At 41.4% G+C, this 72,089-nt stretch overlaps 1 protein-coding gene across 1 annotated transcript; it reads left to right on the top strand.

The window, feature by feature from the left end:
- The first annotated feature begins 43,781 nt into the window (after nucleotides 1-43,781).
- On the top strand, nucleotides 43,782-71,240 carry BEND4 (BEN domain containing 4). The gene is made up of 5 exons (XM_041458153.1): nucleotides 43,782-44,145; nucleotides 52,350-52,916; nucleotides 64,222-64,313; nucleotides 67,596-67,836; nucleotides 71,023-71,240. Exons 1-5 carry the CDS (start codon nucleotides 43,782-43,784, stop codon nucleotides 71,238-71,240), a joined length of 1,482 nt encoding a protein of 493 aa, XP_041314087.1.
- The last annotated feature ends 849 nt before the right edge of the window (nucleotides 71,241-72,089 follow it).

The following is a 72,089-nucleotide window of genomic DNA, read 5'->3' as shown; positions in this document are numbered from 1 at the left end:
CAGGAGCAGCAGGGAACTGGCGACACAAGAAACCCTGTGGAAAACATGTAGGTGCCCAGAGCAGCAGCTTCCTTACTGTGATAGAGCCAAGACTTCTTTAAAGCAATGACCTCTTGTGACCACTCTCCTTCACAAGGCAACTTAATCACACAGATAATTTATTTGTTTTATTCCATTCTCATCTCTAATAAGTTTATACAAACCTTTGACTTCTGTCCCACTGTACAGGGGGAGGGACATCAGATACTATGTTTTTATGTGTGCAAAAATCATGCCTAATTATCTGCCTATTAAATGCCTGCCTTACCATCATTTGTCCTGATTAATTCCATGATGACAAGTGAGATGCCTGTTAAATCCTGCCTTTATTGGAGTGCTTAGACCTCTGTGCATAGGCAAGTCATAAATGGAGGATTATTTTGTACCCAGGCTGTAAGCATGATTGCTCTGGCAATCACAGTTTTTGTATGAGTGATGTGCTCAGGAGCAGATGTGTAAATGAAGCTCTGGGCAAGAAGTTAAAAATTTTGTCACTCAGCAAAAAGTGTAAAGTTACAGCAAGGTAAATTTAGAGATCATTTTCCTTCTGTATTTATATATATTTTTAATTGGATAATTGAAGAGGTAAGAGATATAAATAATAGTCTTGTAATGAAATATAAGTTATGATACTTACCTATGTTCTTTTTCACTCATTCATATGTCAGTTTGAATACTGTAGAACTCAGGAGGTCTCCTCTGAGATAACTTCAGAGTCACACTGTTCTTGGTCAGATAATCTGTCCTGAAACAGCTGATAAATTTTAATGGCTATCAGATTATTTTTCTCCTGGCTAGCTGCACCTGAGACTATAATAATACCACTGGGGGTAGTTATCAAATAGGCTTTGGTATTGATAGCTGAACACTTTCTAAATCTCATTGACTAGCTCAGCAGTATAATGAAATATCTGATGCCTATGAAGTTTTTCCTACAAAGAGCTTCTTCTGCCCTACTGGGATGTCTTTAGAACAGAACAAGTTCTCTAAAATCTATGTGATTTGCAAACTTTCCCTTCTTTTCTGCAATTCTTCCTGAGGATTCCATGTCCATTTTTTAAATTTCACTCTCTGATATTTACCAGTGTAGATTCAGTTTAACACCAATAACATAATGAAAATAATCATAGTTTGCAACAGATGGGTAGCTCTGACCACATGTCACTCTGGTGCTGCACTGCTGACTGTCCTGCCTCTCCCTCTGTGTCATGGGCAGACTGGTCAAGTGCCCACTGTCTGCTCAGGACATCACACAACTGATGTTTGCTAATGTGCACCCAAACAATGACCAGTCCTGGGGGATGTGAGTCTCCTTTCCCCAGTCACACACCTTAGGTGAAGTCCATTCACCCTCTAGGAATGAGAGAGTTAAGTCTCTCAAAATATCTCTGTGTGTTACACCACCTCCTCTCTCCCCCGCTCCACCAAGATGCTTCCTTAGAAAAGACCCTTTCTTTGCAAAGCAGAGTCCTTCTCACATGGAAGAGCACAAGGCATTTCAGTGGGGACAGGCTGGTTAACCAAGATTGGCTGCTTTTGGGGTGAGCTTCTTGGTGCTCCGTGTTCTTCTAAGGTGATTCTGAGGGGGGAAATCTAAGGTGATTTTGGGGGGAAATCATATACTTCACACTCAATCATTAACAATGTTCTTTGGAACAACTGTGTCATATCTATCTGGAACACTTAGCGAAATTGAGGGAGACTTCTGAGTAATTTGGCTCAGTTTCAGTGTGACAGAACCAATGTGATTACAGGGAAGTATTCCACCACCCTTCAGAGTGTATGTTCCCTGCAAACTTTAGTTAAATTTATTGCTTCTCTTAGACAAATAGCTGTGAACAAGATAGCTGCAAACAAGATAGCTGTGAACAAGATAGCTGCTTTCTGACTAGATACAGACAGAAAAAAACTTGTTCTCAAAAAAATAATTGCTGCTGTCCATCATCTGTATCTCATCTCAAGAGTGGTCTGCTGCAAGTGTTGTCCTTGGGGTAGCTGTGGGAAATACCATTTGAGTCTTCCAGAACCTGATAACACAAAAAACTATCATGACACAACTTGATGCTGGATACCATCATTGTTGGCCAAGGGGTCTACTTGAATTTCTGGGTAGAAGAAAAGAAGGATTTTTTTTTTTCTTACTTAAATTTGTCTCTCTTATCATTCAGCTCCAGCTCCTGAGACAGTCTCATCCCACTCAGGCTGGAGCTCTCCAAGAGGAAGAGGAGAAGAAGGGGGAGAATAAGAAAGATCCTGGCCAGGGCATGGGAAAGCAGGGTGCTCTAGGCATTATGCCTGCACTGCTGGAGCACCATCCCTGCATGAGCAAGGCAGAAATACAGCCCAGCCAGGCAAAGTGGTGCAAGGCCTAGGGCAAGGGATGCTGCCACTTCGTGGGATTTTGGTATCAAGAAGTTTCATGTTCAGTTGAAATCACAATGCTCCCAGAGTCTTTGCGGCCTGAGCATTTTAAGCTGCATTGTACAGGTGCTGAGGGGGGCAGCTACTGATGGCACGGGGGCTGGCCAGGGGCGTGACCACAGCCCAGCTGTGATCCAGCCTGGCTGCCTCTCCCAGACCCTCTGCAGGGTCCCTGACAGCACCATGGCTTGGGGAAGCTTCCCACAGGCTTGAGTAGGTTTCACATCAAATACCCAGAGTAGATGGGGTTTGGGAAGAGGCCGTCCTCTGACTGACTACAGAGTGACTGTCCTCTGGTGACAGCTAGAAAGATTTGAGAAGTGGGAAAGAATAATTAATTTTGCTATATTTTTGGCATAAGTTTGGGCACCATAATAACTGATACCTTTTACCATTCACTTGTCTGCTTTTACTAATTTGGATTTTTTTTTTTTTTTTTTTTTTTATGCACTGGTAAGTACACTAACCTTTAGTTTAAAATGTTGCTTCCTTTTGAAATGAAGATCTTATATAAATTACCAAATTAAATCCAAAATATTCTTCAGGCAGTTCAGTATTTACTTATTTTATTTTTTTAATTACTCTAGCTAGAGGCATGCTATTGGATTTATAGGTGTTTGGATAACTTAATTTAAAAGAGCAAAACAGACTAAACCAGATAAGAGAAACTTAGGCCAAATTATACTGGTTGTGACATATGTGATACATAATGCTGTGTAATTAGATATTAAAATGGTTTCTGTACAGCAGGATGTTTTATGAAAATGGGACAAATGTTTTTTAAATGTACCACTGGAAACCAGACAGATGGTAACCTATATCCCCAAGGAGGATAGCTGAATTTCACCAAGTTTTTTATATGAATTTGAACTGTAGTGAACAGGAAAGGAAGGAATTTGTGATTATAGTCTAGTTTGCCATTAGTCAATGTTTGGCTGAATGTGCAGAGGATGCTTATATGGTGCTTAGTCTGGACAGTAATATTTTCTGGGGATTTGTTCTTTCTTGAGCAATAGCAGAGCAGATGGTGACAAAGCAGATCTAACAATAAATCATTGAGACAGGATACTTGAAGGAAGTAAGATGATCTAGAGGAACAAAATAGAAACTGAGGGATAATTGTAACACAAATGCAGAGTGTATCCCCAGTAATTTTATTAATGCTGGGGACAGTACTTAAAGGCTGAGCATTTTCATGTAGCTGGGCTGTTAAAATCCCTATTAAAATTGTTAATCAACATCCTTTGGGAGCAAAACTTTCCAGGATGCATACAAAAATGATCTCTGCTATGTATTAAAACTCCTGGTGACCACACAATTTACAAATGCCTGACAATCATAAACTGCAAGATGCCTTTTAAGACTCATTGGGTTTGTGGCTACATGGATTTAGCTCTGAAACCCTGACAGCCTTCAGGACAACCTGATACACATAATAGTAATGGGAAAGACACCTACAATTACAAAAGAAACAGAACTCCACCCAGGGAGCAACATCTCAGTGGAAAAATTTTAGCCTACTAGAAGCTGGAGGGTAGTGCTGTCTCTGCTTCCTACTTGGGAGGCAGCACAAAGCCACATCTCTGACAGAAACTGACCATTTTCTGTCAGCCAACTGCAGTGTGACCCTGAGAATGGTGCTTCCTCATACTTCCCTCCTATTTGCTCTCTTGCTGTCACACCAGCACCTGCATCAGTGCTGACAGTGCCTGTCTCTGTCAGATCTGCTGTCACACTTAATATTTCATTGGAGTGTTTATAGTTCCATTCCCCAGGCTGGAGGCTGCTGATACTGAGGAAGGCAGTGGCGAGTAGTTCAAGGCCCTGGATAGCAAAGGGTCCCTTAGCCCCCATTTCTTGCACTAAAGCAAGTCAGAACCTCAGCTTCCAAGACATGCATTAGGATGAGGAACTGTCAATTCCCAGCTTGACAAGCTCAGGCAAAGGATTACTGTTGCATTTGGTATCTGGATAATCCAAAAGACAAACTATCCGTTGATTCAACCCACAGATCTCCACATCAGATCATTCTTGGTGCCTTTCAGGATGGACTACATGCAGGCAGCATCATACAGCCCTGACATGCAGTCAAGCCCAACTTATCCTGCAGTGATTATCAAGTGGTTGGTACTCATGCAACCCCTTGGATCACTTGTTGCTCTCTTTAAGTTAGCATTTCTTCTAATCTGTCTCATCTCAATAACCTCTGAGACAGTCCTACTACAAATAATGGTTGAACAAGGTGTGTTTGTGTGCTACACAAAGGAGTGTCACACAAAGGAGACTCCTTTTAGCAGATGAAGGGCTAGGCAAACTAAAGGCAGAACTATTGAGAAGGAAGATTGGCATTTTTAATGAAAAATGTATCATGGAAATATCTTTCAACAGCTTGCAGAGACTAATTTTCAATCAATAATTATAAAACTATTAAACTCAAATGAGCAATTTTTTGGTATGTAATGTCTTTCTGGTCACATATTAGAATGACTTGTTGAAATGTGAAAACAGTTGAAAAGCAAAACAAGCCATTAATGGACAGAGCTAAAAGCATAGTATTTTGTTTGGTTTTTCAGTAATTTTTGGTTTTACAGTTCAAACTTGTTCCCAAGTAACAAAGCTTGTATCCCCTGTCTGCACATATTCTTGCATAGTGGCTGGAATTCAGCATTACATCGTAGATTTTCTAGAAGAAGCAGCCTGATTTCTCATGTACCCATATATATAAAACTCTCTATAATCCAGGCTTGCATGCTGACATCCATTTGGGATGTGGTTGCTGATTTGTCCATTTCTGATTATCATCAGGACATTTATGTATTATCTAGACACTGCAGAAGTATCATTCTTTGAATACTAGACTGTGTGTAAGGAGGCAGAACTTCTGATAAGTGATACAAACAAAATTAGTTTGATTGTAAACTATGTGGTGCAGACACAGAAATAGCTAGAAAATGAGCTGATTTCAGCACAGTTGCTGTGTTTGTTTTCCTTGTCCATTATCCTCTCTCCCAGCTTTGTTTACCTCCCCCTTGGTCTGAGGCAACATCTGAACAAGAATACTGCATTTATTTTACTTCAAGTTCCCTCTGTGGTGCTTTAACTTACAGTCCAAGCTCCAGGTATCCATGGAGGCTTATTCAGGGGAGGGGCTTTGGTGGCCACAGATTCTGTCTGTCCCATAACTTGGGCTGATTTTTGTGATAGGCCTATGAGCAGTTGCTTCTTTACACAGTCTGCCAAAGCAGGAATTTTAATTGGTATGCAAGACCCAGGATGATCTCCCCTTTTTTCTCCTCCTTCCTATCAAAGAAGGGATGAGAAGATAGTGTGAAACAGAATTTACTTATGTCTCTTCAATTGCAAAAACCATTTATAAGAAACAGTGTTAGAACAAAAAGTTTTAATGAGTCACATTTCAGATGCCTTACATAATGTTTCCTTCCAGACAACACCAAAAGATCATCAGAGTAAGGAGGCTGAACTTCTTGCATCTGAAACCTTGTATGTTGGTTATCCTTTAATGCTGTAAAAAGCCAGGGTCATACTAACACCTTTGATCCTCTTGAGTAATTAATTCTGTCAAAACCAAGCCAGACCTATTAAATCTTGACAATAGCAAAAAAATTACCAAACCAGGAGGTAAATGCATGGTAAAATGGTGGTGCAACTTTTCTGTTGTGAAGAGAACTAAACTTCAAGAGCAGAGATATCTTTACTCTTCCTAAATTTTAATTCTTCATCAAAGTCAATATAAGGAGAGAAGCACAGTATCTGGATCTATATTCAGTAATATCTGTTAGAGATAGCCCTTTGTGACAGGGCTCCTTCCATCTTAAAGCAAAGGAGGAAAGTCCCAGGGACTCCAGACCTGGGGGCCCACCTGCACTGTTCACCAGAGGGGTTTGGGTGGTGCCTGCTCCAGCAACAGGGAGAACATCCTCATGTTATTCATGAACAAGTCTACCATCTTGCTCCTTATAATAATTTCACAGTGCTGTGAAAAATTTTAGCATAAAAATTTTAAGAAAAGAGGCCATATAACTCTTAAGTTTAAAAATACTCTTTTAGTTTAAGAAAATTGTTCTGTTAGTCTGAGACATAATGATGACAGAGAAGCCACTTGTGTACATACAATTTTACTAAATAATTAAACTTATTTCATCTTACTGTGAGCAGATGGAAGCATGACAGCTTCTTTTGCTTGGAGTTAGTATTAAGGTTTGGTTGAAAGGTGTTGCTTCAGTGCATGACTACTGCAATTACAAAATACACTCAAATATCCAATAAGAACTGTTCTTAAGTCATGATTCAGTAAGATAATAGTTACTGGTATAAAATTTTCAGCGCTATCTTGTGCACAGCTGTTATTTTTAAGGAGAAAAAACCCTTCTGGTGCTAAAGCTGTGGAAATGAGGCCCATTTCATGTCAAGAATGATGTATGGACTGATAGCTCCTGAAAGGTGAAGACTTACTTATCAGATGTCTACCTTTAGAGTTATGGCTGGCTGAAGTAATTTGACCAATTACTTTTACTGATGTCCTGAGCAGTCTGTGAGCTTGTTTTTGTTACCAGTGACAGTATGGCCAATTTGATGCCCTCAGACCAACATAACTAAACAAATTAGCTTTCCATTCCAAAGAAAATATAACCTAAAGCAAGCTGTGACTTATGTGAAACAAATGCTGGCTCCAGCCCTTGGGGTCTGTAGTCTTACCTCCGGCCAAATTACCTTTAAAACCACACAGGAAAACTCTGAAATTCAATTAATGGGTACTTACTACCAAAAAATAAATTGCTAGGGCCTGTGTGGATACTGGAAAAAATATCAAACCTTCCAGAAGTGCAGCTTTTTATGAAATGTTCAAATGACTTGAGAGGTTGGGGCACCGGCTGAGCAGCTCTGTACCATAAGAGCAGTGGAGGGAGCAGCAGCACAGAACGTGCTGCTCTGGCTTGACTTTCCTGTGACACCACATATCCTGCAATTAGTACCACAAAATATGTGTACCTAACTGAAAATGTGTCTGGTTTGTGTGCCTCTGATACAGAAGCAGAAATCACTTTGCACTTTACACAGTCCAAATCTCTTTCCTTTTCCTGTTTTCTCATTTACAGGAGTTGGTGTTCTTCTGCCCCTCAGAAAGCAGAAGGTTGGAGGGTGTTGTAGGATAAAGGTTAAGAAATAATAAACCATTACAGTTACAATTGAGTTTATTTCCTTTATTCCACATTACCAGCTCTCTGTGGTTCTGAAGTCTGGTCTCAGTAACAACAGAAAGCACAAGGACATCAATCCCTGTTGTTATTTTTCACATTTTGTATAAACTAAACCAAAATAAAGAGAAATAAAATAAAAATGTTTGGAATGTCTGTATAACATAGGAAATGTTTAGGCAATGTAAGAATAAAATGCATTTCCTGACAGTATGAAACACTGGAGCTTTTTTCTGTCTTGTCAGGAGAAAGACAAGGAGAAAGAGTATGGACAATGCCTTTTTTAGAGCTCCAACCCCTGGAATCATAGCATTTTGAAAAGAACACATTTTATTTTATTTTCAAGATAGTTGTCTATCCTTGTGGAACTAGACAACTCTTAACATAATTTGTTTAGGAGAAAAAACAACGGTCTGAGTAATTATTTTAGAAGAGGTGACACAGATAAGATACTGCAGTACCTATTTTCCCCATCTTTCTTTGACTCCTGAGCACCTCCTAGAATTTATACTTTTCTTCACTAGCAGCAACAAGAACTGTTTTAAGCTACATGTCCAAGACCAGACAGATGTGTACTCATCTCTCTTAAGGTTGTTTAGCTTTACACAAATGTCAAAAATGTTTACTTTTGTTACTACAGTTACTAGAAAGAAACTCATAGTGCTAGTTGTTTATCTTGTTTATTCTCATTATCCTGGGCTTGACAGCATGACATCAAGATTATCTGGGTATATTTGTGGATCAGAGGACTCTTGCCAATACCTGTGTAGAATTAGATGTCAGGCTGCATTTTCATATAATGAAAATACCCAGTTGTATCTTCTGGGACTCTTGTGACTGCCATCCTTACTTTTGGACAACTATTTAGCAACTGCAGTCACATGGGTTTACTCAAATATGGGATGCAGACTGGAGCGTACAGCAGGAGTAATTCAGAAATTACTCTGATGAAAATTGTTTGGACTTTTTGGGTGTCCTGTCCTGTCCAAAGTGTTTTGGACTGTTTTGGACTTTGAGTGTCCTCCAGAAATTTTCCTTTTAGAGGGACACTGTGAACTGCAGCTGCAGCAGTCTTACAGAATAAAGAATAGATTTCTCATACATGTCTGTGTTCTCCAGAAATATGGTGTGGCATTTACCAAACACACACCTCTAAGCACAAAGTATAAGTTTATAGTTCCAATTTCTAAGTGTAAACATGCTTGAGATTTTGCTTTTGACAAGTACCACTGATGGATTTACACTTGTGAAAATTGGAACTGGATTCCTGCAGGGTGCAAGTCTGATTTTATTGCGTATAAGAATACAAATGTATTTCCAAAAGTCACATAATCAAAGCTCTAACTCTGAAAGAATTGCAGACTATATTTTCACACTTTAAGTTGAAGTTACACTTTTGAAAAATTCCTTGTTGTTTTATTTCATCACTCCTCTAAATATGGCAGCCCAGGTTCAGACTCAAAAGGGAATCTGGGATCCCAGCTGATTTCTTTCTATTCACATATTCATCCCAGCTGTAAAGGTCTGTTGGTTAAATCAGACCTTTAAAATTACTCCTCTATAATGCTGTGTCTTACAATTCAGCCTTTCCCAATCATCTTTGTAACTCAACTGCCCTCCAAGGATTCACAGAGGAGTGACTGACTGGCATTGAGACTAGATAAATTATTCTGTTGATGGTGCCTAGGAGGTAATAAAATTCACTTGAGTCCCTCAGATCTGGAAAGCCAATGAAGTCAGAAGAAGGAAACAGCAATAAAAGCTGTGTTTTGTCAAAAAGTCAGTGAGTGTGTGACTGTGAATACCTACAAGGGGTAGTCTCTAGAAAAAGAGGTTACCATTCCTGCAGACACCTTTGACACAGACAAAACCTAGAAATAATGGATAATATCTCCATTACCTAGGACTGTACCTCATTCATTTTCTCTGTGACCAGAAGAATATTTATATAGCAGTTTCCAGCCAGGGAGCAGTTTCCAGCCAGGGAGCTCAAGAAGCTTTAAAAACTACAATTAGTCTCACCTCTGAGTTTGGGCAGTGCTATCTCTATTGCACAGATGGAGCAACATTAACACAGGGAAGCTGTTTATCAAATGAGCTAAACCAGCATGTAGAGAAGGTAAAGCATAAGCCCCCAAATGCCTGCCCCCTGTTCCCGCACTTTGTCCATTTTTCTGTCAAAGAGCCTTAATGAGCTTTATATATGTATAGAAATATCAATGCATAATAATCTGCCTTAGCATTCCGAGGGAGGGCTAAAAAATGTAAGAATAAGACATAAATCATTGATTAAAATGTCAGAAGTGATAAGAATAAAAGATTGCTTCTGCCTTTGCTGAATTACATATGCAAATTTGCATACACTACAAAATGAACATCTCTAAATGAATGAATTAGAATCTCATGTAGAAATGACTGAGCCACATTTGCATACAACATTTATTAGGAGGAGACATTCTTATTTTTGGAATAAACAGTGAGAACAAATCCCTGGAATCTGCTGAAGCAGCGTGTGCCTGCAGCTTGTCAGAGCACACCGTCCGCCCTGCCAGTGTCTGCAAACAAATATTAATTGTGCCCTGAAAAACCATAGCCAGAAGAATCAGGAAAACATTCATGCATCCCAAACGTTTGCAGGAGTTTATCACATTGTTTGTAGCCTGAAAAAATTAAAACCACTGAGTTTTTCTTGACATTATTTTCTTTTCAGACAGCCAGATTAGTACTTTGGCAGGTTTGACTTCACCATTAGGACAGGTATTTATTGAAACAAACTTTACATTCTACTAGCTAAAAGACAGGCAACTTTTCAGTAATACCAACCCAAAGGTATTGATGCAATTAAAAATAATGGAATTGGAAAGTACAGTATACCCTATCTATCCAAGACCCCAAATTATCTGGCATAGAGAATCATGAAATAAAAATCCTATCTGAAGTCTATGTTCTTATTCGATGTATGAATTGAAAACATTGTGTTTTCACAAGATTTCATGAAGTACTGAATATTCTTTGAGGCTTTATTTCACCCAGAGTTTCTTTTATTTGAAGTAAAGGTGAGCACGCTCAGCATCTGCATTTTCAGCCACCATAAAAACTACTCCAAGTATAAGAAATTCCTTTCAGTTAGTTATGGTTAAAGCACCAGGGGAGAGAGGAGAACAGGAGGAAATCCATCCTGACTCCCACCCACAGGCATCCCACAAGAGACTCAGACCACCTCTTCTTCCTTTGTTGCTAGTTACTTCTTAAAATGAAGAGCTTATGGAAAAACACATGGGCCTCTTTTCCCTGGGCACCGCATTTGCATTAGTGACCCTACAACTATTCTACAACTATTTCAAACGCTGTGCGTATTCACGTCGTGGTTTAACCCCGGCCGGCAGCTCAGCCCCACGCAGCCTCCCACTCACTCTCTTCGGTGGGATAAGGGAAATCGGAAGGGTAAAACCCCCGTAACTAACCACTAAGGAAGAAAATTCACTCTACCCCAGCCAAAACCAGCACAATTTATCAAAACAATGGAATGCAATGAAGGAAGGAAAGGAAAAAAAAAAAAAAAAAAAAAAAAAAAAAAAAAAAAACCCAACCTTTTCTATACACGTTGCTGGTTTTTGTTTGTTTGTTTTTTGTTTTTTTTGTTTTTTGTTTTTTTCCGGAAGGCCTGCGGCCCATGTTAATGTCGTTCACCGGCAAGCCCGCTGGGATTGGGGTAACGCGCTGGGATCCCCGCGGGACGCGCGGCCGGCGCGGGGCGGGAGCGGCGCTGCCGGAGGCGCTCAAAAGGGGGCCGGGAGCGCCCTCTGCAGGCGCTGCCGGAGCCTGCGGGCCCCCGCCTCAGGCAGCCCGGCCTGGCGACGCCGCGGCCAGCGTCGCGTCCTAAAGCTAATCCTGGGACACTTCGGCTCGTCCCAGCGCGTCCCCCGGGCCAGCATCCCCTGGCAGACGCTCACCTGTTGGCTCGCTGCCTGGGCAGTCGGCTGCACCCCCAGGAATTCACAGGTCGCGCCCGAGGCTGACGTGCCTGAGGTGCAGGATGCCATCCTGAGGGACCGGGACGAGCTCGACAGGCGGGCACACGGGAACCTCGGGAGGGTCAACAGAGACAAATGCAGGCCTCTCGCCTGGGTGGGGACAGCCCCAGTATGGACACAGGCTGGGGGATGGATGGCTGGAGAGAGCCCTGCGAGAGCAACCTGGGAATGCTGGTGGATGAGAGAGACGCTGGATATGGCCTGGCAGTGTGTTAAGCATGGAGAAAAGAAGGCTTCAGGGGGACCCATTGCAGCCTTTCAGGGGACTTAAAGGGCGCTTACAAGAAAGATGGGGACGAACTTTTCAGCAGGGTCTATTGCAATAGAACAAGGAACAATGGTTATGGAAGTTGTAGAGGTAGGATTCAAAATAAACCTGGATTCTGCTTGCAAAAGACGTTTTCCTGTGACATTTCCAGTTCTCAGAGACATAAAACAACACAACAAATAAATAATAATATTTGGTACAAATAAATCTTGGACAGCTTACTACATTATCAGCAACACTACGTACCAGATACCTCTTGAGGAAAACTGTGTGAAAAGGAAGGTTGTGGCATTGTGGCCATTGTAACATTCCTATTTCTCTGTCGCTCTGAAGTGTAGGATACAGGACATCATTCTGTGTAAAGCAGGGTCTCAAAACATGCCCAAAAATCAGAACAACTGTCTGTCTACACATCCTGACTTCAGATTGCTCAGAGTTTCTTCCAAAGGTGTGAAGACATATCGTCCACACCTTTCCCTTCTCGGCAATTCTATCTCACTTTTGTCAAGCTTCAGTATGTCAGTCCCTCTAAGCCCATAGCTGTAATTTGGAAGGACTAATTTTTTTTTTTTCTTTATTAGACCAAAGCACAAGTTTGAGCAAGGAACATGGCATTTCTTTTCATCTCTTTAGCACTTCAGTGCTTTCAGTGGCTCGGTCATAACCTGGACCTTTCTGAACAAGCCACAGAGCAAGCAGAGGACAATAGGGTGGCTCCTACTCTGGCACATTGACCTTCCAGAGAGACAATTTTAAAATATTTAAAGTCAATAAACCTTGGGGGGTTCACTTGTAAACAAGTGTATTTGATTTTATTTGAGTAAGAGGATATCGTCTAGGTTTGATCTTAGCCATGTCACAAAGACATCTACTGGAATTTCTAAATTGCTTCTCTATGCAAGGTGTAGCCTGAGGAAATTGTCTTGAATCTTTGTAGTGACCGGATTTTACATTTTACTTTATGCTAATTGAACACCTAAAGACTTCTCATCATAAACAATAAAGGCTTCCTAGAACAGACAAACAAAAATTTCTCCACCGAGGGGAGTCTTCCTCAACTTACAAATCCAAAATGAAGAAGAATAAAAAAACATATCCAAGAAAATGATCTTTTAAAGATAATCATAGTCTTGAAAACACAATATGCATTGCTCTGCAAATATTTTGGGGGGAAAACAATATGTGCTAAATGTATTTTCTCCATCTTTGGATACAATCTTTTATTGTTGGAGATGTGCCAGTCATCCGGCATTCCCTGCCCCCTAATGGACTGAACATGTCCCCAGAGTCATTCCTCTCAAGTTATACCCTGGATGGATTTATCCCTTTGTGTCCTTTCATCAGGTTTAACCAGACAGCTGCTAACAGGAGGCCAGAAGGAAATATTGGCAAATGTGTCAAAAAGTGGTCATAGCTGTTTGACCATTCTGAGTCTGAATATAATAAGTATTGATTTTTTCCTCTTTCTTTTGTATTTGTTACCATTAGTTTAGCATTTTGTTACCATCACTATTAGGAAAAAAACCAGAATCAATATAAATACAGGCTTTCAGTTCTTAATTTTCCGAGTTATCTACACTCATTTTCACTTGAATTTGGATGCATTTTTTAAAATGCTCTATTATAATTTAAAAAAAAAAAAAAAAAGAAGAAAGAAAAAGGAAAAAAAGTCCAATCCTGTGATTCCAGAAATTTCTTTTAAGTTCAGTAGGGGGGGTACTAAGCATTTACAGCGAAAGTCAGACTTGTGTTTCAGGAGCTTCCTTCCCGGTCCAGAAATAGCAAACCGCTGCTTATTGTATGGATTTGTACAAGATAAATCCAAACTGATGGGATTCTAACCCAGCAGTCATCCAGGAGGTACTTTAGAAACAATTATCTCACAGCAGAAGGATCTTTTGTTAGAAACCTATGTAGAAATAAGTGAAAATTTTATGTGGTTCTGTTGTCATGGCTGTCTCTGTCCAAATCACAAAACTTTTTAAAAAGTCCCAGCACCAGGTACTGTGTTACCGCTGTCAGGTAGAAGCACAGAAAAGTCCTCAGGACAAGAGAAGATGGACCACTCTCAGAGGAAGATTATGGAAGATACTATGAACTCAAGTCACAATCTTCTTCGCATTACTTTATTCAATTTTGCACTTGCCTTGGAACACTGATGATCAAAAAGAAGCTTTGAGGTCTTCATTTTCCCAAACTGATCCAAATCTGTCATTTTTCCAATATATATTCTTAAATATCGTGAGTCTCCTAAAATCCAAAGACACCCACCCAGTATCCAGGTAGCCTGGTGCAACGTCATTCTTGGGGGAGCTCTGATGAACCTCCAGCTTGGCACACACTGGCCCTCTCTGTAAGAACAATGAACCACCAAAAACTGGTCACTCTACAACCCAAAAATCTCCTGCCCACTAGTCTGTGAACCTGCCTAAACCACACCACGAGAATCAGCAGCTCAGCTCAGCCAGGAGTGGGTGTTCTGTGCCATGGTCAGAAGCAGGGTAGCTCCTACCCAGTGGCCTCACGGGACACTCTTGTTGGGCTGGAGCTGTGGGTTTGAGCTGAATGGGGCTCTTGGCCCAGACCTCCCACTCCTCGTGTTGCCCTCCCCAGCCACAGAGTATGGCTCAATAGCAAGCCTTCTGACTGCATTTCATGCTCTGGGGGATATGAAACTCACAATGAGAAACAATGGCCTCTGCTTTACCTTTTCAAGGAACTGGTGCAAATTCTTAGCCAAAAGAAAGACTCTGATATAGAAGTAAAACCCAACAGCCCTGAATGGATGACCTGGTGATCTGGCAGGAGGGGGCATCACTTTTTGAGTGACCATTAAATGGCATTTGGAATCATCCTGTTGGTCAATACATCCCCCCTGAATATTCAGGTTTGTTTTTTTAAATATTCACTTTATTTACTTGCTGAACAGTTAGTGTCTGAATTTCCAACATCTGCAACAAATCTACCAAGCCTAACAAGTAATTACAAGAGTTTCCCAAAGCCCTGAAAACCTTGCCCCTCTGTCAGCAACAGCTGTTCCATTAGTTTGCATAGTGCCCTCAAGATCCTCAAATTGCTGCTTTATATTTCTGCCTTGGTAACACTGATGTATTTTGAGAGCCTTTTTGTCACCAACCCACTCTACTCCTAAAGAGAAATATATGAAAACAGGAAACTTTCTTCTATAGTTACAAGCATATGGTACCAGTGGTCCATGAGATGTGAAACATTCCCAGGAAATTTCTCCCTCCTGTGTACTTCTGGAGGGATGTTTTACAATGTTGCTAGCATAAATTAATGAAAGCACTGTAACATCTGAGCATTATATAAAAGAAGGGTGGTAGTTTTCAAAAGCAATTACTTTTCAGAGTGAAACAGTAAGAGCATACAGGCCATTTTAAAAATACTTTGTTTGGGTTTGTGTTGCCCATTATTGTTAAATATTCCCAATCCCAGAAAGATTTTGTTTTATCTTTATTGTTCTTTTTTAATTTTCTTTGAAATTATAAAAGTGCATTAAAACCCCTTAAAGCAAGCATGAAAAACAAATACGGAATGTGCTTAACGCATTCTGTCAGAATATGTTTCAACTAGAAAATTTCCCCAACTCAATACTGAAATGTCTTGCAGGAAGATTTTCTATAACATTTTGCTTCAGTTAGTAAAACATTTTCAAAAATTATAACATTTGTTGCAACATATTTGATCTAGATTAACTTGATTTCATCCTCAAGTTATTTAGTTCAGAAATTTTAAATAAAATTTTAAAAAATAAAATGGTAAATGTAATTCTTGCCAATCAGAACATTCACCTATATTTCTCCACAGGATTTTTTTTTCTGTGTCTTCCACAGAATGGAACTGCCACTACAATTTCCCACAGAAACAGGGCTCTGTGCACAGCTCTCATTAAAACAGCAGTCCTACTGTCAGCTCTGTGGGGATTTGCTGTCCCAAGCTCCTTAGCATCACCTCTCTGCTCCCTTCAGTAGCAGTATTAATGAAGACCTGGCATCTCCAAGATGGATAGATTTGAATTTAGGGCAGCAGTTTATCAGAAAGTTTCCAGGTTTCACAGTTTCAGGACAGGGTTGGCTCCAAGGTTGGCTCCAGCCCTCCACACAGAGACACCTGAAAGAAGATATCTTTGGATGCCAGCTCAGCTGAGTCCATCAGCTCAGCCAGGCAGAGCCTGTGAGCAAATGTGGGAGGGCTCTGGAGTCCATCCCAGCTGAGTCAGTGTGGATGGAGAGAAGGAAGCATTTAGACCAGCCCTCAGGAATCCTGTCAGAAGGGTGCCCTGCCTCTCCTTTGGATTGAGATCCATGAGCTCTTTCCCAAAACAGAATACTGAAAATAAGTCTTTTCCATGTAATCAGATTTGCTGTGAGCCCATTCACCTCTCTCCAGGTTCTCTCCACATGAGTGCTGTGAAGTGGAATGTGCCTTTCTAAAGTGCTCCAAGTACAAGTGCTCGGAGAGCTGGGATCCGTGGCATGGCCAATGGCAGAGCAAGGGTAGCCAGCCCCTGGGTCCTCCCCAGCCTCTGTCACCCAGTGGAGACCCTCCCTCTGTGAGACTGATATCACCCCTGAAAAACACTAAGCCAGGAGAAAGGGAGTCAAAGAAATGAACAGTTTTTAGACACTAACACCATGTTTTTACAAAACAATGTTAAGAATCAAGCAATCTGACAAGAGAAGTGCTAGGCCTAAGCGGGAGCCCTCCTTGGCACTTGCGCAGGGAGGTTAGCAGCATTGCTGCTCTCCTGCAAGGATGTGCCAACAGGTTTTGCTCACCAGGTTACAATAAGGATCACCAGTTCTGTCCACTGGTGATCCTCTTGACGAGCTGCCTTGACGTACATACAGCTCCACAGCTCACCTATGCCTAAAAATCACTCTAAGTCATTGTGGTTAAATCTGTGTATTTCTCTATTAATACATTAATTAAAAGCTGGCCTAGGTTTAGATTGTCACTCTTCAAAAATAAAGCTCTGTAGTTGTCTTAGGAATGTAGTATATAGAAAAAAACAATGATGAAGGGCTGAGAATAAACAGAAACATATTCTACCACAGTATAGTGGTACAACCCATGATATACACAAATTTGGAAGACTGTTCAGTTCAAGCCTTAGTAAGAAGATGAGTGGAAAGGTAATATGATAAAACCGTCTTCATTTACAGGCAATCCGTAAGAGTTACCTGCATGATGACCCAAAACTTCATTGATAATGTACATCATGCAATAAATCATTGTTCTGACATTCTCATATTGTCACATAATTAATTTCTCTATTTCTTGTAAGTGCAAATCCTGCAAAAACTGGGGGATTATGGCTGCTATTCCATTTTGGCAGTCATAACCTTCAGTTGCTCAGGCCTTTGGCATTGCACAGCATTTCAGCGTTCACCCTCACACTTCAATCTGTCTGAGCAGCTTCGTGACTTCCCTTCTCCATGTTAAAAGCCTGCTTAATTGCCATCTATGCTCATTTACACCCAAGAGGCCCAGATCTACAAAAGAAAGTCTAATTAAATTGTGGTATTTAATGCCAGAGGATGTTACAAAGGCCGAGTAAAATTGAGCTCAGAAGAGATCAGATACATTCATGGACAGTGGTGCTACTGCTGCCTACTAAACATGGGTTCAACCTCTAGCTTAGAAAGTCCTTCAGTATCTAAGAAGAAGGCTCATGCTACATGTGCACTGTTTTTTGTGTTTCTTGGGCTTCCACTTCTGCTACTTTCAGAGACCAAATACTGGACCAAATGCAAGTGCTCTCTTCCCAGCCTGGTGTCTCTGATATCATTCATTTCCAGAGCAGGATGGATACACTTGTTCATGAGCCACCAGAAAGGAAGGGTTGCTACTCCGTGAGTGAAGGGAGACATGGTTCAAATTTGGAATAGAGTTGCCTTAGCAGTGCCCACTCTCAAAGCCCACAAAGCTGCACAGAACTAGTACTCAACACATTTCCCTGCTTTGCTTCTCCACTCAGGGAAGGTGGAGCATGTGGCAGGAGCAGGAATTGCAAAACACGGATCAATGGGAGAAAATCCAACCAAGATGCACATACAGACATCTGCAGTCTTCAGCTGCTAATCACTGTATGACCAATGCAGACTGGATCCCTAATCTGCAGACTCCTGTGCAGATAACTGAAGATAACTGGTTTCAAGAAAGGAACACAGATCCAGAAACATGCAGGATCAGGGCCTAGAGGGGATCCTGCTTCAGGACCATGATCATCATCTTGGTGACACCTTGTGCCACTTCACCTGCTTGGAAAAAGTCCTATAGTGCAACCCAGTCCCCAGCACAGAGGAGAGCCAGCCCAGACATTTTATAAATAGCCACCTATTTGCATTTTGACATCATTAATCATCTTGACATCATCAGTCTACAAAAATATCCTATCTTCTCTGTATGCCACTATGTGATCATTTCACCTTCAACTTTTTCTACATTGGCAAAAGCTATGTATTTTAGGCTTAAAATCTTGGTATGTTATAAGCTCAGCCTTCCTATACAGAAAGTATGTCACCCTATTTTGATCTCAAGTGTCTCTAGCTGCAGCCCTAAACCCTACTTATAGTAATGAATAATAATAATCAATATATACTGTATGCTTTCTTTCATATTTTCATGTATAAATTGCCCATATCCCTTAAGAATCGGTGTGGGAAAATACATTCTGTAGCATTCTTCATAACAAAATAGTTACAGCCTATGCTACATACTAGAAATTCAGCGAGACACAGCAAGAAATCAATAAAAACACAAATTGCTCCATCAATACGTACATTCATTTATACTCTTCAAGGTTATCTTTGCTATGCCAGCACACAGACACATTTTCTCCATATATAGCCTTGCATATTAAACCAGGCAAGAGAGAAGGGAACGGAAACAAAAGCTATCAGTACAAATCTAATCTAGCTAGCATGCACATTCACAGTCTTTAGAGCTGGTTTTCCTCTCTGCTCGGGAAGCAGTCTGTAATCTGGGCACACCAGCTGACACTGACTCTCCATTCCCTGTAAAATTATCTTCCTCCAAGGCAGATATGTTTAGTCCTAGAAAATAACTCCAAATTAATCTTAGGTACATATCACTCTATCCACTGGTATAACATTTATGAACAGGATTTTTTTTGCATCAGTGAAAGATGAATGTGTTATGACCCATGAATTGATGGGTTAAATTCTGGTTGGTGGTCATCCATGTCAAAGGAGCACAAAGAGAATCTACATAAATTTCTTTGGAGCACTTCATGTACATGGACTTGAGCTGGAGCCCACTGCTCCAGGAAGACCACACAATGCTTACATTTTTACTCACATTCCCATGTATGGGTTATGATGGTGGTATTTTCAAGGCAGACCTAGGTCTGTTGTGCAGAAAAACACATCCTGCAAATATTGGAGTTTAGGGACAGAACAGGCTGTGTTCCTAGCAAGAAAATGGAAAAATACTAGCAAAGATGTGAGGTAGGATCTGTCAGAGGTCTCTATTTAATAGAGTCTAAACAATCATAGCAGTGACAGGTAAAGGTTTCTTTGCATGAGGTCTGTGATGCAGACTAGCTGCACTGGGAGATGTCTTTCTACCTGTAGCAGTCAGTCATTGCAGAAAACAGCATTTCAAGAGACCACCCGGGTGAATACATGCATTGCTATTTTGGCATGTTATTAATATTGCACACCATAATACATTGCTTAGTTTCAGAATTCTAATTGCACCATTTATTATTTGTACTAATCAATCAAAGCCTGACTTGTCATGCCTGTGTCATTGGTATTTTCCCATTCTGTCCAGTTCTGATGCAGTGTCTTGCCTCTTATTTCTATGGTGTTTACTATTAGAAACAAAAATTCTGCAAGGTTAAGCTGAACATGCGCTTCCTACTAGGGACTGACCATTACATTGCTTATGGTGGAGAGCCATTATTTTTGTAGGCAGATCTTCATGGTGTTCCCAAGAAGAGAAAGTGAGCCTTGAAAAAGCACAGAGAGAGCTGCTTCTTTCAAGCCACCTTCCTGATGTTGAGTGCATGGGAAACAGTTAGTTTTTTTACTCTTATCCACCACTAGTGAGAACATCAAGGTATAGATGTGAATTAATTTGATATGTTCTCTACATCTCAAATCTTAATGTAGGATCACCATCAAATCTTAATGTGTTTCTGCAGAGTGTGTCATGGATTAGTTCTTCTGTTTCTGATCAGATTTCCATGCCTAGAACTTAAATGTCTGATCCAACTAGTTTTCTGAAAAGCTGTCTGATTTCTAACTAACATGGATTTTTCTTTTTTTATCAGATAGTATTCTCAGATGAAACCTTTTTAAAAGGCCATAACAACACCAATGCAAGAAAGTATGATGGAAGTCTGTATTCCTGGAAAGTATCTTGCTGCTCTGGAGACAACTGAATGCATCTCTTTGCCCATGCAACACTTAACTTCATTCCTCTGCATGTGAGCTGCATTTTTATTACCCCTTACTTCAAACACAGGTACAGGGAGACGTTTCTCTGAGCTTTCCCTGATGAAACCTCAGTGAATCTTACAGGCAGTAGCAGAAGTCTGTGCCAAAGAACCCAAACATCCAGACACCATGGGAGTTGCATAGCAGCACAAGCTTAAAACTGCAGAAACTTTGTGTGTTGGAGAAGTTAAACGGAACAGTTAGCAAACTTGTTTTTTTCCCTCTCTGGAGGCAGCTGCAAGCAAGCTTCCTAAATGTTTTCCCCTACGTGTGGTGTCTCAGCAATACACGTGTTATGATTTTTTGCCCAGTCCATGTTCAATGTGGAAATGACAGCCTTGCAATTTTTGTAATCATCTCACCATCTATCTCTGGATTTCAGCATTTAGGCAGACAGGGGCACTGCAATGCCCCATGATTAGCTCTGATTGTGAAACTCCTTCCATAACCAAAATGATAAAAGTGATCAATCACCTTAACAATAGTTAATAGCTCTTTTCCAAAGCCATAATAATCCCGTGCCGCAGTCTGACTATAGCAAGCTATTACCCTATAAGCCCAGCCTTGTGTCTGACACAGCACCGCTCTCTCTCATCCAACAGCCTGAAAGGACACCATATATCATGGTTCTACAGGCTTCTTTCCACCTTCCTCCATCCCTGCAGGAAACTCCTGCTTGTCTCTGACTCTCAGTCATCATCATAAAATCTCAGTTAGCTCCCTGTGAGGCTCTCATAGGAAGTCTCCAGTCCCTGAAGCCACTTCTTGCTGTCTGGCTGTCTTTTACCTCACCATAACTCATGTCAGTACCAGACCATTTCTTTTCACACCCATCCTTGTCCCTAGAAAAACAGAAAAATATTGTGAATTTTTAAGCACAGTAACACTGGGCATTTGAATGCTAAAAAAGAGCAGGAAAATGAGCTTGTGTCATAAAAACTGTGATCCCTCTGGCCTCCATGTCTGGCCTGCAGTGGGGCTTACCCTGTAGCATCTCTCTGAAGGGTGGTGCAAGGATGCAATGACTCTACCTTTTCCAGTTCAGCTATTGTCTCTTTCCAGAAGTAATCAATTACCAAAGATGTCCCAACTTTAGGGTCATTCCACTGAAATGTGTCTGCCTCTCCAGTTTGCCTCAAACCAATTTTTACTAATTTCTAATTAAACTAAGCTGAATATACTGAATGTTAAAGGAATTTTGACTTTTATAGGTTAGGAGATAAAACCTTCTGAGAAAGTCAAGGCAAAATTTGTGAGACTAATGGAATATGAACACATGACAAGTTTTCATGCCAAAGCAAAGTCAGCTGGGCATCACACAGGAGGGATCATAGAATCAGAGAAAAGTTTAGCTTGGAAAGAACCTTTAAAGGTCACCTAGTTCAATGCCCTCTCCAATGGATGCTCATCACCATTTGTGTTTCAGGAAAAAATAATCTTCCTTATGCTGGACTCAGAAAGCAGCAAGATCTTCAGCAACCTGTAACTGAGTGCTCATTATTGTCATCTGCATATGTACTGCCTGATACCTGCTGCTGTTTTTCACACCAGTCTGTCATTTCATTCATAAAGCCAGGCAGGGCCCTTGTGATGCTGATTTAGGGGCAGGGTGAGTTTTCAGTTAATATTACTCAATCATTTTCTGCAGATTTATCACTAAGAGCCAGTGCAGCCCATCACCAATCCTGAAGGGGTGAACACATGAATGGAAAAACAAATTGCTGATAAGACTTCTCCATAATCTTTGGAGAGCCACACAGACCTCTTTCCTGAGACAAGCAAAGACCACCACGGAGTTGGGAAAGATCTGTAACCCAGACTGCAGCATGAACCAGGAGCACCCACAGCCTCCCAAAGCTTGAAGAGTAGCACAGCTTCGAAGTATTCTTACATTAATTACATTTTCATTAGGTAATTATTGAATAGTGGACAGAAAGAGAAAAAAAAAAATCAACCCATCAGTACTGTAAGAGAGGTAGTATCATAAACAAGGCAGAGATAGGATTAAGTGCTTGAGAAAATGGACACAAATTTCTCAACCAAGACAAGGGAAAACCTGGGTGCAGGATGGTGAGGGTTTTGCTGAACTCTCCCAGGAACACCACTTGAACCTGGGGCACTTGTAATGATCTAGTACAGTCAGCAGCTCCTCAGGAAGGCACAGTGTGGGGAGAGCAAACACTTTTTCACAAAGGCTGGACAGCTCTGGCACATCACAGTATCTTTGGCAAGGTCCGTGTTTCCAGAGCCTCTCTCTCTGAGTAGCAGAATTCAGCTCCCACATCCTTATTTAATACACCAATAAATAACCACAAGTTGTCTCTTCCCCTGCAATGATCAGAAATAGCACCCACTCTAGAGGGACACTTCACTTACCCTGTGGTTCAGTAGCAACAACTTCACTAGTTGAGCTTTTCCCTTCTGGTTTAGGATGAGAGAAAAACCTGATTTGGAAGTGTTAGATGGAAAATAAAGGGTTTATTCAGATTTAGTCTGGAGGTTTTTTCCTCCTTGCCTGTCCTCTGAAAGATCCCCTCAAGTTCTTATCAAATATAATTAGTATTTTTTTTCACTGTAATATCCATAGTTTCTTTATTACGTTGGAGTTTAAAGTCAAAAATAGATCCCCTCATCTTTGGCACATATACATGTCCTTTTTTATTAATTTAGTATTTGCTTGTACATTTAGTTCACACACCCTCTTAGTAGAGCTATGTTTCCCACTGTAAGCCCCAACATTTCCAGTTCCCACTGTCTGCAGCTGCTATGTCTGTGAGAATATCTGTGTTTCTGGCTTCACACCACCTTGCCTACCTGTGTCCAACTTAAAATTCATAGAATATGAATATATTCCATTCATCTTCTGCAGCAGTGTCCATTGGTCAGAGGGAATTTTTCTGAGCTGGTGATGTTGTTCTCATCTTCTTTGTCCCTGCTTTGTCTGTGCACACTCTGCTGGCATATGCGCTCTTGCAAAGTAACATAATCCTTTTCAACTTAGTATTTTTTCCCAAATATTAGGTATTATTTTTGCTTACATTGGTTTTCACTGCATATCTATACATTATTTTTGTTGACTAGGACTTTCTGTCACTTTCTTTTCTTCTGACATTCTGTACTTCCCTTAGCAGCCATAGTGTCACCTCATGTAGCCCCCATGAGAAAAAAATTCTCCTTCAGTTGCCACTTCCAGAAATACTCTTTTTTGTCACAGATTAATTCTAACTTCTCAAACACTCCTGTGAGTATTTTGCCCCAGATTCTTGTCATGATCTTGTCCTTTTTTAAAGACTTTGGACCTCAGGATTGTTGGCGTTAAATGAGTCACGGACTATGTTCCTGTTTTTGAGTCTTGGATTTATAGATATAGATATAGATAGGTATACGTACACATATGCTTGCATTTATATACATATATGAGCATACATATACCACATATGTTCATATATAATATATCATGCAATGTTAGCAACAAGTTTTTCTTCTGTGATATTTTTCATCTCTTCCCAGTCATGTCTGCAGTTCTCTTACCAACTTTGTGGTCTCCTCTGAACTTGCTCCAACTATTCCATGTCCCTCTTATGTTGGGGACACCAGAACTGTACCCAGTACTCCAGGTGGGGTCTCATAGAGCAGAGCAGAGGGGTAGAATCACCTCCTTCAACCTGCTGGCCATGCTGCTTTTGGTGCAGCCCAGGATCCATAGGCTTTCTGACACTGCCTGCTCATGTTGAGTTTTTCATCAACCATCACCCCCAAACCCTTCCCCACAGGGCTGCTCTCATTCTTGCACTGTTTTTTAAAACCATTATTTTATCCTTCAATAAGAAAGGCCACATGAGACAATGGGCCTTGAATGATTGTGCTGGGACTAGTTCTTTCTTTTTTTTTTTTTTCCCCATGATTATTGTAAAGATATCTGAGGTAATATGGGTTTTAGCCTGAGCAGATCTTATTTAATCAGACTTCTCTACAATGTCATTCATAATGATCACAGTCCAGTGGGAACTTGCAGCATCCTGAATTAAATCAAGTAGAATATAAATATAACCAGGGTATTCTCAAAGTAAATACAACTAACCAGTTTAAAAATGGCAACTGGCTTTTGCTTTTTTAATTGGGATGACATTTTGCAAGGCCATTTCTGGGTGAGCTTCATATCCTTTCATTCTCTTTGGCTTTTCTTATTTGTGTAATGTTACCAAGGCATATATGAAATACATTTCAAAGTACAGATATCAGCTCATTTACAGCTAATTATAATAGGCAAGTGGTGCAGTAAATGGAACACCCGATTTTCTCCCCTTTTTTTTCCTTTTGGTTGAAGCTTTTGTGATGTTCTCCAGGTGACTCCCATGCATAATGTAACACTAGCAATGCTGTTTGCATAATAAGCTATTTTCTACCACAGAAGCAGAAACATTTTATCACTATAGAGAAGGCTTGGATTATGAATACATTTTCATATAAGTTGATTTATGTGAAAATTACCAATAAATGCATTCTAGCCATAAGTAAAATGTTTGTTCCTACTTTAAGGAGTAGTATTATTTGAAACTTACAGGGAGGAGGAATGCACATCCCACCAAGGGAAACTACTTCATTAGTGTGATTCAAATGTCAGAGCTTGCAGTCACCTTCTGAGGTGTGGGGCTCCCTGCGTTTCCTCCAGTGAAGTCAAATGAGAGTGGAAAATGCTCAGCACTAGATAGAAGTATTCTGCATCTCACTACACTGAATTCCCAGCTCTGTGGCATTTAATGCTATATAAACACTAAACCAAACGTGTCTCTAACCCATTGACACCTTCTGCAGTTTTCACAGCAGTTGGTTGTTGCCCTCTTATTTCAAAGGCAGCTACACTTTAATATTTTGAGGTTTCCTTATTAGTCTTTCTTTAAACATTTTTATTTAAATTGGAACAACACTGTCAGTAAGACCAGCTCTGGAACCTCGCCTCCCTGCGAGTGCTCTAGGAGCAGAACTATGAAGGCTCAGCCCAGCCCAGCAGAGCCAGACAGGCACCAGCACCTCCATGTGCTCACAGAGACCCTCACCACTCTCACACCCTCACTGCAGCAAGTGGAGCAGTGGCCTTACAAAAGCCCCCACATGGCCCTACAGCCATTTCAAGATCAGCACAGGACCACTGTTCACGTGTTTGGTCACAGATGAAATCTGACCTAGATGCATATAAAGTACCAGTCTCAAAATTGACACCCTTGAGACTGAGCTGGTGCCCTTTGAAGGCAGCAAAATAGAGGGCTTTGGATGTGGCCATTTGCATTGGAGGGTGTCCCAGAACCAATTAATTGCCATTGCAAGTGCGTTTTTGATGAGCTAGGGTAAAGAGGCATTCCTCAGGGAGTGCTGGACTTGCTCCTACTCATTGAGGGGCTGTTCCTGCTCCTCAAGTACAGTCTGGGAGCAAACCCTGGTCCTCCTGAGCCTGTGGAGACCTCAGCATAGCTGTCTGGCACAGCAAGGTTATGTCTCAGCAGAGCAGATCAAGCCTCCACCTTTGAAATAATGAATAAACCTACACCTCAGTTTTTCAAAGCTATGCACTGCTCAGATCTTCTGCTACTGTAAATCAAGGTGGTTTTATCAACACCAGAGGAGTTCTGCTGGGTTACATGAGCTGAATGCCTGACCCAGTGCTGGCAATCAAGACTATTTCTGCTTAGTAGATAACTCACAGAAGAAAACTTTTCATACAATATGTCAATTGTTTTCAAATCTACAAAATTAAAAGGCTAACTCTGTAGTTGGAGGGGTTTGACTACTGCAAATGAACAACATATATCATTTTTTGCCTGAAACACTAGTCTGTAGTTGTAAACATTGCTTAATGTCATAATTTCCCTGTAGATTTTGTAAACTTCTGCAAAGCCACTCTTTGTAGAAATCCATTTATTTCACCTGCATTATACCAAATAGGTTGGTGTGAATTTTCTTCCAAATACATACTTATTTTTCTAAATGCCTTCCAGTTTTACTAATTAACTTCTCTCCCTTTCCCCTGCAGATTTGCCTGTGAGGAAAAGCACAGTTCAGCAAAGAGCCTTGAGCAGTACGCACCACTCTTCAGCTCAGCAGCTGAGAAAATGCTGTGACTCTTTAGCAGGTATCACTGAACCTCGGTGGGAAGCTGGGTCCTCCACAGCAGGCTCAGCTGTGCTCAGGCCCACATTGCTTGTGGTCCAGCCCTTGTTGATGGCACGATACACAGTGCATTGTCTTTGTTCGAGATCTGACAGTGCTTCTGCCCTGAGTTGCCTCCAGGCAAAATCCTGCATCATTCGCTCCCACACTCTGCTGCTGAGAAGTGTCTGTACCTACCTCTGCTTCTCATTTACATTTGCTGTTAGGGTCACCTTATAGAGCACAGCTCACTGTATTTCTCACCAGAGAGATAAACATTTTGTATGAAAAGGTAAATTAAACCCTTCTCCTAAAAGGGACATTCCCTGGACACATCCAGATTTCCTACATGACCCAGGCAGCACTCCTGTGCCCTGAAGTCTGCTGCTTAGGTGTCCAGCTCCACACCATTAGCCCAGAGGCACAAGTCAGCCAGCTCCTGAAACTTGTGACCTGTGTTATGTTTTCTCCCTCTCAGGTGAGCATTGCAATCTGCATATTTTGGCTCAGAATCCCTTTTAATGGGTACCAGAAATCCTTGCAAGCCTCTCCTGCATGATGTCCTCTTTGTGCTGTGCCTGCCTTGTAGCCTGCTTGGTAGCCCCCACCTCACATCCAGGAGACTGGCTAATAGCTGTAAAGATGCCTTCACAAAGTTCCTTTCCCTATGAGGTTCCTGTCTGTTCTCTGTGCTCTGACACTTGCTGCTGGCACTGGTGCCACTGGCCCCAGCTTGGGTCTCTGAGTCAAGATCTCTGATATAATGAAGGAGAGGCCCAGGTTACCCTACTGTGGACATGCCAGGCTCTCCTAAGCAGAAGGTACCACAAAGAAGTCCTGGATATGCTTCCTCACCTATCATTGAATCTGGGGATCCCAGCACGAGCAGTCTGGTTCAGCTTCCCCTGTCCTGCTCCTGTGCATAACAAAACTGATGCTAATTCACAAAGTAGCACTGACCCCTATATTTTCAATTTTAAAACATTTTAACCTGTATCTATTTTACTACCATTAAATACATTGGAGTCTCTTAAGATAGTAACTAGTATAACTGCTAGAGCATGGATTCAAGAAATTAAACTAATTCATGTTCAGATGAGATGGTGTGGAGACTAAAGATGGAAAGCAAGTTACAGAATGGGGTATTAGATCTTGCATTCTTAGTTACACATTTACTATATCTATAACAGCTCACTTTTCCATTTTAAACCCTACTAAGTGGAGTCTATTTAAATGTACTGCTGTAGTAATAAAGAAAAGGTCAACTCAATGTCTGTCTTGGCCATTAATCAATCTTCTCCATACTTCCTAATTATCTTGATTGCCTGATTGAATGAAGCATGGGACACTGATCATCTATATGTTCCCTGGTTATATCTGTTCTTGGTTGTTTTTTTTTTTTTTGTTTTTTTTTTGAGACAAGAGAGGATTTTTTCATGTAGTGACTATTTTTCAAAAAAGATCACCAACTTCTTGCTCTGATAACCATCTCCTTTGCTGCCTTATCTCCCACCATTTTCTGTAGCAGTTTTGCAGACTGTTCCCTATAAAATGTTGAAGTGTCTTTAATCATCTCAGGCAGCAATTTTGTGTTGTTTTTTCCCCTCTCCTTTTCAGCAATCTGGGATTCCCAGCATTAGTCTTTCTCTCTGTCTCTCTCTCTCTTTGTCTCTCCCCCCCTCTCTGGTTATGAATTGCAGGTTTTTTTTGTTTTTAGAGAGAGCTTAATGCAATGCAGTAAAACACAAACACAGGAACAAATTATAGACATGAAAAGATCAGATTTTTTTATAGTGATAATTCTCTTTTACTCCTGGGTGTCACATATCCATGAGGGACCCCAGAACTTCACCAAGAGCAGCCAGATATCTTGTTACCAAGACACTCGGGACTACACAGCACATCTCCATCCCCAGGTGACAGGGAGGCCTTGTGGAAAGAGTGTGAGGGGACAGGCAGCAGGTCACATGCAGCCTGCAGAGATCTGCACATGCAGTCTGCAGAGACCATGCAGCCCAGGGACTGAAAATACATGTGACTAATGGCATACAGAAAGGGACAATTGTGCTGCTCCCATATGAGCTCTGGGAGATAGTTTGGTCTCAGTTCAGCTGCGCAGGGTGACAGGAGACCTGCAAGGATGTAAGCCTCATCTTAATTTTTCTGTACTGAATTCATTGGGAGTTTGAGAGAATGTTTGAAGAATGCAAAAGGGGATCCTTTGGAAGCATTTCTCACCCCTTTGATTATCTCTACAGCTTGACTGAATGAGTCATAGAACCCAGCTCCTTCAGATATCTATTAATGCCAGGCAAACAAAGCATATTCAACACATCACTGTCTCACTGTGAAGTTTGTTTTCTTCCTGTTCATAAATAGTTTGAGAACAAATGTGTTCATTGTTTGAAATCTTTGGCCAGTAATTTGTGCAACTTACACAGAGCCTACGATTTTCTGAAGTAGCTTATGGTGAGCCCTGTCTTCCTTCAAAGCTGCATCAGCAGGCAGGCAGCCTCCCCGAGCTTTCAGTGACAGGCACCAGCAAACTCTCCAAACCTCTGCACAACCTGGCCCTTGCTAGAACCAGTGTGCACTGGTGCTGTGATGCTTAGGTGCTCCAGCCACATCCAAAAGCCTGGATCAGACTGAAGTTCTCCATTATGATATAAAAATTGAACAGGATTATTGCTGGGCAAGTGTTCTCCTATGTTTCCTGGTGTGAATGCTGTAACTGAGAGAAAACTCGAACTCTTAACATCCCCATTCTCTACACAGTGACACCCCCAAATCAGGATAATTTCCCTAGCAGCTCTGGGGCAGTGGGCTGAGGCTGGTGGAACCTAAGCCACTGCATTCCCCAGTGCAGCAGCAGGACCCCCAAAGTGGGGTTGAGCCAGCTGGCACCTTTCCAAAGCAGATACTCCCTTGGTTCCTGAAAGAGATCAGCTGAGATCGCTGGGGTGTCACCCTCATTTCTCCTCCACTCAACCTTACTTCTATGGCAGAAACCACCCACAACGATGCCTGACCACTTCCTGCTGCCCAGCATATCCTGAGCCTTGGTGCTTTCCTGCTTTGCACATTAACCACACAGCAGATGTACCTGTCTCTGCCCTAAAGATCTAGAGAGCCTGGTAGTATGACTTTCTTTCTTTTCTTCTGTTTCTTGGGAGCATTTTGTAGGAGCCAGCTGCTGATTTTATACATTGCAGAGCCACACTTGCAGTACCTTGGTGGATGCCACCCCTGGAAAATGGTTCACTCTACTAGAAATAAACAGTGCAGCAAGGTTAGCACAGGTTGAGGGAGATTACTGTTGTATGACTCTCTTATTTCCTAGTCTTCCAAAGACAAACTAGCAGTGATAAATGAAACAGTACCCCTAATGGAAAATTACTAGCTGCAAAATTACAAACTTTAGATTCAGTAATAGCACATTCAGGCAATATTTACATGACAAATAAGAAAAACCTCTGACAGAAGAATCTTTCATGTACTTGTCTGGCTTTATCACTCAGCTCACAGTTTTATCTTGCATTTAATCATATTGCCCTTCATGTGCCATCCAGTAGCCAAAGTACTAAAATATCCTTAATCTCTCTGTATCTCATTACAATGTGAGACAATGGTTTTGGAAAACTTTCTGTTAAGTATGATATATCTCAGCTGCACAAAGTATATGCTCAAAATTCATACAGTACATGGAATAGCACTAAAAATTCTAGGACCATCTTAAAAGCAGAAGAACTGGATAAAATGATGCAGAAAATAGAGAGTGATAGGTAGGTAAAGTGTTATTAATAGATCATAAAGACAAATGAAAAATATCAAATGCAATTTCATTTAATAAAGAACACAGAGCAATACATATCAGTAGGTCTGATGGCATAAGACTTGCTTTGAAGGTTGTATCCTTCCATCCTCCGAGGATGACATCTGTTTAGGACAAGTACAATTGAAGAGAAATCTCTTTGTTTTGTTTTTGATACCTAAATCTGTAGTTAGTATGGCATAACATATTTTCAGGCCAGAAGAACATGATACAATAAGACAATAATATTTGTAAAGATTGTTATTTACTCTATTAAATCCTTATCAGCTTTAGATCATATATATTCAGGACTGTATAACACTGGGTCCTTAATTGCACGTGATTTTTGTCACACCTTGGTGTTAAAATTATTCATCATCTACCTGCATTTACAAGTGGAAATCCCTTTGAAAAAAAGTAAGTGTGAATAACATTGTTATTCTTGTTATTGTTGTTGTCACTATGATTATTATTATTATTGCTATTATTTTAGCCTCATCTTGATGGGGTTTTACATTCTGAAGAGTATCAAGTGGCATTGTGGAAGTCAAAGTCTCTGGAATGACTGAATTTGGGATGCTGTATTATACTGCAAATAGCTGGCAATTTATTAGTTACACATTCCATTTAATACACCAGTTTCTGTGTATTTTAAGATCTCTGTTTTTAAGTCTCTCTAAGACCCCTGTTGTTTCAATTACTTATCACTGTGGCCTGAGGTATCATTACTGTGCTGAGGATAATAAACAACTCCTCCTATTTCTGCTGCTGGAGCTGTGACTAACTTAGCATGATCAAGAAGCAGCATAGGATGGAGAAGTAAGTGCCATATGGCAGGTAGTTGGTCCTAAATCATATTCCACTCTGCCAGCTTTATTTTGTGGTCTGGGGCAAACCTCTAAACCTTACTTTTTGGAAGAGCTGAGCATCATATGATCCCACAACATTTATTGACTACACAAGATCAGATAGTGGTTTTGAAATCATATATCTTCTGCTGTTTCTTTGCTGTAATAGGGTTGAGGTCTGTTGTTAGGAATAGCAGGGGTCTATTTAACACAGCAAATTTAGAAATGCAACATTGAAGGACTAAGCATCAGAGCCATTCCATTTGCATTGCAGCATGGAGCTGGATGTGCATGTTCTGATGGGGATCTTTAGCACTTAGGGTCTGAGATGTTTGTCTTCTCACATGAAGTCACAATACCTTACTGAGTATCAGTTTTGACAACTATCCCACAACCCTAATGTTCCCTTTAAAGTTTAGATATGGTTTCACTTGCTTCTTCCTGTGAATGTCTTACTAATATTCTCTCCATAGCATATTTTTATATTCTCTTACCCATTACCAACATGTGACCAATTTAAATCAGAATTTAGGTCATGTAACCTCTGCTAACTTGTTATAAACAGGTTCATTCTGTTGATTTAAAAAGTCTTAGTTTACAAGAAATTTGTCAGCCCTGAAGAATGTCGTAGTTCAGAGTTATCTCATCTGTGTCTGTGCATCATCTGACTTATGTCAGTTTTAATGACAAAGAATTATGTCACCTTTCATTTGCTTAGAATGCCTCAGGAGTTATATATCAAGAGCTTTTTCCTTTATGGAAGAGTAGAAAATTAGTAGAAAAACATTCCCTAAACTCAAAGTTCATACAGAATCCTGCTGTTACCATTCTCGCAATCATGTCTTTTAGCTGATTTATTCCCATTAAATCTAATGTTATAGAAAAAAAACTGCTTTGCAAATATTTAATGGCTTCTATGAGTCTGAAAAAGTGAATTCATAAGTTTGTGCCTCTTTCAATATCTTTTTTTTTCCCCCAGATATTCAAAAGAAGCAGTGTCTGGTTGCTTTTTCCTGCAGGTGGGAGATTGTGAGGTCTCAGGCATTTGAACATCTTTTTCAGTAGTTTTTTGGACAGGCTAACTTGCAGACTTGCTGACATGAAAGTGGATTTACCATCCAAAAAAACCCTGACACTTCGATAAGAAGGTTCAGAACACATTTCCAATGCTCTTCTATCTGTGCCCAAGTATAGCCAAGGTTTTATCATAGCCTGTACCCCATCTTACACCAGCAACTCTGAAAAGAAACTGCCTTGCCCCATCAGACTGCTGGCCCAGGTGTGTAGACTTTTCAGAGTGCTGGGAAGTCACACAGCTGTGAAAGATTCCCTCTGCAGGCAGCTTTAAACTTGCTCCACCCATGGGTTTGCCATCACAGCAACTCTTCTAGCTCAAATGTCTTTGTGCTGTATTCCTGTGATATTGTCATCTGCAAGGCAGGTGCAAAATCCTGCCCATGGCAAGGCACAAGTGTAATGGGAACAGGCACTGGAGACACATCTTGGAAAACAGAGCTGCTTGCAACCACGTCAGCCCTTCAGGACAGCTGTCCTCCACAGACCTGGCCCTGGATGGAATATCAGCCAGCAGAGATGAGTTTTTAATACCTCCAGGATTATTTTGGAAAGAAATTCTCTTTACAAGATGGGAAGAGTCCACAGAGAACTCATACAGGTCCCCACGGATGGACTGTGAGCAGAGCAAGGCTGCCACGCTCTCCAGAGACAGTAGCTGCTGGTAGCTGGGTCTCTCACAGAGATGAAAAGATTGATGGCTTCTTCTCTATCCATTCAGTGGAATGGTGAGTCCACAGTTTGGAAGAAAAAAAAGAGAAATATCGTAGAAAATTAAACAGAGAGACAAGGATTGTTTACAATCTCTGCATTAAAGATGTGCAATGGGATGAAGAGATCTTTGCCAGTGCTGAGGGTGTTGTGCAGAGACTTGTTGCAGTGCAGAGTGTTTATACCATGCTTGTATTTGATACCCCACACATAAATGGCAAAACAACCCCCTCCCCAAATAAGTAATGACATTTTTTCAGAATACAGATAAGTAAGGGGACAGCTGCATATGGTCAGCACTTTAGGTTATGTCCTTACAATGAGATTGTAATTCCTCTCACACTTACTTTTCCCCCTCTCTCCTTGAAAATCCTATTGTATGAGTCACTGTTGCATGGCAGATGTAAACATCAAGCTTGGTTTTCCTCACATACAGAAAGCTCCTCCCTCAATAAAAACTGAACAGCTTTATTTTGCCTCACCCAGATATAATCTTGAGGTGTTACATATATATCTGCATTACAGAAAGTTACAGACATTTTACAAAATACAAAAAATGAAGAATTCAGGTCTTTTGAAGTGAAAACTGGCACTGCTTTTATGTTGCTTTATCTGCAAAGGCATGGAGAGCCTTAGACTTCAGAGGATGTAAAAATCATCACTCACGTGTTTGGTAAAGTATCTTTAATTTCCTAAAAATAACATTTGTGTATGCTAAATCTTCTAACTGTAGATTGTTTGGTGTTAATTATACATAATACCTTGCTATCTGTCAAGATTTCATCAAAATCTAATTCCCAGAACTAATATTTCATGATCTTCAATTATGTAAAATACTGACTTCTAGTCCAACGAAGAGTGAAATAACAGACCTTAAACCTTCAGTGGAGCAACACTCTCATTTCAGGCCTGTCAGGGAGTAAAGGAAGGACTGTTCTTCACTTTGGGAAAAGAAAGGCCCATTTCTTTTGCAACCCAGTGAGTTTTTAGCAACAATTGTTTAAAGAACCTCATTAGCATAAGAAAAAGGCTCTTGGTAAAAATGAATTAGCAGTCAGTGCAGGTGAAGGAGGCAGATAATATATGCAAGGTAAATGGAATAAATTGTGAATGTGGTCAATCACATGGCTGTCATCTCCACCTGATTTCTGTCTGACATGCACTTCCATGTCATAGGAAAACAGCCCCATTTCAGTTTTGTGCTTCATGTGGGAACACAGCCTGTACCTGGAGAGTGTGTCAGCTCCTGTGTCCCTTTGGGTGTCCCTCCTCCGGAGCTCCCAGGGTTGCTCACTATCACTGGCTGGCCCAAGAGCACTCCATCCCATCCAGCAGAGGATTTTAACAATCCCGCAATCAGCACCTGTCACTGGAGTCAGGGAGAGAAGACACTGAGGTGCAGATTTGTATGCTTCAAACAGCTGAGAAACATCATGGAAAATTCAGCTGTCCTCTGCTCACTGCTTAAAACACCCAGTTCTACAGTTCTAAGGTAAGATCCTGCTTGAGTTTGGAGTAATGAACAGGAATGGAGTCTTACAGGGAGAGTCCTGCAAAAATTTTAGGCTAGGTTTTTGGTGTGCACAGAAGCATTTCCAGAAGGAGCAGTTTGGAGGATGGGGTTTGCAGCTGGTAAATAGACCAAGGAGTCACATTCACCTCTCCTTTCCTTGTGGCAGGGATCCCAAATGCTGGATATTACTGTCATCGTTGTCCTCATTAGTTTGTATGGAAACACTGGTAACTGCAGTGCTTTGAAAGTGTGGCTAGCAGTGGCTGTTTGGAGAAAGAACAGAAGAAAAAATAAATGAGCCCTTCACAGGTCGATCCTCCCAGCCCCTGGTCACCAACAATTAATGACTTCTTGGCATGGGCAGTGTACCTCTAGCTCCACGTAACAGTCAGCAACAGCCCTATGGCCAATACATTTCTCTTTTGGATGCATTGTAGTTTGGATCTTCTCAGAGTCTACGGTGCTGAGTCCATGTGTATGGCATGTAAAATAAATGTGTTTTAAACTTGCTAGTTGAATGAATGTTCCCCAGCTTTCACAGATGAAGGAGTACTGAATCATCATTCTTCACTCACCTTCCCTACACCACGCATTCTTTTATAAACCCTTGTTATAACTCTTTCCAGGTATCCCTTCTCCAGACTGATAAGTCCATGTTTATTTGATTCTTTTTGTATGAAGGTGAAGCTGAAGCCTCCCTAATGCACCTCACACTTTGAAAAATGAAAAAAATGTAGATATTATACTGTATAATCTGAGAAATAATATTTGATCATGTAATTAGACTGTATCATTGGCAAATGCTCTAGGGAACAGAGTTAATGTTGCATGTACAACCTTAATTTTATTTCTTGACTTTTAAATGCCGAACTAGGCAACTTTAACATTTTCTTAATGCAATTTTTGTATGGAATATTATATAGGCTATTACTTATGCATGCATCTTGAAATCTGGAATACATTAGACTGTAGCACACAGACTGTGGCACACACATCTGTGTACTAGATGTCAGCACTGGTCTTGACTGGCACCAGCTCAGAATTACACAGGTCATTTCAGAGTGGTGGTCTCAATGTTTTTGAGTGTCACTGTCCTGTTGTTTATTTGGTATTTCTGTAAGTCTTACACAGGAGTGTTACAGAGAATTAGCATGAGAAGTATTTTTTTTTAATGGATTGATGATACTTTTCACAACCTCCTTTTTACAAAGCTAGCCTTATTTGAATATTTAGGCTTCAGCAGCTTAAGAGAAAAGTATGTCCTCAGAAGCTTTAATAATTATGAAAATGTCAGAGAATACTATAAAAACATAAAATAATTTTCCAAACAGAATGACACCATGGCTTTACTTCCTGATCTCTGCAGACCTCCCTGGGTATGAAGACAGTACAATCGGAAGCTAAGAATTTCCCCTTTCAAGTGGTAAGTGTAAGAAGTCCTTTTCTAGCTACAAAGGGCTACAAGATGACTGACTTCAAGGCTGACTTGTAAAGGATTAGACATTGTCCTTTCTCCATCTTGTTCTACACTGTAATGTCAGGGTATCTCTGAAGCTATATGACAATTTTAGAGGTTAGAAGAAATCCTTTGCAAAGAGAGAGTACTGAAAAAACTGCAGGGTAGACACTTAGATAAACCAGAATATAGGAATGATTGATGTAGCTATCTAAATAATTCAATATTCAATCATCAAATAAAAAATAAAATATACCATACATGTATTGTCATGAATTTGTGACACGAAAGTGTACCATTGGAAATGGGGTTTTATTTCCCTGGTCAAAGACACCTAATACATGTCAGCATTACAAAAGTTTAATATCATATGACAAGAGGAAGATATCTACTGTCTTTGGAGGTTACTCTTGAAGAATGTCACCATGGACTGGATGGAATATACCACTAATAAATCACAGCAATGTTCTTCCAATAGACTAAGTGATTTTTGAAAAGGGCAAAAAAAAAATCAAATAACATATTCAGCTAACAGGATTTGATCAGCCGATCATCTAGTGAATATTAAAAGAGCTGATCTGATGAATAAATTATTCAGTAGAAGAAGGCAAAATTAACAAATTATGTATTTGCTGAACAACAGCTAAACCATTCAGCACATATATAATTAAATATTTATTCATACATATTTATAAATAGTTCTTACACTTTTTTTTTTTTGTTTCATCCAGGTGAATAAAAACTCTCAGCTCTCTTTTTGTTTCTTCTGAAGAAAATGGAAAGAGCCTGTCTTCAGAAAGCTTGATCTCAGGTCAGCATCTCATTGAAGCCAGCTTCATTTGCATTTTTAATCTATGTAAGTGAACATGTGAAATCTTAAATGTGTGTCAGGTTTTAATATTTAGCTTTCCAGTTTTCTGCAGGCAAGTGTATATGTCTGCAAGTCTGCAATTGTAAAGAAAGAGAGGCTATGTCTGTGTTCCTGCTTTGGTTAGATGTACTGGGGCAACACAGCTGTCTTTTTTGATACTTGGGTTTTCCAGGAGCCACAGTATCTTGCTTTCATACAGATATCTGGCTAGGAAACAACAGTTTCTTTGGAAATCATGGTCTACTCCACCATTAATAGAGCTGGCCAGAGAGGATTTTTTCCCAGCAAAAGAAAATTACAGTAACCATAGTATTAAAAAATAAAAGTGACTGAAGAAGTACAGAGACAAAAAAAAAAAAAAAAAAAAAAAAAAAAAAAAAAAAACAAACAAACAAAAAAAAAACACCAGCTTTTTTTTTCTTAACAAGCTAAATTCTACATAAGTGAAATGGCTGTTTTTAGAGGGACAGCAAGAAATTCTTCCTTGAAGAGACACTCATCTATCAGCTTGGAAGATTTTAATAAATTGTTAAACATTACTCCAAATTAAAATAATGTAAATTATTTAAATTCTGATCTCATCTAGTCTACCTAAGGATGGCAGAACTAGCACCACTAGATACTTTCAAGGAGAGAGGCTGATAGAAGGCTTCCTCAATTTTAAATTAAGATTCAGAGAAAGAGCATTAGCTAAAGTTAACTCTCACCTCTCTGTTGGTATCAATGGGCAAGTTCTTCTTTTGTATGCCACAAACTCACTGCCACACAGCAAAGAAACAAGAATATAATAATGAGGATGCTCAGGATATAAAGAGATTCTCATGACAGAGTAATCACAAAAGTAAAGTTGATGGACACTCAGGGTATTCTCATATCACTTTCTGAGACAACCTCACATATCTCATCTTTTTTTTTTTCCTCAGATCCTTTACATTTAAACAAGTAAAAGCATGCATCTCTGGAAGACTTTTGGTAGCAACTGATCTGTGTCTGGAGAGCCAGAGATGGGGGATGCATCAGAAGAACTCCAGCCTCTGCAAACACAGCATCTGTGCATTTACTTCAGCAAATGTGGTTTCACCTATTTTTTTTTTTCCTAAGCAAATGTAGCTTGTTGTGGACACATTCCCACATATATAGACTTGCATGGCAATGGAATTCCTTCTCACATGAAACTGCAGCAGTCTCCTGGCCCTGCTTCTAGAAAATTTTGCCTGTATGTGCTGTTGCCTATTTTCCCATTTCTATGAATGTGGAATTCAATTCAGTTTATGTTTCAAACTTTTGGAACCTCTCACAACTGAGCCATTTTGTGATGCACTAGTCAGTGTGCAATTGAGGTCTCAGGAAACTCCAGGCTTTGCCCATCACTTTCTTCTTTTCTAGGAAATTATTTTGCCCCCAGCTTTTTAGGACCTCCCGCGGGATTACTAGTGCTGCTTCTACATGATTACTAATGTAGAGGAAGTCCTTCATTTCAGTTCCATTAAGTGGTTGAACTCTGCATTTAAGGATGCAGAGAAGCTGTTGTCATTATTTCATGTAAGTTTTAGGGGCTGCCTGAAAATGGGATAGCGATGAAGGGAAATGCAGGGAAGAATTTGTATCCTTCTGTTCCTAGGCTCTCTTTCAAGTTGGGAAAGACATCTAATACAGGCTGAAGGCTTATTTCAGCAAAGGATCGTGTCATTCCCATGCCTCCATCACTGTTGGTATCTTCAGGCCCATGTTTTTAGTCAGATTAAGCTGAGTTGACTCTCTGCTCAGTAGGCACCACAAGGCTGATGATGTGTATCCTGTTGTGCTTAAACCACAGTCAGGTTCCCCATCTTGATCAGTTTAAGGAAGATTCTGCTTCCAGCTGTTTTCCTCTGTCCATCCCATCAGTGTTTTCATTGTAACTGATGTGCACAGCTTGCTTGACAAAATTTGACCATATTTTTGAACAGCCACCAAGCTGTGTGAGTGCTGGGCCCAAGTGTAACACTTCAGTGCAAAATATCAGTGAAATCTCTGCTTGGGGAAATCAGCATTTTCTACTCTAATTGGGTTCTAGCTCAGTGTGACTTCTGACCTGCAAGGACCACCTTTTTGCAGGCCTGGCCAACAGAGATTGGAAAGTGCATGAAGGACCAGCAGGACCAGCAAGAGTCGCTCAGGTTTAGTCGAGAAGCTGGGTCCCAGCCTGTGGAGCAGCAGCTCTGCCTTTAGGTGCACAGCCAGCAGACCTCTCAAGATGCTGGTCTCAAAACGCCAAGTGTGCAAAATGAGGACTAAGCATTGCAAAGAGCAGCTCTGCAATATAGAGCAATGGTACATTATACGGTGATGGCCAAGGCCAAGAGAAAGCACCAGCAAGCTTGGGCAAGGGCTAGGGAAAGAGCTAATGCTCCAGAGAGGTGAAGCTATTCTAAAATGCTCCAACACAGACAGTGAAGATTTTTTAGGGCAGATGGAAGTTTGGACTGTGTTATTTCATTCCTTTTATTCATGATGCATTTCTAAAAAATGCTCAGCAACAAGTATCCTATACTGTTTCTCCCTGCTTGAAACTGCTTTATGTAAGCTATCTTTAATTAAAACAAGCTTTTTCATGTGTCCACAATTGATTCCTTAAAATATTAATATTTTCCCCTACATTGGGTATCATAGCCATTACTTTTTCCTGTGTATCCTTTAACTATATTTAAATAATTCATTTATCCATTTTCCAGCCCTCGGGGAGACTTGGGGTTTCTTTTACACCATGTGATCCCATTTAAAACAGAGGTTATTTCCTCTTCCTAAAGTTATAGGACATTTTCTATCTTTCTAGTGTTTACTAGGCATAAGAAATCAGTTAGCAACCATTTTATTAAGACACAAATGTAGCATGGAAATATGTGTCTGCCTGTGTATAAATGCCCTTTCCACTGCTCATCAATCTTTTACTAATTAGAAAGACAAAAATATTTTAAAACCAATTAATGTCACTGAGAAACATTCCAGTAATTCTCAAAATACAATGTAACCATGATAGATACATTTCAATTATTTCAAAGTGTGTTCGCAGAGCACTGAGTAAGCATAAGGGAAAAGAAGAGGCTAAAAGCTGCACTGCTTGGCTGATGAATCTCTGACATAGGATGTGGATTAAGGTTTAAGTGAGACCAGCAGTTCACATTCTCCCTCAAAAAGCCCCTGAGTCACCTGATCAAAGTGCAACCTTGACAAATATGCACAGCGTTGTCTCTCACAGTTGGAATCACCAAAGAGGCTAAAAACAGCACCGTGCACTGCATAATCTCTAACCTCAGGGGACAACAAAAACAGAGAATTGCTGTGTCAATCTCATTTCCTTGTTAGGCTCATTATCATAAATGCGGGCCTTTGGTTTTGAATGCTACACTTCAATAAGATTTACCTATCAACAGCTGCCGAAATATTGAATTCCACAGTCATCTTTTCCTTTTGATGCTTTCCCTTTTGTTTCTTTATCCATAAACATGAGCAACTGAGCTAAGCTTAAATTAACTAGCCGGGGTTAAATGTTTAGGGCAGCAAATTATGGCTAGCCTGCCTGCAGAGTGGTTTAGATTACAGAGGAGAGTTGCCAATCTCAGCTCTCATCCTACACTCCAAATGTGCAGAGCAATATTGGCAGTTCATGGCCAAATCCTACATGCTTTAGCTATCACAGGAGCACTGCTCCCATGAATAAGTGGAGCAAGATTTAGCCCCTGCTCGGAAGATAGGGATGAATCACACTTTTATTCTTTGAGTACCTCACAGTACCTTCAGCACAGACATGTTCAGTGATTGATGGCCTGTGTCTAGATTGGGCATTTTTCTATACACTGACAAATATTCTCTTTGCTATGATTTCTAGGAGCAGAGGAGTGTATACTGCAGCAATGTTGGGTTTCTTGTTTTTCATTGTGCCTGTTGTCTTTGTTTTGATTAGGTTTTTTACCGAGGGTCAGTTACTTCCCATCATTTTTCCACTTAGAGTGCACTGCAATAATCCTGTTACAGATCCCCAGCCCTTAGTGTCAGTGAAACAGTGAAAACTTGAATCAGTAAACAGGTAGGGAAAGACACAACCTTCTCTTCAGGGTCAACTCCCAAGTCATGCCACAGTCTAAGGGAAATGAAGGTGTTTGGCTTTCTGAAAATGAGCTGCTGATATCAGCTAAGAGTTTTGGGTTTTTTAGTTTATCAAGGTAAAGGCTATGTGTTAACTGTTTTCATCCAGTGTGCAACCAATCTGGGTCTGCAATTCAGAGTTAAATGTTTGGTTAATAATAATTTCATGACTACACGCTGAGACCACAGGGGAGCAGTAGGCTGTGCCACAGGGAGCAGCCATGGAAAAGGGCAGCCCAAAATGCTCACAGCAGATACAGCAGCATCTTCCCATACTTTGAGACCATCACTTCACCAGCCTGCCTCTTTGCCAGTCCAGGGCCATGTTCCTCCACTCCAAAGGCACGTAGTCCTCCTGCAAGAGTGGCTGCATGTCTGTACAGAGCTCAGGAGCAAAATGGGGTTTCCTTATAAAAGGGCATTCCACAAAGGAAAAGGTGGGACCACCAGGGTTAAACACTTTTATATCACAGGACTGACCTGCAGGGACCCATCAGATTAGGCACAAAGCACAGTCTTTTGGCCACAACACCAGAGTCCCTCATCTGAAACTCAGGGAAAAACATAAAAGGAAAGGTGGGGAGACATCCACAGATTTTTTAGGTATACATACCCAAAAGAATTGCTGAGAGCAAACCAGGGGAAAAGCCAAGCTTTCCTAAAAGCAACTGAAATGATATTTTGGTAGTGATGGGCACTATCAAAAACCTCAGCAGAAAGAAATTCAGTGCATATTCCATTTTCCTCACAGATGAGGTCCCCACATCATTTCAGCGGCTTTGAGCCCCATTAACTCCAAACTTGCTTCTCTCTTCCTGTCCCTGGAGAGCCAGCATCTGCCCAGTGATCTGCCTGGACCCTGGCAGAGAGCAGCTTGGAGGACATGACCTGTCACCCCTGGTTTTCTCTGTCTGTACAAGGCTCATGTTAGGCAAGGATTGTTCCTTCCACAAGGAGCTCAGGGGTAGGCATCTACACCAAAGAGCAGTGAACTCTATGAATGTAGTTGCCACCTGAGAAAGTAATTGTGGGCTGTTTATTTGAATATAACTTTTAGCAGCCTAATACTAACCTTATACAATTTTAGTACTGACCTCCAATAGCTGCTGTGGCAGAGGCAAGTTAGATGAGACAAGGTAGAGGACATATTTAATTTCTGAGTGGGAACAGTTTCTCTCACACATATTTCCAGTCTTTATTTTGCATTATTACCTAACAATTTTCTTTTCTTTTCTTTTTTTTTTTTTCTAAACACAAGTGATCAGACTCAAGCAGGAAACAAAGAGACTTATGATTGATTTTGCTTAGGTAAAACAGCGATTTCTATCACACTAGCCTTTACTTGATGCTTTTGGCTGCTACAAGGAATTGATTTACTCTACTTGTCATAAAAATCAAAACCAAAGCCACCGCAGCTCCTGGTACACCCTGCATGAAAAGAATGCCTGGATTGCAGAACTTAATTCCACTTTTCTGCAGTAGATGGGCAGGAGTTAATTACCATCAGCAAAGAGTTGCATTTCATTACCAGTAAACCCTACTCTGACTAAATAAAAAAAGCTGAAATGAGAGAGTGATGACCACAATAAGTGGCCAAAATTCCACGGGATGAGAGGAATGATTTCCCACTGCCGACACTTAAATACAGCTAAGGTATTCTGCAATTTTACTTCCACAAGCCAGAGGGTTTATTGTAATCCTGATAAATTATAGCAACAGAAGCAGGCGAGAAGTGGGACAGAAGAAGGGAAATGGTAATGCAAAATATAAAATTGCTTGGCAGAAAAGAATGGAGAGAGCAAGCGAGCAGTTTGTTATCGTTTATTTTTCTTCAACATATCATTCGGTTTCAGCTGTCTCCCATCTCACCCAGATCTCCACCATTTCTCAGAAACGTCTTTCGATGGCATCTCATTCTCCTCCTGTCTTTCACCATCGCTTCATTATTTCTTAACTGTCCCTGAAAGGGCCGGGCAGGCGACAGCGGGAAAGTGAGCCGGGGACGCGGGACCAGCCTGCGCCCCACGCGTCCGCCGCATTTAAGCCGTTTGCAAAAAGCGGGCGGGGGGCGTTGCAAATAATGTTTAATGTGATTAATCTCCCGGATTCCTGGAAATCTGACATGCATGAGTTACAGCGAAACCTCTTTTATTTCGCCATGAAATGCTTTTGCATAATGAGAAAGAAAATGTCCTCTGTGCCCTAATCAACTCTGACAGGTCCTGGACTCCCAAATACTTTTATTTACGGCATTATTTATTTCACCCCTGATAACCGGGGAGGCGGGCCCGCGGCTCGCTCCGTGCGGGGAGAGGAGGGGAGGGAGGGAGGGATGCCCGGCGGGCGGCGGGGCTTCGCGCCCGCCCGAGGGGACACAAAGTTTTCGCGGGGCCGTCGCTCGGCGGGGCGGGCCGGTCTCGTAGCCCGCGGCCCCCTCGGGCCGGGCGGGCCGGGCGGCGGCAGGGGGGGGCCCGGAGCCGCTCGTCCCCTCCGGCAGCTCACCTGCCCCCGGGGGGGTGCCGGGGGCGGCGGCGGCCCCGCCAGCGCCCGCCTCCCCGCCCCGCTGCCATTAGCAGAGATTACCCTAAACACTTGCCGGTCGCCGCCCGTCTCCCTCCAGGCATTGGCGCGGCCGCCTGTCAATCAGGCCGGCGCCCCGCCGCGCCGGGGCTCCGCCGTGCCACAGAGACGAGCCGCGGCGGCGGTAGACACAGCCCCGGAGCGGGGCCGCGCCGCGCCGCGCCGGGGGAGGCGGCGGAGGATGGAGGAGGAGATGCAGCCGGCGGAGGAGGGGCCCAGCACCCCTAAAATCTACAAGCAGCGGGGTCCCTACAGCGTCCTGAAGACCTTCCCCGGGAAGCGGGCGGCGCTGGCCAAGCGCTATGAGAGACCCACCATGGTGGAGGTGCCCCGCGGGCGCGGAGCGGGGCAGCCCTTCCCGCACGCCGCCGAGCCGCTGCCCTACGCGCCGCACGGCCCCTTCCCCAACGGGCCCGCCCGCCCCGGCGCTGCCCCCGGCGCTGCCCAGGGCCACCCCCGCCCGCCGCCGCCGGCCCCGAGCTCCTCGGGCCGCTACGGCCCCTGCCCGGCGGTGGCGGGGGGCGGCGGCGCGGAGCTGAGCGCAGGTATCCGCAACTCCTCTCTCTCCTCCGCGCAACTTCGCGGGGCACTTTGCAGCAGGCGGGAGCGGGATGGGGGCTGCGGGCTCCGCCGCCGACGCGCGCACCCCTCTCCCGGGCGGCTGGCGGAGGGCGCGACGCCCGCGGGGTGCCCCCCTCGGGGCTGGCGGCGCCCCGGGGCTGGATGCGGGCGGGGACGCGCCGGGCGGCTGGGTCTGTCCGGTGCTCGGGCAGCGCCGAAGTTCCCGCGGCGGGCGGGGCCGCTGCCCGGCCGGCGTCGCCCCGGGGCGGTGGGCAGGGGTCGCCCCGGCCGGGGCTGTGCCGGCCGCCGCGCAGGACTTGGCGGGGCAGGCGGCGCCGCCGGTGCGCACCTGCGGGAGGGAGCTGCTGCCGCCGGCGGGGCGGACGGGGGGAGCCCCGGGCCGGCCGCTCCGCTCCGCTCAGCTCAGCTCAGCCCCGCTCCGCTCCGCCGGGGAGGGCGGCAGGCTGGGGCCGGCTACCGGGGGAGCTGCTGGTAATGGAGAGGCTGCTGATAGAGAGGTGGTGATTTTAACAGAAAGAAAATAGATCGGCTGCTTGCCTGCACCGTTTTCATAAGATGCAGTGACAAACAGGAGATCAATTTTTCTTTTCTTTTTTTTTTTTTTCTTTAAAGGTGTAAGATACCGAGATGCTGAACGCGTATCTTTCCTCTAGTGATGGCTTGGAGTTAAAAAACCACGTAGATCTTGATATGCAACCTAAATTTGGCATCAGGAAATGGGAAATTGCATCTTTAAGCAGAGTACAATCAAAAATGAATTACAATAAATCCTATATAATTGCATAGGTCATTCTCTTTAATGAGATTTTATTAACCTGACTGTCAAGCTTTTGAGTCAGGCAGATATTTTATCTTCTTCAACTGATAAAAGTGTCAGCTATAAACCACCATATAAATATTCATAAATCTACACATCTGTGGCAGCCTATCAGCATCATTCTTTTGGACATTAAAAGCATTCTAATTACTTTCTGTCTAGCAGAGCTGAAATGCTGCCTGTTATAGTATGTGCTTGGCAGGCATGATTGCTTTTGTTTGCCATCACAAATAGCAGCATCCTATTTTATATACTGATGGTCCAGAATATATTCAGGGTTTGACTGAACAGGATGAATATTATGAAGCACCATCTGGTTTTGATAACATCGGGTATATTAACTCATCTGTTAATTTTTGACACATCATTGATTTATTTATTTAGAAAAATTGGATCCTGTTTTGGTATGTTGCTGTTTGCCTTTGTAACAAATGTGATGACATTTCCTTACTAAACAGGGAGATACTCTAGTTAATAGGATATATGGCTACGTTTTAGTGCCTGGTTTTGCTTAGAAGTAGCCTTGTACTGGATGAATTTAGCATGTCTTGTTACAAATAATTCAAGTACTTTACCAAAAAGTTTAACTCTTGAATAGATTAGTCAGAGAATTCACATCTCTGGGGCGTAGTTCTGTGATCCGTGGCAGAAGGTCATCTTTCTTTATGAAATTGCTTCTTATATGAAATGCCCAAATGGTGGTATTTAAGTATTCTTTGTGGCCCACGATCAAAACACTGATGATAAATATGACACCTACATTTCTTTACAGAAGCAGATTATGCCATGGAAAACATTCACCTGTCTGGTAGATGATATATGAGGCCATATTCACAGCAAAGCCCTCTGGGCTTCGATGAGCAGAAGTTTGGACTTTCTTTTTCCTGAGTACATTGTGCTAACCAGGCACTAGAGCAGGCTTCAGAGCTTGTCTTTGATTTAGTTCTATGCTAAAGAGAGTGAAGGAACTGCCATTTGTGCACCAAAGTTCTTTGAAATCTCTCCCTTTAACTGCACAGTCAGGCTTTACTTTAGGTTCCTATATGGGTCCCAACTTACCCTTTGCTCAGGTAAGTGCCGAGAGAAACAGAACAGAAAAGAAACCAGAAACTTGCTACGGAGTGTACAAGTAGTATTTTGCACAAGTTGTTACCAGAGGTGGCCCACAAAGTTGGAAAGGGGACTGGAGCAGGTCCCTATGAAGACAAGCAGAGAAAGTGAGGGCTGTTCAGCCTGGGTAAGAGAAGGCTGCGTGGAGACCTCATAGCAGCCTTCCAGTATCTTAGGAGAGCCCACAAAGAAGCTTTAGAGGGACTCTTCAAGAGGAACTGAAGCAACAGGACAAGGAGTAATAGGTTCAAACTGAAAGATGGGCAATTTAGGTTCGATATGTGGAAAAACATTTTTACTGTGAGGCTGATGAGGCACTGGAACAGGTTGCTGTGGATGCCCCAACCCTGGTTTAAGGCCAAGTTGGATGGGTCTTTGAGTAACCAGGTCTAGTGGAAGTATCTCTGCCCACAGCAAAGGGTGTGGAACTAGATGAACTTTAAGGTCCCTTCCAAGGCAAAACATTCTGTGATTCTATAAAGGAATAGGCAAGGTTTAGATCTCCTGGGTATTTTAATCCCAAAGGTAGGAATGCTTTGCTGAGCTGTGTGCTCATCCTTCCTGCTTGGGGATGAAGTAACACCATGCAGCTTGTTCTTGAGAGCTATAGCACCACTAGGATGAGCAGGAAGTTGGGACCCCAGTGCTGTATGTATGTGAAGAAGTCCCATTGTCCAGAGGCTTGAAATCCTCTTAACTAATGTGTGAGCCAATTTAATAGCACAGGCCGCCTCTGGGGAAGCAGAGTTGTGGTTTTGGCCCTGGAGAGTGACAGTATTTGCATGTTGTGCATGCACAGTCACCCTTGTACTTTGGCCAGCACCTGTGGTGTCTCTGGGCTCCCCACAGCAGCAAGAGGAACAGGCTCAGAACACCTCTTAGCCACAGGTTCATCTCAAGTGGTGGGTGTTGTAGGGAGGGACAGATCATCCCCTTAGCAGGTGTCCGGCTGCACGTGCATTCTCCACAAGGCAGTCACCATCCACAATGTGTACAGTTTTCCCACTTGATTTATCCTCAGCACTTGGCAGGTGCTTACTTGAATAAAGGGGTGGAGTGCTGTAGGGCAGTTTTGTAGGGATGCCCACGTCCCAAGTTCAGTTTCAGAGATACCCCTCTTTTTGCCGATACCTTTTCACTTGTTCAGGCAACAGTGAGCAAATAGCTAGTAAAACACCACTCCTGGGGTGCCTGACTCTGTGCCAGCAACTTAAACACTTAGTGCAGTTGATTCTTAAACTTCAGGCATGCCATTTCTGGCCCTTTGGGATTCACAACTCCAAGTTTGCTGTTGAAAGTGGGCACCTCAAACACAGTCATGACTAAAGATGCTTCCATATTTTTGCAGCTTTTTCTAATGGTTAAAACTCTTCCCAAGGGTTCACAGATTTTCCCTCAGTTGCTCTCTAACAGACCACTCTCACCTCCAGACTCCAGCAGAATTGCAGGAAGAGGGGTTAGGGAAAGGAAGAAAACCAGGAATTCTCCACGCAGTACCATGGTGGAGAAAAATTTAGCTTGAGATCCCATCATGCAGGGAAAGATCCTGCGTGAGAAATGCCATCTTACAATGAGAAATGTGAAGCTGCGCTGCAACACAATCCTTCTCTCTCCTCTAGAGGTTACTCTGGCTGCTGTTGCTGCTGTGAGCCACACAGATGGATTCATTCAAAGCTCCAGCAGATACCCGTTTTCTTCTGTAAAATATCAATTCTTTATTAATCTATCCAGATTATTTTCCTGGCATGAAAACTCTGTCTTTGGTAGTATGTGCATTGAACAGTACCATAATCCACCAAAGTCCTTTTCCTTAGGAAAGCATGATATGGCATGCCTTACAGTGCAGCTTAAAATTTAGGGTGGGCTTTCATGGAAAGCAGAGGAAGAAGAGCAGAGCTGGTAACACCTGTTAGCAGTGCCAAAAACATGGCATATTTAAAATGACCAGTTAATAAAGCTCTGTTATGCCCAGACAGAAAAATAGTTTGTTCTATGAAAAGCGAAGATGAAGTTCAGTGTTTTGACCTTACCTTAGAAATTGTGAGCCCTCATCTGAAAGCAGATCTCTCAGATAAGTACTGAAATGACCAGACATTTGCAGTCTTAATCCACTGTACTGTCTCAATGATCTTCATGCAAAATGCCCAAGAAAACATTGTGTAGTCATAGGAGGTGTCAAATGCTCTCAATATTGTGACGTAAGCACAGATATTTACAGCAGTGGTCATATCTGAAAACATGACCCCAAGTCTCTATGCTTGGATAAAGGCCCAGTTTGAGGGGTGCAAGGCTGTAGCCCCAGGATCTCAATTAATCAAAATATTGTAATAAACAAATCAAGAAACACAAATAATCAGGTGAGAGGGCTGAGTCACTGCAAGGTGAAGAGTGAGACGATTGGAATTGCTAAGGAGCCTGAACGTCACAATCTCACTGAAAATTAAATATCAAAGAATACATTCCCTGCACGGGAGAGTGTATGGTATTCAGACCCACTCAATACTTAAAAAGATGACTTTTTAAACCAGCTGCCCAAGAATACAAAGGAAACTTCGGAAAAGCCACAACCTGAATTGAGATCCACTGAGACCCAACACAATGCTTATTAATAAAGCTGTCTGATCTAAGCATTGAAAAGACCCTTAGGTGTGGGAAAAGCTGAAGTTATACCTGCCAAATCTTCCAGACATCTTTTCTGATGCATTAGTTAGTGTAAGTTATCAGACTGAGTTTCAGACATTCACTCTTCCTAAACCCTGTTTTCTGGTGGTTGAATAGACAAGAACCTCCCCTAGTCCCAGAGTCAATGAGAAAATGATGTAAAGATGAATGCTGTTTCTGGGAGTTGGTACCTGATTTGCCATGTGGTAGTATCTTCTGGTTGCTTGCAATCTCAAACAATCTAGTTAGAAATACTTATGCTTTTAGCATTTTAATCCTGTTCTCTTAGCACTTTATGGGTCTTAGGCAGCAAGTCTACCTCCAGGCAAATGTCTAGTTAAAGTCGATAGAAGTTCTGTAAGACTAAAGACTCTGGGGTCTGAGACATTAGAATTACATGGTTGGTGAGCAAGGTAATAAGGAAAAGGAATATCACAATAAGACTTTAATAAACTGCTTACACTGTTTTAGTCCAGTGCAGTGATTTCACTAGAATCCTACTTTCATAGAAAATACATACATTATATTAAATCAATTAAGAATCATAGATTGGTGTTTATTCAGTAGTAATCACATAAAAACAACTTTTTGTCATTTCTTAAGTGATTAGCCATTGCACAGTGCTTGCATTTCTAATTATAGTCAGTCTGTAAAAGCTGAAATCCCAGTTTCTACAACGTATGCTAAATGGGCAACATTTTTTTTTTCTCTATCATAAGAAATAACTGCAGTTACCATTCTCATTTAGGGTTGTTCAGACTGTGGCTGTGTGCACCATTACTGGTGTAGAAGTCTCTTCAAAGCAGAACCTACTTCAGCACAGAGACGGATATTTCCAGAATATGTGCTGAGAGCATCCCTCACTATTGCTGTCCAGCAGTACCCAGAAAAAATGCATTTGTGCATCTCTGGGTTAGCCTTTCAAATGATCCCTGCTTTGTCATGGCTCATTTTTATGTCTTTGTGTATGGGTTGAAGTTAAGAAAAAAAAAACAGTAATTGCTGTTATTGTGTCTTTGTAATAGATCTGATACTGAAGATTAAATCAATAATGTCATTTCTGTATAAAATTTCACTTACATTTTAAACCATTATCACGGTGAATATGCCTAATGCATTAAATTTTAAAACAAAACTAATAATTAATTTAATCTTTACTGATATTAATGTGTATTTTGGCATTCTTCAAAACTAATAATTTGAATGTCAGGTTACTTTTTGCTAGTTTTAGAATAAACCATAATATTGGAGTAACATCTCTTTTAAGAGTGTAATCCCTTTTCAGTTGTTTCATTCCTATCTTGTCCCCATGCAACAAGGATATGGAAAGAATACGTAACTGTTTTGTGAACAGAGACAATAATGATTAAAATACAAACAGTATAGATGACTTCAGGACTGGAATCAGATTATAGGATTAAAATGAATGAAAAAAACATTCTGTAGTAGGATTGCAAAGTTACAGTCAATATCATCCTGTAAGAATTTTAAAGGGGAAATGTGGAAAGAAGTAAGACAAAGAAAGCACATCTTGGGGTTGTTAGTGATGCTTGAATTTCCTGACTTCCTTCTGGTTTATCAGGTCTCAGCTGGAAAGCTGCCATGTCACCAGGATTCTGTGCTTTTCATTCATATTACATCTCCTGTGTTGTTTTGCAGTTGCATTGATTGTAAGGGTTAAAGACAGCTGGTCTTTGGTTAGTGTAGGAATGAAGGAGAGGCAGTGGTGATGGACCTGGCACCTCATTGTCACCCACTTGCAAAGGGAGCAGCAGTGCCTGTGCATTTCTGCCCTTTGGAGCTGTAGTGTGGACAGAGGGTATTGCATAAAGCTTTGGATCTAAGATGTGTTGTAGAAATCTGCCTTCATTAGTTTGAACCTGTGTCCAGGAGTGTGATATGGCTCATAAACACAGGAGGCTGATGGTGAGGATGCTTGCAGTGGTCCTAAGGCCACTCCAGTCCTTCCCATGGAGCCCCTGGACAATCCCTGCATGGCCCCAGGCAGCCCACCTCAGGTTCCTGTTTTTTCAGTTCAGTCCTCAGGAGATCACATCAGAGTTGTGTGCTGGGGAGGTGTCCTCTAGCTGCATTTGAGACTGAAAGTATTTGTATGCTGCTTCAGCCCTGCCCTCTTTGCAGAGATCTGGAGGATGGTACAAATGCAAATTAGTGTTGTTTCAAATATTCTTCAGGTCAGCTGTACTGACCTCAGTGTAAAGTAGATTTTCCACCAGAAAGTGAAGAATCTTGAAGAAGTGCTGTGAAAAGTGCCACCCCTTTAAGCCCTGAATTCTGAACATTTCTGGTTTTTGTGTATTATGAGTGTGATGAGGCTACTGATGAAGTTTCAGTAAATGAAGATCTGGGGTGCTTAGTCTCATGTATCTGTAGCAGGTTGCCTTTTCAGAAGTAAATGCGTTTGTCATTTTCTAAAAGTCAAGCCTGCCTGAGAAGTGCTCTCCAAAATTGGCAGTGCTTTAGCCTACCAGCCTCTTTTTTCTTTTGCAAAATGTTAGTTACGTCTGTTTAGATACCTAGAGGAACTTAGCTTTGAATAAGGTAAAAAAGATTTAAAAGGCACTGTTTTTACTGGGGAGCCTAACAGGTTGTATCATAAATATCTTGGTCATTTTCTATCTGGGTGCAGGAAGTATTATAGCAGCTTGAGCTGCACATGTAGACATTGCAGAAATGAGGCATCCTACTCCGTAGGTTTAGCTTGTAGCTGCTATTGCTCCCTGAGACATGACACCTCCTGTCATGAGAGGAAAGCTGACTAGGTGCAGCACGGCATCCCTATCCTAATTCCAGAGCTGAGCTGCTGTCTCCAGAAACTGCTGCACAATGCTATGCAGAGTTTCCTGATTGTGCGCAGAGCATCTTGAAGAACTCCACTCTCCACTGTGCCATACTGGCCTGCCTGCAATCCTGTAGGATGCCTTTGCTTGATTTAAGAAGAAGGGTTTGTGCTTATCACTGTGAGTAGTTCCTGGACATATCTGGAACCTAGAGCAAAAGGAGCAGAAGCAAAGTCCATTAAATTGAGGGTCAGTTGTGTGGACTGTCTTGTGCCCAATGTCAAACAAATGCATCAAAGACAAAAAGGAGAAATAACAAAGCTTGGAAGTCTTGTTGGAGAGGAACTGGGCATAGGACAAAGGTATAGTGCAAAGTCCTGTCCTACAAATATGTACAGTTAATGCCCTCCAGCAGCTTGAAATAGGCTTTCAGGGCAGTACTTACTTGAACTTGTAGCAAATTGGATGTAATTTGTATTTTCTTCCCCATTTTCCTGACTTAATCCCTCTGAAAGAAGATGTCAGTAAGCAGTGTCTATCATCACAATGCATTTCTGATTAACAGCAAGGGCACAAGGGCACTCTCAAAATAGAAACAGAGTCAGGATTGTTTTAAATCACAGTGTTGCAGAAGTATTAAAGCAGAAGCCATCATCTTAATATGTTCAGAAATAAAATGCATGCTACTGTAAACAGTTGTGTACATTCATCTAGCTGCTACTGCCTGGCATAACCTCTTGCATTAGGTTTCTGTGATTCGTCTTTTCTTTTGTTGCAGAGAGTCGAATGATTCTGGATGCCTTTGCTCAACAATGCAGCCGGGTTCTAAGTCTCTTAAATTGTGGTGGAAAACTACTGGACAACAATCACTCTCAGTCCATGATTTCTTGTATAAAGCAGGAAAACCCAAATTATAGTGAAAGACAAGAGCAATGTCAGCTCGGGAAAATGGTCCATAGTCAGACGTCAGACATTTTAGACATAGAGATGCAGTATATGCAAAAGAAACAACAAACCTCAGCCTTTCTGAGAGTTTTTACTGATTCCCTTCAGAACTATTTGCTTTCTGGGAGCTTCCCTTCTCAGAACACCTCATCAATAAATGATTTTAGCCATTTGGCAGATGTGGATCCACTTTCAGCCTCTCCAGTACACACTTTAGGTGGATGGACATCTCCAGCAACATCGGAATCTCATGGTCATCCATCATCTTCTACACTTCCAGAGGAGGAAGAGGAGGAAGAGGAAGAAGGTTACTGCCCTCGGTGTCAAGAGCTAGAGCAGGAGGTAATTTCATTGCAACAAGAGAATGAAGAGCTTCGTAGAAAGTTGGAGAGCATTCCAGGTAAATAATCCTTTGCCATGTAATGTTGCCATTCAGTGATAAAAGTAATGTGGGTAATGGTTTATTTCTAGTTCTACTCATTTTTAAAGGTTGCAATCATAATAGTCAAACACTGGAATTTGTCTCCAGCCAAAATTCCTATAGGTGTGCCCAGTGGGAAATTACCTGCTGATACTCATCTCTATGAATATTGAGTCCTACACTAGTAAAGTGTGTTTAGGTGGGGATGTACTTGTAATCCCAAATTCCGAATATCAGGTGGTTTGTCTCAGTAATTTCAAACATACGCTTTCATAACTCTTTATCTGTCTTGTTCTTTAATTGACAGTACAGCTTATAAACATAATTCCCTTTTGGGGCTCCTTTTTTTGGTTACTTAAGGAAGCTGTTCAAAGTTACAGCCATAGTTTTACCTGAAATAATTTTGGCTTTTACTTTCAACAGCTTCTCTTAAATTGCTGCTAGCTTAGTGAGAAGCATTGGTACATCTCCTCCCATTCATCTTCAAATAAATCTGAAAAAAAAAAACCAAAACCTGACAACAACTTTTCCAGTTTAGCATCTGGAAGCCACTAGGAGAGAGAAAGAAATCAAATAGAACCCCTTTTTGTGAAAAGCTTCTCTTGCTCTTTAAACCTAGGATTTCTCACTGTTCAGGTGAGCCAAGATACTTGAAGAGTGTTATGGGATAAGAACGAAGTATCTTGGATCTGTATTTTCTAAACTTTCAGCACAGGCAAAAATACACCTCAAACAGTAATACTAAAAGCAAACTGAAATTTAGCAAAGAAAGAAGCATACAACATGCTTTGGACATGTATAAACACTAGGGAACTGCACCTTTTTTACCTGAACTCAAGGTGTTTAGGGTAGATTTAATTTAACTGATCTCTAAATGGCAGAAAAGCATGTCTAGTACAGCATGATCTGCAAGAGAGAAAATACTTCAAAGATGCTAACTATGCAGAAAGGAAGAAGGCAGTAACCAACCACTGCCCCAACATGTAGAGGCAGTTGCAAAATCTGAGCAAAATGCAAGCAGTAGTCTTCATAATTCTTCTCTCCAGGTATCAGTGATGGACTGTGCATTATTTTTCTTTTGTGCATTGGTCCATAGGGATACTGACAAATCCCATAAGCAGCATTGTTCAGTGCAAAGAAAACCCAAAATTTAAAGTAACTCCCTCACCTCTCCCAAAAATATAGAGTTACCATAACTCATGCACTCTCACTGGTTTCAGCAGTGGTTAGTACATCATCTGGTATTGCATGACAAAGGGAATTGTGTGGACTTCAACTCCTGTGGAGTCCTGCCTTCAGGTGTAAGGCCAGAAATGGTCCTGTAGGGTCTGCAGTCTGACTGACAGCTCTCATTCAGTCACCTGTACTGAACACAGTATTTTTTTTTTTTACTTTCACTAATGCATAACATGTATTTGACTCAAGTAGTATCTCGGAAGGCCTCCAGCCTCTGGTGAGCAGTGGCTGTATCTCTTACCTGACATTTGGCTCCAGTGCTTAATTACCCTGATGAAAATATGTGCCTTGTTCCCTTCCTGACTACCTGAAATCAGCTTTTAGCCATTGACTTTTATGCTTTGCTCCACTAAATGAAGTGCTCTATAGGTCTTGGTACTTCTTCTGATTGAAGGTACTTACAGACTGAAAGCTGACTTAATTTCCATTTTAAATAAACAAAGCAAACAGTACTGTTTGAAACTCCTCAAATTACTTGAATCCGTCTTTGCAATTTTTTTCTCCCCTTCTGCTAATTTCTTTAAAATCTGGGCACTGGAAGTGCATGCAATGTGTTCCTGTGAGCCTGATCAAAGGTGAATAGACTCTTCACTTGCACCCATGGTTTCCCTGGTGGGTTGTGCAGCTGAGCTTCTCATTCTGTGCATATTTCTTCCTAAAAGTGCACACTTTGTATTTGTCTGTGTTCATGTACTAAGTGTTCCAGATTGCTCTGACTGTCCCACTTGCCCACTGTTTGCTGATTTATCAATTTCTGTATCATCCAATATTTTTCAAATTGTTTTAAATTAACTTTGTGATACTTGTTAGGAATGTTGAATAGTTTTGAAGGTGTTGTTGGTCCTTGTTGGGCCTTTCTAGAAACCTGTCTATTAATGATGATTCCTGCAATGACAAATATTTGAGATGTCAATAGCAGGTTCCTAATATATGTATGATTTGGTCTGCTGGTGTTGAGTGTTGCTACTTTTGCAATCAACTAACTCAGGGTAGTAAGTTACATGCCCTTCAGGAGTCTAGGTATCTTATATTGTTCAGCCCAACTTTTATAGGCAAATCTATGTGCTTATCAAAGAATGACAGGTTAGTCTGGCAAGATCGACTTTCCATAAGACCATTTTGACTGGAATTAATTATATTCATATTCTTTAGTTCTTTGTCATTTGAATCCCCTTGTGATTGCCTGTATTTTGCTAGGATTAATGCTGGGTTAAGCAGCAAGTATTTACCTGTGTCATCCCACTTACCCTTCATGTCCCTTTAAAAGTGATAAACATGCATAATCATAGTCATTTTGCACCCCCCAGGAATCATGAAACTCCTTGTTAACAGTGTATCAAAGGAAGCAGACAAACATAAAAGATGTGCCAGGAGGTAGGACTTCATCTGCCAACAGAAAATCATCATCAGATACGTCTGCTGCTTTCTGGTGACATTCCCAAATAGATCTGAAGTGACCCGTGTGTTTGCAGAAGTGCTAAGAGCCACAGAAGGTCCCTCAGGTTTTGCCACATGGTAGAACAGAGACCCTTAGGCAGTCACACAGCCACCAATGAGCAAAGTTAATAAAAAATCAACTAAAGGCAATGTCTAATTATTTTTGTCTCTAGTGTTCATTTTGCTCCTGTGAGCTTCTACTAGCGAAAAAGCTGGCAGAAATTTTTCTGTGACTTGAGATGCCCAGCTCTGTATGTAAATAGGAGCTTGCTCTCTGTGCCTTTTTTTTTTTTTTTTTTTTGCCCATCGAGAGGTTGCATGCCTCCCGAGGGAGGCAGAAAGCCCTCTGCAGCAGAGTGTCAGTGTTGTCTGCCACCATCTATCACATCACAGTAATCTCAGAGCACAAACTTTCTTCCCTGTGCGTTCGTGCACCTCGTGCTGGCCATCCGCCGGGCCAGGCAAGGCAGTGAGCGTTTGGAGAGGCAGCCAAGGCAGCAGCTAGATGGGTGTGAGGGTTGCCATGCTGTCTCCATCGAGCCACTGAATGAGCAGGATATTTCACATAGTGGTTTCTCTTCCCATCCTTGGGGGAGCTGGTCCAGAGCTGCTGGATGCGGCTGGCAGGGGATGTGGGACCATGGCAGCGTGCACCATGCCCTCCCCGCAGTCGCTGAGGCTCCCACTAGCAACTCTGCCAGCAGAATGTAAAAGCAGCAACCCCTCCCTTCTGCTGTATAATATGAATCATTTTATCCTTCTCCTGAAATACTTTGCATTTCTTTTTTTTACTTTCCATATGCAAAAGCCCTTTTAAAATCCATGAGAGTTTGCAATCTAAAAATAGTTGCCGCTATACATCTCTGCCTCAAGCTTTGCAAAGCAAGGCTCACAAAGAGACTACCACGAAAAAGAGTGTTTTCTCTGCAGATGTAAAGGCAATGACAGTTTTTTCTTTTTTAACAAATATTACAGAAGACATATTCTCCTGTAGCTTTTGGACACAGAAAATAAGATTTTTCAGTTTGCAGGACTCTGCCCTGTTGCTGCAGAACCCTTCAGTTCTGTAGGATCTTTTTGCCTGTAGCCTAGCATCACTCTGGCAAATCACCGCTGGAGAGAAACGATTACATGGATAAAATATCCCATATATTTTGGTTGCTGGATGGGTAGATTTTTTTTTTCTCAAAAAAACTCCATTGGATTTGACTGAAACTATACTTACATTTGTATGAAAACTTAATTGTTCCAGCTGTAGAATAAATGAAGAAAAAAATCATATTCCAGTGCTTGGGGTTTAAAGCAGTGCAACTTCTTTCAACTTGTCCAGTTTTCCCAATATTTATTTGTTTTAGGGCAAAATATTAACCAAGAATTTTCAGTTTTCAATTCAACTGAACAGAAGCATTTTCATTCAGTGTGTTATCATGTCTTTTTCTGAAAAATAATTAAAGTTTAGGTAATTCCTGGAAGGAATTTGGCAAAATTATCATTGGCTCTTTAAGGTTTTGAGATCATTAAGAATAAAACAAAGTAATCCATCCACATGAGAAGAAAAGTGTCTCCTAGTTTCTTTCTTCTGTATAGAAATTACTGTGGCTGCGATACTTTCCCAGTAGTGAATCTAAAGACATATTTATGGAGCTGCATACAAGATGTGGATTTTAACTGTGAGGATATTAAACAGTTCTTCATTATTATCAGTGTGATTTTCTCACACTTTTTTATCTGAAAGGGAGAAAATATTTCCAGGTGATTGAAACAAAGGTCTATAATCATGAGTTAGGGTTTGTCTCCTGTTGCTCCCAGCTTTGCCGTGTGGTTTTGGATAAACCAATCTGAAAGCAGTGAAAAGGTATAATTTAGTAAGTATATGGAGCAGTGTGTGACAAATACAATGATTATTCTTACTTTGTTAGCCCAGCAGCAAAAAATACTCCAGCAAATAGCAGAGGGATGGAGAATGAAAACCCCCTCAAATGCTGAGTCCTGGTCACCTATAGAGACTGCATGCATGGTGGCCAAATGGAAGTAGCCAAAGCAAAGTGGGATTTGCAGGTAGAGTTAATATCAATGTAATTGAAAAGTCAAACAAGTTTTCCAGGAGGTTTTGTATGCCCAAGGCTTGACTCTTCTTCCTGACTATTGGATATAATAAAAGATATTACTTTTCCCTACAAATCCTGTCTCTTTATACTTTCAGAGCCTCATGTTTCCAAAGGGCCTACCACAGCCACAGTATAGATAAAGCAGCCATCAAGGGTTATGATGAACACTTTTTCATGTCCTTTTTTTTGTCCTTTTTCTTGATGTTCACATTTAACCATTTCTTTGGTTTCCCTTGATGTTCTGGATGTTTTGGTCTGATCTGTGGCCTCGTTCTGCTCTTCAGCTTCAAAGTGTGAAGTTACTGTGAGAAGAGAGAGCCTCGAGCACGGTCACCCAGTGTTTGGCACAAGAACCCCTTTGAATTTGCAGCTCAGCTTTGCTTGCTGCTGGGGGTGACAGCTTACTTTGCTAAACCAACCTGAGTACAAAAACTTATTGAAACACGCAATTGCAGCAAGACCAGGGCTTGCTTTATCTGTTTTCTCTGTGTTTCTGAATACAAACCCACAAGAATTTGGGAGATCAGGCTTCTCAGCCAACTTGGGAAACCGGAGCTGGTGGGAGTTTTGTGGGGAGCTGCAGTTCAGCCTGTCAAGGATGAACTCCCAGGTCCCAACTTTGGTTTGACCTTTGCAAGTAAACATTTGTGTTTTAGTGACACAAACTGCTGTCCCTTCTCACAGGGGACTTCCTGGTTTCCCTGTTAGTTACCAGCAGTGGAAATGTGTAGTAGAGGGGTTTACAGAGGATGTTCCTTCCAAAGGGAAGACTTCATTGCTGAACAGGATCACAAGGGGCTCCTTCTAATGAGTTGATGGAAAGTGAGAGAGCACAGACAAAACTAAAAGCCACAGGAGCATGTGGCAGCATCACTTAAATGAGATGCACAGCTGCCTTGTTTTATCTCTTTTAATCTGTTGTTTATGCAGAGGTGTATATCCCAAGGGCATGTAGGAGGGGAACATTCTTTTTTCTGGAAGAAATCTATTGCAAAAGAAAATTAAAAGTACAATGGCTTTTCAGATGCAGATTTATAGAAATTAAATTATTTGCCTGGAAAACACAGCTGAGAGGGATTTTTAAAGTAATGGGATATTTGCTTGAATTTTTCTCCCTTCCCTGTTTTCGGCTGGCATGTAGGTCAATTTAGGAAATCTTTAACACCCTCCTACACATTATGTCAATTCTTTTGATTTCTGCTGTATGCATTCACTACAAATGGGTGCTAGATTTATTTTACCATACAGTCACAAATATCCAAATTTTCAGGCTCTTGAGCACTGAGATCAGTTCTTCCCCTATCTCTCCTTGCCCCTTGCTTTTTTTTCCAGCCCATCACACTCCAAACAAACTTGTCTTCATGGACCATCCATGCAGCTTTTGCTGGCTTTCAGCAGACTATTGAAATAAATTACCCTATGAGCTAAAATAATCCAAGCCATGCACACTTGTCCAAATCTCAGCCAGCAAAGGCATCTCCATTAATGTTATAAGAAATTCACACAGCCCTGTGGTTCGTCAGCACGTTCCCTATCATTTGTTACATCTTTTTGACAGTCGAGCATCAATTTAGAAATGCCCTGCAATGAACTCGGAGAGAAGCGTCGCTCAAGGTCAAGTGAAGGAGGACACGGTGCAGTGCTGCGCCAGTCTTAGCTAGCAGATGCTGCCCTGAGCAGGGTGGGTGTACATGTACACCCTTCCCAATTTTCCTCCCCTCTGGTGAGTCAGAGGTAAATGGTCTTGAGTGCTGAGGGATTCATCTTCTGCAGAGCACCAAGAGGAATACTAGCCAGTGTCAGCTACAGAGCACAAAATCTTGTTAATTTACAGAATAACCAGATTTCTTACTGTCTGTTTATGGGACTGAGACCACTGCAGAGAGACATGCAGCCAAACTGGGGATGAGCCATCCCTTCTCACTGGGACTGTCTGATGCTGCAGGAGAGGTTGGAGATACACTTTATTTACCTTGGAGATGTGCCGTATTTACAGCAAGCCCAAGCATTTCTTCACAGCGCTGTGCTTTGGCAATGTAAACAGCCCTGGAATGTTTTACACTGGAGGCTGCATTTTTGGGAGGATAAATGAGAGTTCTCATTTTGACAGATACCAGTGTAAGTGATTGTGTCCCAGTAACATTTATAGTGACCAAAAACCCAGCTCAAACCAATAGTAGGGATGTTCTTGGCCCTTCATAAAAATTTGGAAGCAATTATCAGAGGCAAAGGTTTAAAAAGAAAAAAGAGTGGGTGATAATTGGGAAACATTAAAAGCATGTCACTGAAGGCCCCAAAAGACTAACTGGGAGGAAAAGTATAATGTTGGTTACAAAACCAACCAGTTTAGAGGGAAAGTAAAGGAAGAGTTAGAAACATAACACATAGATTCGAGGGGAAGTTAATGGTGATGTGTAAAAAGCAGTTGGGTCAGTGGTAAATTAATGGTTAAAATTAAATGTGGAGCATTGTCTAGAGAAGGTTTCCTTTCCCTGGAAAGATAAAGGAAAAATATGACATCCTAACAACAGTGTTGGACCATTATCAGACAGAAGCAGATTTTATCAATAATATGGAACTGTTCATTGAATATTTCTGTTCTGGTACTTGTGAAGGGTAGCATGATGCGGTCACACAAATATAGTGATGATGGCAAGCTGGTAGAAATAGTTTCCACTTCCATTGTACCTCTGTGTGTTATCAGCAGCTTCATGTGGGACTGCAGCCTCAGCTGCCTGTCCCAGCTGCCTGCCCGTGCTGGGACACTGAAGAGCAGTAGCTGTTTGGGCACTGCAGCTTTTCCTCCCTAAATACACATCAACTTTTTACCAAAGGCACAAGGCAGCTGCTACCAAAGGGTGATGTTTTCAAAACCATGAGGTTTGGACAACTCACTTCAGGAGCTAAACCCAGCATGAAAAAGACAATTCTGACCATAATTTTTCTTTATGCTTTGTAATATTTTGGACACTTCAGAAGACTGAAGGATGGAAATAGCATCTGATTTTTTTCAAAAGGATGTGAGATGTCCTGGAGGACAGTGATTTTGTTGGCCTGATATTGAGCCCAGACAAACTTATTGCACAGCTGATGCCAGTTTCAATTAATAGAGTGCTAAACCAGAATAATGGCATTAGTACCAGGCTACATCTTGCCAAATTATGGTTTTGATGAGATGAAGAGTTTGGTTGATGAGTATTGCAGATATTCAGGGTGTTACATAACATTAAATTACAAAACATGATTTAAAAACACAAATATCTTTGCATTCAGGAAAACTGCCATGATGCAGTTGAATTTCTGGAGGGATGTTTTTTGTGAAACTGTTCACAGCCCATGTTTTTAATACTTTAATCCATGAGCCCACAGTCATTGCTTACAGCTTGCAGGAGGTGCAGAGGTAGCTGTGAGAGAGGAAGATGCTAGGTGACAGCCCTGGCCGATCTCTGTGTATTGGGGCACAGAGAACACAGCTCTGCTTGCTTTCAGCCCCTGGGAAATGCACTGAGAAAGGCACTGAGTGCCTTCAGTGCACTGAGAAAGGCTTTGGGAGGTCACAGTGACTTTCTGCCTGGGTATTGAGGCACAGCATGGCCAAAAGACCCGCGGCCATCAGCTGTACAGACACGTAAGGAGGTGCAGGGACTCTGCTTTTGGCAGGAGCCCAGCACCTCTGGAAGATCAGTGTTGGGCTTAGCAAAGAAAAAATGGAGAAATTACTTTACCACCACTAAATATGTAACAAGTAACAGGCATTTTCCATTTCTTTTCCAAAAAATTTTGTAAACCCCAGTTTGAAGGAAAACAAAATGCAGACTTGAAATAAGGTTTGTGTTCCAGTGGGTAGAAACTGCATCACTGGGAGATGACTACTTGAGTTCTGCGGTGTTTTACTCACTGATGCTGTCTGTTGCAAGGAGGATTTAGTCCAAGGAGTTGCTGTGCTGTGTGGCAGCTCGGGCTGAGAGATCATAGCCTGGATTTTGTCACTGGCACAGGGCGTGACCACCACAGTCACTGTTCAACTATTCATTAGACATTAGGATTCTCTGCAGAGAAAGCTGTGACAGGCTGTGCTGAATAAGCACTTGTTACAACATGCAGATACCTAGAATAACAGCAATGTCTTAAACTTGGATCGGTAACAGCAAACACCTGCCACCTCCTGCATGTGTCCTGGTTAGCATCTTAGCCAGAGCAGCCTTCCCTGGCACACCAGGTTCCCTGCAGGCCCTCCTCCTCCTCCTCTTTGCCCTGTAGCTCCTGCAAAGACCTTGCCCTTTCATTCTCTGCAAGCCGGGCTACTTCGCCATCTCCAGTGTCCGTTCTGAAACGCTGGCACTTTCAGAAAGTAAAAGCTGTGGAAACTCTTCCCTAATGGGCAGGAAAATTACTGCCTCCCCACAGGCTTTCTGCTAGATCATAACAAATGGTGTCTCTCCCACTACGTAGAGTAAGAACAAATTCCTGTTGGTGATGTCCTGTTAGTGGATAGCTGCGTAAGCATGCAGAGTATCAGCCCATGGGGCTATGATCTTGTTAACCCTGTAGAGGCCCCATCAAAGATAAACAGAATAAGTAAACTAGTAGACTTAAATGATTATTCTTCTTCCCAGCTGGGACCCCCAGGCTCTTACGAAGTTCCATTTCCTGAAGGGTTTGGAGGAAACAGTTCTCAGCAAAGAGAATATCTGCAGAGCAGTAAGAGGGACACAGCAGCAAAACCAGAGCTTTGACTGTCGACCATGTGCTGCCCTCTTTGTGGTTCCTTCTAGGCTTCAGATAATATGGCAGCCCAGGAAGTCTGGATTTGCAAGTAGCAAAGGCTGAGGTTATTTGTATCAACAGCAAACTGTGCTGTGTCATGGCTTTAAAGTCAGAAGTGATCAGCATCCTCCAGTCACTACAATGATTAAAAAAATCAAACAATGTTGTACTCAAAACATTGCTGCTTTTATGAGGATAGAAGTTTTTATAAGCTTTGGCCAGCTTTTAGTACTTTCATGTTTCTCAGTGGTAATGAGAAGGCATTTTATCAGCAGCATAGAGTTCAAGTAGAGCTGCACTTCATCTGCTGGGGACACAACAGGTTAAGTAATTTCCTGTTGTCTTCTCAATTGAGCCCCATCCTCTTGGAAGAACATAGGTAAACACATCCTTGGATAGCCTGCAGTGAGATTACTTACTGTGTGAAAAAACAGAAGCAGGAGTAAATACACTGATGGGCTGTCTTTACAGAGAAGTCAATGTGGGGTGCAATAACACAGAAATTTATTCATCATATCAGGCACTTTGCACGACTTTTGTGTGCAGACTGCTGGATGTAACTCCTCTTGTCCCACAGTAAAGGGTCTGTTTTGCTCAGAGTGATTTTGTTCTGCACCCTGTCTGCCTAGATGGGCATAGTAAGCTGGGTTGTGTGAATGCCAAGGAAAGAGGGAAAAATACCCATAAATCCTACCTTCAGACATTCTCAGGTATTTCAGTGCTTGCTTTCAGATTGCCAGCTTAAGATAAAGCCCAAAACACCACATTTTTTCAGGTGTAAAGAAATAATAAAATGCCAAGAAATAGTAATAAAAAAAATGAATATAAATTTTTCTTCTGGGTTTTGAGCTGAAATGACGATTAAATCTGAATACTTCAAAAAACAACCCATTCCAAATGTGAAAGTCATAAGGTACCCTAAAAACTATGCTTATTTAGTCTTGCACAAGTCAGTTATAATGTTGGATTAATATCTGTTTAATTCTCCTATGGTGTTTCAGGCTCAGGAGAAAAGAGCTGTATTTCAAAAATACTCCAGAGTTAATCAGGGATGTGGCAGCATCTGCTTAAGAGAGACCCATAATTGAATCATCCCTAATTAACCTATCACCTCAACAGAAGGGAATAGGATATTGGTACCACTACTGAAATGGATAAGAGGGATGGGAATGGAAAGGGGGGAGGATGAGGGCAAAGAGAAGTAAAGCAATTTGCCTAACACCTAATGTTATAATAAATTTGGGAGGAGGGAGGGAGTAGAGATTGGAATATACCAGTCATTGAATTTCTTTAGTATATTTAATCAGACTGTAGTTTCAAAAACATTTAAGCATATTTACATGTTAATCAATGCATTATTTAGGTCCAATAAATGTTTCCTCATTTGTATGGTTTGGGATTTTTATGGTATTTACAGATTTTTTTTCTTAGTATCATTACTGCTGACCTAATTTGTATTTGTAGTAATTATAATTTCAAACTTGGGAAAAAAACCCTTTGAAAACTAGCAGGCAGAAAAATAAAAGTAATTTCAGAGATCTCAGTATAGGCAATACAATACTTGTACATTTATTAAATGAAATACCTTCACAAATCAAAATGAGAAGTATTTCCTATTTGAAACAAATCTCACAGACATAGAACAGAGATACTAAGGAACACTGCTTGATTTAATACTGTTGTTCTATTTTGTGCTTTATAGCTAATACACAGTAATTGCAATTTGTTTCATACAGTGCCCTGCCAGACGGTTTTAGATTATTTGAAGACTGTACTTCAGCATCACAACCAGCTTATGGTACCACAGCCAGCAGACCATCCAACCGAGGTAGTGTACAGTGAAAGCAAGCTACATCTCTTTGTGCTTGATCATTCATTACAAACATGTGGGCAAACAAATCAGTAGGCATTTAGTAGTAAAAACAGGTTAAAAACTGTCATTCTTAAGTACAGTAATCCCCTAAATGGAGGAAACACATCATTAGTATAATCTAGAATTACTTTACTGAGCAGCACCTAACTCCCTCCATCAGCACCAGGTGTGCTTGCCTTGCTTTTGGTAGTTTTTCTTCAGAAACACCGTATTTGTGGGTAGAATTTAGGCTAGGGCTACCTAGTGACATGACTGAGAGTGGCTGCATGTGGCTTGCAGCAGTTCAGAGTGTGTATCACTTTGCTCCTCCATTGCATTTTATCCTGTGCAAATTGATATATACATATTTATATTTATCACTAGCTGCTATCATTCAAGTAAATTCCAAGGATTCATTTTCCTTTTTTTAATGCTCTTTTGGTTAACTAAAATTTTCAAGTACTGTAAAAACTGAGGCTGTTCTGCAATGTCTCACAAGGAATAGCTTGTCACAGTGTGGCAGAATTTTTTATTAAATTAAATGCACAGATCTGAATCTTTTATTCATAAATTTCATCATGTACAAATACAAGCAGAGATGCATTTGTATTTTTGGTTCTTCCTTCAGAGTCTGCTTATTTCATTTCTGGGAGATTTTATGTTTGTTTTCATTTAATGACTGCTGGACACACCAAACCACATCATATATTTAGCAAGAGTGTTTTGCCCAGAAGTGCTTTACTCTCTGAGGAAGCAATGAAAGTGTGTCTGTAGCAGGAATCCAGTAATTGTTTAACAGAGTAGCATAACACTATATCATGCCTTGGAGAAGAATGAGGAAAAACATCCTACATTTCAGGGGGAACAAGAGAGAAGTGTTATAAAATTGAGGCTGAGGAGTTACGCAAAATTTATTACCCTCTCCTCAGTTAATAGCAATGTGAGCTCTCATGAAATCTAGATGCTGGGCCTTTCTGCACCCTATTTTCATCAGTGCTATATATATAAACACAGAATAGCTTCTAGGATAGCTTGCTGCTTAGCAAAGCCACCCGTGAGCATCTGTTCTTAATGCACATGAGCAAGCCTGGAGCCTCACCCCGTGCCATTGTGGGCTTGCACTGCATAAGCCAGGCCTGGCAGGGCTGAAAAGCAAGGCAGGACCTGCAGTTACCTGCAGCTTATACTTTGCAGTGGTATCAGTAAGAATGGTCATGGCTTCACTAAAGGGTTTTTTTAATAGGAAAAAAATAGGTTTCAGAGATTAAAGGTAGGAAAATAACTTACTTTATATAAAAGAGATGTGAAGGTAGCTGCTGAAAAAATGTAAAATACCAGTATGAGGATCACATGGTCCTTTGTACTGATGTAGTGGAACAAGCCAAGGGAGTACTCCTGCCAGCTCCCCCTGTGACAGAGTGGTCACAACTACTTCAGCCTAAGAATATATTACCTCCAAGAGCTGTCCATGCTGCCCCTCTGCTCTTCTTCCTTCCCCAGCTCCTTCACAGTGTTGGAAGAGGACAAGGAGCTGGACTGCATGGATTGAAATGTTCTTCCGTGGCAGAGCTCTTCAGACATATTACTGGCTTCCCAGGGGATCATGTATGGGCAAAAACTAAAGCAGCTGCCTGTGTCAGGAGTGGAGGGGCAGGAATTGACCCTGACCTGTTTGCAGTGACGTGAGGAGATAATGAAGTGCAAAGAGGAAGCCCCAAATTTAACAGGGCTAGACTGTAGGTGAAAGGTTTTTCTCTTAGGGGTGAGAGCTTGAGTTTACAGCTACAGGGGAGTGAGTGAAGTGTTGAGGTGTTTGGGGAAGGAGTGGCCCTTCAGACAGACAAAACCCATCTCTTCCCTTACATTTTGGCTTCCTTTGCAGTGTTTTGGGTTTGTCCATAGCTGTCCTTGCAAGGCAAAGAAGTAGCAGACAGCCACACAGGCTGAGCCCCCAGTGATGCTAACCCCACTGGGAGGTGGTGTGACTCTAGATCATAGAGATTATCTAATGATAATCTCAGCACAGTCTTCACTAATTTCAGTCTTCCATATATTTATCAAACTTGCAAAAAAATTAAAAGCAAATACCTGAGGAAAAACTTCAAAGATGCTCTCAAGCTGTCTCCCAGGATGTTATAATAAATATGTGAAAGAAGGCAAAGGTAGTCCTTAAAATAGTCTTCAGATATCAAAGGCCTGTGAGAAGTGAGAACTTTGCAGCACTTGCCCACAAGTGTGGCATGTGGCTGAGCACCTCACTGAGCATCAGACCTGTGTTTCTCTAGCTCACTGCAAGCTCCTGTCAAACCTGAGGGCTGCACAAATAGTTCACTAATTGGGCTACCAGATTTATGTGTTTTGATAAAGAGGTGCAGCTGTAAAAGTGGATGAGTCTCTAGGAGGGTGTGGTTTGGGTTTTTATTGTGTACTTCAATTATTTCAAGTATATTAACAGTACCATCTTACATTAATTGGGTAATCCTGAACTATAGCGTTTTATGGGCAACAAGAATTAAATACAGTTTAGGTACAATTGACTTAAGAGGGCTTATAAATGTGTGTGGATTACAGGAATCCCCATAATTAGTCCCACAGCATTCATTTAATATTGGAATATTGAAGCACACAAATTATGAAGGTTAAAAGCAAAATTTCTTTCCAGCTGACACAGTGGCATTTCTTTAAAGCTATAATTTGAGTTAATACAGCATTCATTAATAATAATGAAGCTTTTAGTTTTCATAGTTGCTTTACTTATTTTCTTTACATTTTTCACAGTAACATAATTGCTGTCAAGTTTCAGGTGTGTTCAACAGAAGTAATAAATTTACTATAAAAATAGACCAAAAGAGTCACCTCTGAAGAAAACTATGAGCCGTGATGAAGTGATCCATTTGATCAGGCTCTTCAAAGACCCTTTTTATGCATTTTACCATATTAAGAAGAAATATTACACTTAAATAGTATGCCCAGTTGCTGTTTCTTAACTCTTTTAACCTGCTTGTGAAAATGTAAATTATCAATAGCTACACCTCTCAAAACTTATTCATTGTACCTCACTCCATCTGAGTTCTAGAAAATGGAAATGTAATTTCAGAAGTACTCATTCTCTGTAAGAGCAATTACATGTTCACTTTGGGTTGTGTTTCACTTTCGGATCATGGATAGTTAAAAACATTTCTTTTATTTCTTTTTGCAACTGACATCTTCACTTACTTGCCTTGCAAAATAAGCAACAAAAATATTTGACTTTTTCAGGGGAGTAAGCAGTTGCTGAACAACTACCCTGTCTACATCACTAGTAAACAGTGGGATGAGGCTGTAAATTCTTCCAAGAAAGATGGACGACGGCTCCTTCGCTATCTCATCAGATTTGTTTTCACAACCGATGAGCTTAAGTACTCATGCGGCCTTGGGAAAAGGAAAAGGTCAGTGCAGTCAGGAGAGACAGGTCCTGAAAGACGTCCTCTGGATCCAGTTAAAGTAACATGTCTCAGAGGTACTGCATCTTTTCGCTCAGTGTCCACCATATGTGATCTCATTTCACCACATTGGCTCTGGCTCAGTAGAAGCATTTTTGGCTGACAGTGGCAGAACTAGAAGGGGTTTCGCAGGCAGGTGACAAGCACCCAGAAACCCTCCACTTTCTTTTCATACATACATGCAAGTGTGTATGTATGTATAATATATGTGTTTGGGGTGTTTTTGATGGGAAAAAACAAGGCCTCTTACTTAAGAGAGGACCCAAATGCAAGGGCACATGACACTAATACACTTTAAAAAGCAGTGAAGCAAAACCAGACATTCCTGATTACACTCTTTTTATAATAAGTTCAGGTAATTTGTTAACACCAATACACAGCAAAACTAACCAAAGGAATAGTTACAGTCTAATGTCTAGTAAGGATGATGCACAAGAACACAGTGCATCATTGGAGATAGAAGCAGAGTTTCAGAGTAGGTTTGGAAACATCTTCTAGGTTCAAGAATATCTTCAGGTTAATTACAAAGTATACATAAGTGTGTTGTCCAGAATTTAACTTATTTTTTGGCATACTGATGCAACGTTGCCAGAAAATGTTAGGGAACAGCTTCCCCCCATGTTTAGCCTGAAAAGGGAGGGGAGTTTTGCAAGCATTTCACAATGTTAGAGAGTGAGGATATTGCACAGAAAGGGTACAGATTGCAAAGAATGTTGTGTACTTTGGTTTCCTAAAATTGTTTGAAAAGGCTGGTAGCAAGCTTTATAATAAAACATACAAAACTGGACTTTTTAAACCCAATGTAAAAATATGTTTTTAGTTTCAACACCTGCATTGTATAAATGCATATGCTTATTTTTTCTTTAATTAACTCACAGTTAACATTATAGTATTTTTTGAGCACATACATGAAATTTTGTTTGAACTAACCTCAACAATGTTTTACTAATCAATGCAATGTAAAAAGCTATATTGTGGTCAGTCAGTGATAAAAATATCTTCACTCATCCAACTGGAGTCCAAAGTGTTTATACACATCAGATATATGGGCCTCTTCCCATTTAGGGTAGAAGAATCCAGCAAGGCTAAGTAGATAAGACTTGTGGTTAGGGTACAATATTGATGTAACCAGGTAATGAACTCAGATTTTACATAAATTAGGCAAACAAGCACTTTTTGTACTACAAAATAATCTTTTAAGCTGCTGTATGAGACTCTACCAGAGCTAAATTGGAGGACAAATCCATCATACACTATGCTGCAGAGATCTAGAGAGTCAGGGACCCAGAAGTTCTCCTGGAAAATGAAGGCTGGAAACAAGTACTTCAGCATTTATTAAGTTATTTTAAGTATCACCTAATAATTTATGCACAAGCACAGTGCTGATACCCTTTTCTTCCCCTTTCTCTCACCTGCCTCCCAAGACTAATAGTAAACATGGAATTTTGCTTGTGGCCACTGTCTTTTTGAGGTTCTGAACACACAGAGCATGGGGAGCACTCCTTGGGAGAAAGAGAAAGGTCAATTTCTTTAATTATCAGAAACTTGAAGAGGAAGCCAAAACATGCAGTAGGTAATGACCAGCTAAGAAAGCAGAGTAGACAGCTCTCCCCTTGGGCCTTTGTGTGGAGGTGGGAACGTGACAACTTTCTCCAGTGCTGAGAGTTGGCCACTAGCTCCTACTCATTTACAAGCCAAGTAACAAGTGTCTGACTAATTCTCAACCCAGCTAATTGTGCCTTTACACCATAGCAGAGAGTGCAAATTGGTTCTCTGTCTGCACTCAGAGTTTAAATATATATAAACATTTTTAATATATTCCTACAACTGACTGGTGTCTGGAGCCAGTTTTAAAACATCCTGGCAGGCTTAAATTACAGCATTACTTCTTTACATGGTAACCATTTCTCTGAGAAAAAGATGAGTGTGGGGGCACATGTGAACATAACTAGGTAGGAATTACTGTTGCCTGTGTGGATTTCCAGGGAAATGAATTTAAAACAGAGATCGCTATCACTTTTGCAGACACACTGCTGGAGGAGCTATGCAAAAATCACATCCTAATTGTCCAACAGATGAGATACCTTGCAGGCACGGGAACTCATGTAAAAGCACAGCATTCCCTGTCTGGAGATGTGGTGACAGTAATGAAGTTACCTTACACCACTTATTGTGCTGTTGGCTTGTCAACAGTAGAAAATAGAATTTAAAAATATCCTGGGACACACAATGCTGCATGAGGGAATAACTAATGTTACAGAATAAATAAGCAGCTCCATTTCTATATGAGGTACAGTGTATCCAGTATCTCTAATAAGATGCCCTCACATTTAAAATCATATTTGGATATTTCCAAATCCAAACACACCTATTTGAGCCATGTCTAGCAGTTACAACTCCAGATTTGGCAGGGCACCTTCTGCAAGTCTAGCATATAGCACGTCAAAGAATCTGAAAAATAAATTATAAAAAATGTAATCATCACATACAAATAGCTGTATGTGGCAGCAGCAGCTATTTAAATAGCTAAAATGCATGTGGTACAATTCATTTTCTCCTGCATTGAAAACTATTGTGAGGCTCCCCACATCAGCTCTCTGATCTCATTTAGCTATTTCTAAGGCCAAATTAGTCTCTGAAAAAATAGGTGTAAAATACAGGGAGATGAAAATAGCAGAACTTAAAAGAAAGATATCCCAAACAGACAGGAGCACCAAACTGAAATAATGGCAGTGACATTTTCCAGCGGGCTGGGGGCTCCTGCAGGTTGCAGGTGCTGAAGGAGCCAGCAGAGGGAGGTCAGAAAGATCCAGCAGCAATCACCTTGAGGTATAGATACCAACAGGTTCAACAATGAAATATGTCCTGGCTCGTGTTAGCTTCCACACATATTGCACATGCTGAATCACAGCCCTCAGTTCGAATTAGTTCTTTGTATTTCCACAAGAAAGGATATTATATCCAGGTCCCATGAGTCACCTAGGTAGCTCAGGTGTAACAACATACACTGCATGTGGAGAAGCACACTTATGCAGAAATACAACAGGTCCAAGTGGCATTATCATGGCATCCCCATAAGGCTTTACTTCTGCTTAAGTAGAGCAGCAATGCCTCTTTCTTATTTCCCATGAGCTTTTGACACCTGGGCAATACCAGATGCTGCAAAGACAAGTTGCTTTTAATCCTTGCATGTTTTCCTGCAGAGTTCATTAGGATGCACTGTACCTCCAACCCGGACTGGTGGATGCCATCTGAAGAGCAGATCAACAAGGTGTTCAGCGACGCCGTGGGACACGCGCGCCAGGGCCGCGCCGTGGGGACTTTCCTGCACAATGGCAGCTCGTATTACGAGGGGACTGACCACCCAGGGTCACAGGACGAGGTCTTCAACAGAGGGATGCAGGATGGGTCTGGAGATTGATGGCAGTGAGAACCACGTTGTACTGCAGTAGCAACCACTTAATGTAGGAGAGACTGTTTGTTAAACATACCTAACCCTGCTGTCATTTAGGAGTCCAAAGCATGTTTGAACACACACTGCATACATTTCAGCTTCTCCGTCCTACCATATCCCAGTCAACAGAAAGAAATCCGTTTCAAGACCTGCTTTACGGGACTTCTCAGTGCCTATTATTTCCAAACCCTTCATAGCTCACTCCAAGGAAACGTGCAGTCCATTTCATCCAGTTGTAGAGGAAAGGTCATTTAAAAACTGTAGAAGTGTCAAAAGAAACAGCAGCTACTATCTATCTGTTCAGCCTATTGATAACAATCCCAGGCCTGGACTCAGAACAGCTTTGCTTTCCCTGACTAGAAGATTTGTACAAGCCTGCACACTTACAGCAAAAAAAAAAAAAAAAAAAGAGTGGTTTCCCATTTGCTAACAGAAAAGAACATAATTGTAAGTGCTACCTTAAAGTACCACACAAGACAGAAAATCCAGGGACTTTCTTAGCCAACTCTGTCAGGAAATTAAGCTTCCCGAGTAAAACAGCAGCACTCATCAACAGCAGAATCCTTCAAAGACCCAGAACAATAACAGGCATTTCTAACAGATAAAAATTGCATTGTATATCAGATAGACAGTATATTTATCTAGATTTCTAGAGGATTAGAGTTGATCATGACAGTTTTCATTAAAACAAGATTGCTAAAAACAAATTGCCATTTCGGAAGACAGATTTTCCTTTGTCTGTTCCTATTCTGCAGCCATATTACATAGCTTTAGAGGCTTTTAATTGCCTTTTCTTGTTTTCACTTTAATTTATGC

This window comes from Pyrgilauda ruficollis, unplaced genomic scaffold (genome assembly GCF_017590135.1).
Source record: "Pyrgilauda ruficollis isolate IOZ18807 unplaced genomic scaffold, ASM1759013v1 scaffold1, whole genome shotgun sequence".
Classification (NCBI taxonomy): Eukaryota; Metazoa; Chordata; class Aves; order Passeriformes; family Passeridae; genus Pyrgilauda; species Pyrgilauda ruficollis.
The sequence above is the reverse complement of the archived record's forward strand: the minus strand, read 5'-3'. Positions and strand labels throughout refer to the sequence as shown.

Bases quoted from the DNA above. Each gene is read 5' to 3' on its own strand.
- BEND4 (XM_041458153.1), top strand. From the start codon at position 43,782: ATGGAGGAGGAGATGCAGCCGGCGGAGGAGGGGCCCAGCACCCCTAAA. The intron at 44,146-52,349 runs GTATCCGCAACT...CTTTTGTTGCAG, and splicing joins CGGCGCGGAGCTGAGCGCAG to AGAGTCGAATGATTCTGGAT. The intron at 52,917-64,221 runs GTAAATAATCCT...TGTTTCATACAG, and splicing joins AAAGTTGGAGAGCATTCCAG to TGCCCTGCCAGACGGTTTTA.